Here is a 72,089-nt window from a genome sequence, read left to right as displayed (position 1 = left end):
GCCTCTGCCTGGAAAATGCTCACTGTGACTGCCCTAGTGTTGGTATTTGCTGTCTGTCACCTGCACTGCTGCAATAATCTTTTCAGTCATCTGACTTCAGGATTTGAACCCTCTAACCAAGTGCTTTTCAACCACTGGTCCACAGACCAGTTCCCAGAAATTTTGTGCTGGTCTACAAAAGAATTAACCATCAAAATGTTGTATAAATATTATAGAGCCAATGACCTTAGTCAAATTTGTTTATGCTCAGGGTGATTTCTGCCTTAGCAGTCCCCTGAAATAATTATCTTATTTTCACCTGTCCCCAAGTATAAAAATGTTGAGAACCACTGATCTAGTTGATTTGATAAATGAACAGTACTAATGTGTTGGTCATTCAGTGCTACGTATGCATCTATTAAATTCAGGACATTGTCTTACTCCAGCAGAGCAATGCTACTGCCAGGAACTTCTTGCAGCATGGCTAAGTGGTAGAGGGAATATTTGGTGGAAAAAACAGCCATTTTCTCTCTCTCTCTCTCTCTCTCTCTCTCTCTCTTCTTTATTGAATTCTTTATTTACTATTACAGTTTTGCTTTTCTTTATTAAAGCCAAAATACATTTGTGGTTACAGAGTGGTGGCATTTTTCTGTTATAAGTGATCTTAGGTACCACATTGTCCCTGTACTGCTCAGAGAGCAGAGTTGAACTCCGAAGAGCCCTCCTACTCCTCCTGGTCAGGGTGCAGGACAGGGCCCTTGGGTGGGATCACAACGGGAATGGCAGCAAGATGATGGGTTGATAGATGTAGTAGTAAAGTATCAGTGAGTCTCCACCTGGGTGATCAGGGGTGCTGCTGGGCCCCTCCCCTGAGCCTCTGCTCTCAGCAGTGTGGATGGGAATAAGAACGCCATTTTCGGATGTGGCCACCCAGCTCAATTGGGACATGGACTCCCGTGGCATGGCTGGGGGACCCCAGACCCGTGAGCTGGAATGACCCCATGGCACTGGGTCCCTGAGCATCAGAGGTGCTCTCCTGGGCCTTTTGATTGGCAGCTTTGGTGGCATCCACACGGTGAATTCCTGGGGCTGCGGGCTCCCCTCTCTCTGGAGATACTGTGCCGACAGGAGTCATCTGGTTGTCTTGTCTCGTCATGTTCTCCATGAGCCACGGCTGGTCTTTTCGGAAGTTAAAATTACAATACATCTGGAAAAATAAATAAATCATGTTAGTCATTCCGAGAGAAAATACATCTATTTAACACCACCTGACCTCTCGGAGTCTGTAGCCATCCGTACAGGTATTCTAAGGGGTTCTAGTTTCATATAAAATCTATACTCCCCATCTTTCCATAAATACTGCCCGTGTGATATAGAGTTCCCCCTGAAATGAAACCCTTTCAGTATATCTTTCTCTTGTTCCACTAAAAAGATGGTCGAGTGAGAGAGAAGGTGGGAAACGGGAATTTCTACTTTACCAGGATCCTGTTGTTCTCTGACAAATAACCTGAAGCGTCAGTTGGGTGTATTTTCTTGAAGCCGTAGAGGCTCAGCCTTTGGGTGAAAGTGGTCAGCCAGGATAACCCTGTCTGAGCGCCCTTCCGGCGAAGCACCTCCCTCTGGAAGAGATCTTGATCTATGATCACCGAGTCTCCCTTGTCACTCCAGCGCACGGAGGTAAAGGTGTCGTCCTCCACTGTCTTCCAAAGCTTTCTTAGGAAAGAGTGGCGGCCAAGTTCTTTCTCTCTTCCCATTTCGCCGGAGCCTGGGGTTGGCAACTGCAGTTGAGGGTTGTCTCGAGTGCGAACCTCTGCTGCCGCGGCCGTCTGGGTTCCCACGTCCCCCAAACGGCATCCATGAGTGCACAGCTGCATCCAGGTATTTCAGAGATGGGAGCCCTCTCGTTGACTCTCCTGCCCTGATGAGAGCAGCCTGTCTTCGTCCATCTCCAGGGTATACTGAGTAGTGGTGGCTAGGCTCAGAAATGCCTTCAGTCACCGCAGGTGCCCTATATGTACTGTACTCAAAATTTAAGAATCTCGGTCGGGGGGCAACCAGCAGCTTATGTCACTGTCATGTGATGTCACAAAGGTAGTTAGTTCATCGTTGGGCTCTGGTTACGTGTAGGGGAGTGGACACTGCAGGGCCCCAGCTTCTCTCTGTTTGAAAAGTAGGGGAAAACAGAGTTCAGGTTTTCATAAAGGGCTCCTCTCTGCTGAGGCAGCCTGTCTTGTGCCTCCGGAAGAGCAGCACATGCGTGGCTGCCTAGTGTTCCTGGCCTAGAATCTTTTATTTTCCCATCAAACATATTCCACAATTAACCTGTCTGCTGTGGTCTCACAATCCAGCTTTATGATCTGTGCTTTTCAGATGGTCGTCCTCTGGTCATGGCCTCCTAGTGGTAAAGATCAGAGATCAGCCATCTTGACCCAGGGCCAGACCCAGCCTGCCCTCTGCCTTTGTAAAGAAGCTGTATTGGCACACAGCGCTGCCCACTATTTATGTATTGTCTGTGGCTGCATCCACACTGAAATAGCGATGCTGAGTCCCTGAGAAAGAGTACATATGACCCAAAAGGATAAACATTTTTTTTTCTCTCTGACCCTTTACAGGGAGAGCTTGTGGACCTTTAACATAGAACATGCAGACAAAATTGGTAAAATTAGATTTTGACTGAGAGATCATGTCAATAGAAGATAGTACATTCCCTTGCTTTTTAACATTTAAATGCAATCATATTTTGTGTGTGACACGAACAGAGAGAGACAGAGAGAGGGACAGATAGGAAGGGAGAGATGAGAAGCATCAATTCTTCATTGCTGCACCTTAGTTGTTCATTGATTGCTTTCTCATATGGGCATTGACTGGGGTGGGGGTGGGGGTTACAGCAGACTGAGAGACTCCTTGCTGAAGCGACCTTGGGTTCAAGCTGGTAAGCCTTACTCAAATCAGAGGCACCGGCATTCAAGCTGGCAACCTCCGGGTTCGGAACCTGCCTCCTCTGCATCCCAGTCCAATGCTCCATCCACTGTGCCACTGCTTGGTCAGGCTAATAATATGTTTTTTAAATTTCAAATTACACATGTTAATTGCTATTATAATATTAAAAAGGTGATTGTTATATACTAATTGTGTATCCTGCAACCTTGCTATAATTACTCATCAGTTTTAGGAGGGTTTTTTTTGTGAATTATTTCAGATTTTCTCCATAGACAATTCTATTGTTTGAAAACAAATACAATATTGTTTCTTTCTTCCCAATTTATATACTTTTTGTTTGTTTGTTTATTTTTTCTTGTGGCATTAGCTAGTATTTCCAGTATTATGTCTGAAAGCGGTGACGAGAAAGGACATCCACACCTTGTTTTTGATCTTAGTAAAAAGCGTTTGAATTTCTCACTATTATGTATGATGTTAGCAGTAAGTTTGTTGTTATTTCCAAATACTATGTTTACTTACTTTTTAACATTAATGTGATAACATTGATTAACAAAATTACTTAAATTTTGATTGTACAATTTTATAATATGACATCTGTGTACTCTATTGTGTGTTCAACACATGAAGTGCTGCAAGTTTATTTTGTCAATGTTTGTTATGTAGTTAAGGAAGTTTCCTTTTAATCATAGATTGCTAAAAGTTTTTTTTACTATTAATACATGTTGAATTATTTTAATAATTTGCATTGATATAATTGTTATTTTTTTAATTTAGTTCTTTTATCCCTGGGATACATCTCATTTGATCATGTTGTTTAATTTTTTATGTATTGTTTAATTTTATTTACTAATTATTTGAGTATTCATCTATATTTATTTTAATTGTTGGCTTGTAGTTTTACTTTTTGTAAAGTCTTTGCTTGTTTTCCCGTATAACACAACAGTTAACGCTGTATCTGTGGATTCTGTATCCATAGATTCAAACAACCAAGAACCAGAAATACTGGAAAACAATGTTATATTGTTTCTTACATATGTTATGTAGTTAGGCTAATAATGGTTGCATATGTACTCCATATGTATAGCCTTTTTCTCCTTGTGATGGTTCACTAAATAATACAGTCTACCAACAATTTGCACAGCATTTGCAGTGTATTATTATTATAAATAATCTAGAATTGTTTTAAAGTACACATGACTATATGTATAGTTTATATGCAAATACTTTACCATTTTAGACTAAGGACTTGAACATCCACAGATTCTGAAATCCATGTGGTTCCTAGAATGAATTCCTGATGGATACAGAGGTATGACTGTAATATTGGTCTTATAGAACATGTTACAATGTATTCCTTATAATTTTACCTTTTGGAAGAGATTATAGAGATTTGTTGTAATTTTGTAGTTAAATGTTCAGTAGAATTTTCCAGTGAACTCATGTACTTACAATACAGTGCTTATAAAGAGCATTATTTCCTTTCCCTGTGCACATAGTCCATACTTATGTATTAAGAATGTCTAGTTATGTACTATACAGCAGCTCAGCTTTTAAAACTACCATGGCATTTGCTACAAATTTGGGTCCTTCAATATTTTGTGCGAAAAAATGCTAAATCTATGCTCAATTCTGACATAATTGAACTCTTTAATGGTGAGTCCTATGTTTTTTCTTTAGAAAAGTCTTTAATTATTAACACTTTTTTTGTAAATAACTATAGGCTTACTTAAATTGTTTCTTCCTGTGTGAATTTTGACAGAATATGTATTTACATAATTGATTCATTTCATCTAAGTTATCAAATTTATGACCATAGAGTTGTCTGTTATATTATTTTATTGTTGTTTTCATGTCCATATCTGAAGTGATGTCTCTGCTTATATTTCTGATATTAATGATTTGTGCCTTCACTTTTATTTTTCTTAATTTCCTTGAATAGAGGCATATCAGTTTTGATAACAATTCAAAAAGCCAGCTTTAGAGTTTATTTTCTTTAATGATATATTGTTTTTCATTTCATTGATTTCTGCTCAAATTTTTATATTTTCTTCTGCATACTTTGAATTTAATCTTTTTCCCCCAAAGTGAGAAGCAGGGGAGAGGCAGGCAGACAGACTCCTGCATGTGTCCAACCAAGGATCCACCCAGCATGCTCACCGGGGGCAATGCTCAGCCCCTCTGGGACGTTGCTCCGCTGCAATCAGAACCATTTTAAAGCCTGAGGTGGAGGCCATGGAGCCATCCTAAGAGCCCGGGCCAACTTTGCTCCAGTAGAGTCCTGGCTGCAGGAGGGGAAGAGAGAGCTAGAGAGAAAGGAGAGGAGGAAGGGTGAAGAATCAGATTGGTGCTTTTCCTGTGTGCTCTGGTCAGGAATCGAACCCATGACTTCTACATGCCATACCGATGCTCTACCACTGAGCCAACCAGCCAGGGCCTAATTTGTTCTTTTATTTCTTTTTCTTTTAGTTTTCTAAGATGGAAGCATAGATTTTGACTATATATATTTTTTCTAATACATGCATTTAATACTATAAAATTATTTTTAAACATTATTTCTGCTGTATTTTATAATTTTGATAATTTGTGTTATTTTTATTTAGTTCAAAATGTTTTTTATTTAAATTTCTTTTGAGACTACTTGGAAATTGTTATTTATAAGTGAGTTGTTTAATCTCCAAGTATAGTTTGGTTTCTAGCTATCTTGCTGTTGTTGATTTTTAGTTTAATCCTTTTGTTGTCCATGTGCTGATATTGTATTTTCTTCTTTTAAATGTAAGATATGTTTCTCTGGCTAAGACTTGGAATCAATTTAATAGTCTTTTGTAGAGGATGGGTTAAAGAAATTATAATATATACATCTATATATACATAATATATATGTAATAAAATACTATTCAATCATAAGAAAAGATGAAATATTGCCATTTGTGAAAACATGAATGGATCTTGAGAAGAAAAGCAAAATAAGTAAGACAGAAAAAATTAAGAACCATATGATTTCACTCATATGTGGAATATAAAACTGAAAACCACAATTGAACAAATAAGAAAAACAAACAGAAAAATAATCTCAAGGCACAGACAACATTATGGTGGCATTAGAGGGGTATTCAAAAGTAAAAGCAGTCAAATATATGGTGACAAAAGATTTGACTTTGTGTAGTGGGCACATAATGCAATATATAAATGATGTATCATTGAGTTGTATACTTGAAACTTATTTAAATTTATTAAACAATTTCATTCCTATAAATTCAATTTTTTTAAAAAAATTAAGGTGTGTTTTATGACAAAGAAAGTTTTCTATGTGTATAGTCTAGGTGAGCTTGGAAATAATGTGTATTATTCTTTTGCTGGATGAAATACAGTGTGTCCGTAAAGTCATGGTGTACTTTTGACCGGTCACAGGAAAGCAACAAAAGACAATAGAAATGTGAAATCTGCACCAAATAAAAGGAAAACTCTCCCAGTTTCATACCTATTCAGTGCAGTTCGATGTGGGCTCATGCACAGATTTTTTAGAACTCCTTAGGTAGCTATCCGGTATAGCCTTTACAGACTCATCACTGACTGATGGCCTACCAGAACGGGGTTTCTCCACCAAACCGCTGGTTTCCTTCAACTGCTTATCCCACCAAGTAATGTTATTCCTATGTGGTGGTGCTTCATTATAAACGCATCCATATTCACGTTCCACTTTGATCACAGATTCGAATCTAGCGAGCCACAGAACACGCTGAACTTTCCTCTGTACCATCCACATCTCGACTGGCATGGCCATGGGCTGCTCCGCTGTATACACGGTGTTACGTCATCATCTACACATGTGCACATGCTGCCACATCATCCTACAGAAACTGGGAGGGGTTTCCTTTTATTTGGTGCAGATTTCACATTTCTATCATCTTTTGTTGCTTTCCTGTGACCGGTCAGAAGTGTACCATGACTTTATGGACATACTGTAGACTATATTTCTCAAGTATATCTGGGTTATTGATGGTGCTATTAGTTTCAATATACTGTTTCTAATTTTCTTGCTGTATTTGTTCAATAAACTATTCTCTTTTGAAAAAAATGTTATTTATTGGTGTTAGAGAGAAAGGAAGGAAGAGAGAGAGAGAGAGAGAGAGAGAGAGAGAGAGAGATACATGGATTTGCCATTCTATTTGTTTATGCATTCATTGGTTGACTCTTTCATTTTTTTAAATTTATTGATTGATTTGTAGAAAAAGAGGAAGGGAATGAGACAGAAAGATAGATTTATACAGAGAAACATTTATTTTTTGTTCTATTTATTCATGCTGTCATTCGTTGATGCTTGTATGTATCCAGACCTGGACTGAAACCGTAAACTTCATGATTTAAAGACCTGAGCCACCAAGCTAAACCTATATATATTTCTGATAGAAGGGAGGTCAAGTAATATATATAACATTACATATATAAATTTCTCTTTGCATTCATATCAGATGTTGTCTCACATATTTTGACACTGTGTTGGTAAGGTAAGCACACAAACATTAATGATTATGTCTTTTTAGAATATTGCTTTCTTTTATCATTATTTATTGCTTTTCTTTATCCCTGATAACTTCCCTTGTTCTGTAGTTCACTCTGTTTGAAATTAATATAGTTAGTCTGACCAGGCGGTGATGCAGTGGATAAAGCATTGGACTGGGATGCAGAGGACCCAGGTTCTAAACCCCAAGGTTGCCTGCTTGAGCATGGGCTCATCTGGCTTGAGCATGGGCTCACCAGCTTGAGTGCCGGGTCACTGAATTGAGTATGGAATCATAGACATGACCCCATGGTGGCTGACTTGAACCCAATGGTCACTATCTTGAAACCCATGGTCACTGGATTGAACCCAAAGTCGCTGGTTTGAGTAAGGGTTCACTTGCTCTGCTGTAACACTTGGACAAGTCACATATGAGAAAGCAATCAATGAACAACTATGGAGACTAAGGAGCTGCAATGAAGAATTGATGCTTCTCATCTCTCTCCCTTCCTGTCTGCCTTTCCCTCTCTCTCTCTCTCTCTCTCTCTCTCTCTCTCTCTCTCTCTTTCTCTCTCTCTCTCTCTGCCTGTCTCTATCATAAAAATTAATATAGTTACTGTTGCTTTCTTTTTATTTGTGTTAGCATGACACATTTCTCTCCAACCTCTTTTTTTTTCTTTTTCTTTTTTAAAAACAAGGAAGGAGAGAGAAGAGAAGAGAGAGATGAGAAACAGCAGTTCGAATATGCTTCAGTTTAGTTGTTTATTGGTTGCTCCTCATGTATGCTTGGTCTGGGAGGCTCAAGCTGAACTAGTAACCTCTTGCTTAAGCCAGCTGCTTAGGCTCAAGCCTTTGGGTGTTAAGTCAGTGACCTTTGGGTTTAAGCCAGTGATACTAGGATCATGTTGTTGATCCTGTCTTCAAGTTGGCAAGTCCATGCTCAAGCCAGTGACCTCATGGTTTTGAACTGGGGCCTTCAACATCCTCAGTAACATTCAATCCATTGCACCACCACCAGTCTCCAAACCTTTAGTCTTAATGTATATATGCCTTATATATTATATACATGCATTACATATTATATATGCCTGATATATTACATGCATATATTATCTGTTATACATGTATTATATATTATATATATTATATATTTATATTATAAATATTATATACACATATATCTTTATATTTAAAATGGTTTTCTTGCAGCTATCATATAGTTAGACCTTATTTTTTGAATAACGAGTGTCTTTGTCTGTTAATTGGTATAGTTAGACCACTGATTATTGATATAGCTGTATTAATACCTACCATTTAGTTACTGTTTTCTAATTGTTGTTCTCATACTTTGTTCCTGTTTTTGTTTTCCACACATATTCTTTCTTTTGTGGTTTTGACTGAGCAGTTTATATGAGTCAAATTTTTTCTTTTCTTGGCATATAGAATATAATTTTTCTGTTACTTTTGAAGTAGTTTCTCTAGTGTTTGCAATGTAAGTTTACAACTTATTTAAGTCTACTCTCAAATAACACTATACAACTTCACATATAATATGAGTATCTTATAATAACAAGACAGTCTTAATTATTCATGATATTTCTATAATAGTTGTCATTAATTTCATTTATACCAAAGTGTGTGTGTGTGTATATATATATATATATATATAGTTATGATTTTGAACAAACTGTTACCTGCTAGATTAAGACAAAATGAAAAATATTGTATTTTATTTCAACTATTTATTGTCCAATGATTTTTCCATTTAAAAAGTAGATTAAGGTTTCTGACATGTTATTTTATTTTTCTGAAGGCCTTATTATTTTATTTCTTGCAAAAGACTATTGGCAAAAAATATCTCAATTATTATTTGAGTAATTCTTTATTTTTTAGTTATTTTATTACCTAATTAATCATAGTCAGAAAACATCCTGATATGATAATTCCAGTATTCTTATCATATATGACTCTGGTCTCATCCTAATTCTGTTGCTTTGTTTTTCTTAGTAAGTTTTATAATTTTTATGAAAGAAAAACATGATGTACTATATAAAAAGAACTGTGATAAATAGGCTTTTAGTGATGTAATGGAAAGATTTTTATATCTCAAACATTGAGCGTCCAGTAATTTATCAATTGTACTTTGGGTTTCCTTATTCTGGTACTGGTTCCTACAGAGAATTCTGCTTGAACATTTGTGTTAAGGTGAGTTGCAATTCCTTGTATTTATCTGTATCTCTCCAGTTTAGGTGCAGAAGTTCCCTGACTTCTTTGACAGACCTAAAAAAAAAAAGGCTGTTGATGTTTCAGATAGTTCAACTTTATTCTTGTTTGGAAAGAGTGAACACTTTCCATAACTTAACATGCTGGGCTGGAAACCATAATTCTTATTTTTTTTAAAAAAAATACTTTATAAAAATATTTTAAAATATTTTTAAATGACAATAGTACTGTTAGTATTATCAAATAATTGCAAGTATGATATTTAAGAAATTGTAAGAACACAAATGGAAAAGTCAACATTACTTCAATTTAACTTTTTTGCATTTTTCGTGGTAGAAGCTCTGTTTTGAATTACATATTAAAGTAATTGAACAGGCTTTTGTTAATGTATTTCATTTATTTTATTATAATAGTAAGATATAGATTTATTAGGAACATATAGCATAAATATATTGTCATTAGGCATAAATCTCTCTAGATTTTGCTTTTATAATTATATATCAGTCTAGCATTATAATGGCAGTAATGTTGATTTCTAACACACCATACATATAGTTTGCATTCTACTTTGCAATTTTATATGTCTAAATAGACAAACATATAGAAGTGGTTGCATAAAAATAGATTGAGAACATTATGGTGAAATTGGTTTTAATCAAGTCCTAAACATGAAGTATAATGTGACATATTGGAATGAGTACATATTATGGAACCAGAATGACTCAGGTTCAAATCATAGATTCTTCCAGTTTTTAGCTGTGCAACCACAGCTAAATTGTTAGGGCCTTCTCTTCCAAATATTTTTCATCAAGATATTAGGTTCATTTCTTTATTTTTTAAGTTCCCATAAAAACCATCCTTGAGAGAATGTCTAGGGTACAAGTATTTATTTAGAAGTTGATTCCAAGAAATATAAATGAGAATGGAGAAAGGGAGAGAGGGAAAGAATTCAAGTTCAGTGTGAGTTGATGAGTGGTTTGCTTATGTGGACAAACTGATGCTCAATCCCGCTGTTCATCCTCTCAGATTCTGTGCAAAACATCCCTCTGAAAATGCCCTGCTGAGGGACATAAAAGCTGGGAGATTTCTTCACCTATTCCGTCCCTTACTGTTGAAGATTATTTTGTGAGAATTAAATACCTTGGCTCTGTTTCTGTCCTGATTGTTTGCCGAGCAAGTTCCTGACCAGCAAGAGAAGCAGAATGCAGCATAAAGTTAGTTTAGAGATAAGCACAGTATTTACAAAATGGGGTTACAACTTTTTCATTTTATGTAAAGAAGCTAAGATAATCTGTTATTACATAAGTGTAGCTATTATTTGTTTTTGATATTTATTAAATCAGAAAATAACTGAGAGGGTATATTACCTACATCAAAGGTCATGTATAGAGCCTGACCTGTGGTGGCGCAGTGGATAATGCGTTGACCTGGAAATGCTGAGGTCGCCGGTTTGAAACCCTGGGCTTGCCTGGTCAAGGCACATATGGGAGTTGATGCTTCCAGCTCCTCCCTCCTTCTCTCTCTCTGTCTCCCTCTCTCTCCTCTCTAAAAATGAATAAAGAAAAAAAAAGATTTTCTAAAAAATATATATATATTTTAAATTATATTTTTCTACCAAGCTCAATAGACTTGTCCACTGAATTTTTTTGGTGGGGTAAAGAAAATGACAGCTGTATTGTTACAGGTTAAAATAAAAAAGAAAATCTTTTTTTTTTTGACAGAGACAGAGAGAAGGTCAGAGAGAGGGACAGATAAGGACAGAGAAACAGGAAGGGAGAGAGATGAGAAACATCAGTTCCTCATTGTGGCACCTTAGTTGTTCATTGAATTTTTCTCATATGTGCCTTGACTGGTGGGCTACAGCAGAGTGAGTCACCTCTTCCTCAAGTCAGTAGCCTTGGGCTCACACCAGTAACCTTGAGCTTCAAGCCTGTGACCTTTGGATTCAAGCTAGTCACCATGGGGCCATGTCTGTGGTGTCACTGTCAAGACAGCAACTCTGCACTCAAGCTAGTGAGCCTGTGCTCAAGCCAGGTGAGCCAGCACTCAAGCAGGTGATTTCAAGGTTCAAACCTGGATCCTCCGCACCCCAGTTCAATGCACTATCCATTGTACCACTGCCTGGTCAATCAAAAAAGAGAATCTTTATTTTATTCTTGTGTAATATGATTATACTCTGCTGACTATGCAAATATTGCCCTCTCTTTGACTTCATGAATTACCAGTAATAATCATTGTAAAGTTTAAGTAGATTAAAAATTTTAAGTGACATTGAAAACATATCCTCTCGTAATTTGATTGTACTCATATGCAATAGTAAAGAAGAAATCTAAGCTGATAACATTAACATTACTTACAGAAGCGTAAGAAACTATAGCTAAATTTTCAGTCTATTTGACAGTACAATGTATATAAATCAAGATGCTAGATATTTTTTTTATTTTATCTATTTTAAGTGAATTAAAAATCAATTGAGCCCGAAGAGGTGGTGGCACAGTGGATAGAGCATCAGCCTGGGATGCTGAGGACCCAAGTTCGAGACCCCGAGGTCGCCAGCTTGAGCGCAGGCTCATCTGATTTGAGAAAAGCTCACCAGCTTGGACCCAAGGTCGCTGGCTCAAGCAAGGGGTTACTCGGTCTGCTGAAGGGTCGCGGTCAAGGCACATATGAGAAAGCAATCAATGAACAATTAAGGTGTCGCAATGCGCAACAAAAAACTAATGATTGATGCTTCTCATCTCTCCGTTCCTGTCTGTCTGTCCCTGTCTACCCCTCTCTCTGACTCTCTCTCTCTCTGTCTGTAAAAAAAAAAAAAATCAGTTGAAGGCCCTGGCTGATTGGCTCAATGGATAGAGCATTGCCTGGCATATGGACGTCCTGGGTTCAATTTTCATTTGGGGCATACAAGAGAAGCGACCATCTGCTTCTTTCCAATTTCATCTCTTTCTTCTCTCTCTCTTTCCTTTCTGTAGCTGGTTGGTCAATTGGTTCCAGCATCGATCCAGGCACCGAGGATACCTTGGTTCAAGTGTGTCAGTCTCAGACACTAACAATAGGTCGGTTGACACACCATTTACCCCAGACAAGGTTACCATGTGGATCCCAGTTGGGAAGCATGCAGAAGACTGTCTCATTATCTCTCCTTTTATTAAAAAAAATGAATTGACTTCAGTAGAAATTGAAATTCTCTGTACTGTTCCAGATTTCACAGATTCAGTCATGAATGTGTTAGAAAGGTATACTATAACCATAATTTGAATACAGTCATCCCTCGCCATACCATGGTTCACTTTTTGCATTCTTAATGTATGGTGGATTTTTAAATTGTTTATCTCTAATTTTATATCATGGATTTTTTGCTATATTATGGTATTTTATGCAGGTTTAAGAGTGTAAGAATCGTTTAAGAGCATAGGAAGTGTGTGGGAAAAGTTAATAACAGTATAGAAGAAGTTTATAAGAGTGTGGGGAGGGTTTATAAAGCCTTAAAATATATATAAATAATAAAATAAATATAAAGTTGCTAGTTTGCAGATTTTTGCCTGTCAGAGGGGTTCTGGAACCTAACCCTTCCGATAGACAAGGGACAACTGTAGACCACTTCCAGCAATGGTGTTACATTTTTATTCATCTGTCTCTTCTAATAACTAAGCACGTGACTTTTTAAAACTGATTACTAGACAAAGACATACTGCCAATTATTTAATAACTATGTGAGTTTTGGTTATAAATATACTAATATAAGCTGAAACATAAAAGTTAAAATAGGGGTTGTAGGGAGATAGAAGAAGGTAAAGTGGGGGTAAACGATAATGGAAAGAGACTTGACCTGTGATGGAGAACACATAATACAATATGCAGATGATTTATTATAGAATTGTACACCTGAACCTATGTGATTTTCTTAATCTATGTCACCCAAATAAATTTAATAAAATTATTTAATGCAACTTATTTCTAATTGCTTTGAATTTGAACATGGATATAAAATAATGTCTTCCATATTACTATGAAAAACTCTGATGTCTTCATTAGAATATTTAAAAAATTTTAATAATCAAAATGCTCTATTACCAGGACCAGGCATCTAAAGATTTTATCCTCTTTGTAACTTTCTGTTTTAACCATGAGTGTTTACATATTTTAAAACAATTATTTTTAAGTTGTGCTTAATGATTCATCTTTTAAAACTCCTGGGTAAAAAATTCTAGACACTGTAATGCTATCAAAAAGTTATTGTGTTCATTATATTTATAAGAATGTTAACTACATTTCTCCGCAAGAACATATTTATTTAATAAATTTGAGAAATATTTTTAAATAAAAGGTTTTCAGTTAATAAACAATGAAGATACCATAAAATACTGCTGCAATAGTCATCTGCAATTACTGATTTGATGAAATTACTAATTTGTATATATTATATATATATATGTATATATATATGAGTGACTTATTTTTACCCAAGGTATGATATTGTATTTTAACTAATATTTATTTTTTTAAAGTTTAGTATTCTTTTGAAAGCATTTTAGAAGACCTGAAAGTCTAACAGCTTTGTTGAGAAATTATTGCCTAGAATGAATCTCAGTAGTACATTATACTACAACACATTTTTATTTCTTTCTAACACAGTTATGAATTACAACATATATAAAGAAACTTCACAAATATATGTATAGCTTAACATTTTATTGCAAAGGGGACATCTTACAAACATCACTCACGTCAAGAAATTGAACAGCTTCTTAATTACAAACACTCCTACTTCCCTTGAAGATAAGCACTATTATATTTTTTGTGAAAATTATTTTTTGTTTGCTTTATAGTTTTGTAATTTATGCATCCCTAAATACTATTGTTACTTACTTCCTGTTTTGAATCTTATAAACTTTTGGATATATGCATCTTTTATGATATAATGTTTGTGAGATTAACTTCTCTTGTATATAATTGTAGTTTCTTCATTTTCATTGTTTTACAGGGTGGTACTTGTATGACTGTATCATAATTCTATGACTATGTGATTCTTGATAGATATTTTGGTTATTTCCTGTTGGGACCATTATGGCAAGTTCATCTTTATATGTAATGAAAAGTGGAATTTTTAAGTAATAATATATTGCTGTTTTCAATTTTACTAGGTAGTATCTAAATCATTATCAAAAATGGTTTAATGAGCTTACATTCTCAGAAGCAGAATATAGAGTTCCATATTTTAACATGATTGTTTTTTGTATTTCATCATTAAGAACTAGATTTTTAAATAGTTTTAAAAAAAGATTAAGCAAAGAAAAAAGCTTACACACACAAACAGTGTGAAGATTGCAGGAGGCAGAGGGGGTTATGGGGAGTTAGAGAAGGTTAGAAGAGTAAGGGTGATGGAGGGAAACATGATTTGGGGTAGTGAACAAACAATGCAATATACAGATGATGTACTGTAGAATTCATCATCTGAAACCTGTGTAATTTTATTATCTAATGTCAGCCCAATAAATGTTTTAATGATTTTTTTTTTACAGAGACAGAGAGTCAGAGAGACAGATAGATAGGGACAGACAGGAACGGAGAGAGATGAGAAGCATCAATCATCAGTTTTTCGTTGGGACACCTTAGTTGTTCATTGATTGCTTTCTCATATGTGCCTTGACTGAGGGCCTTCAGCAGACCCAGTAACCCCTTGCTCGAGCCAATGACCTTGGGTCCAAGCTGGTGAGCTTTGGTCAAACCAGATGAGCCTGCGATGAAGCTGGTGACCTCGGGGTCTCGAATCTGGGTCCTCCGCATCCCAGTCCAATGCTTTATCCACTGCTCCACCTCCTAGTCAGGTGTCAGTCTAATAAATTAAATTTAAAAAATTTAAAGATATTCTTTATTGAATTAAATAAATATATCCTGTGTTTACATCCATAATAAATGACAGCATCTAAATCAACAGTTAGTAAATTTAGATATTTAAAATTTTATCACTAGTGATTATACAATGTTTTCTCAGTGTGATGTTAGTTTGTATATTCTTCATTAATATGGCTGAACATCTTTTCATATGGCTATTGTCTATTATGATTTTCTTTTTGAGAAATTTTATTAAAATCTATTGACCATTTTTAAAAATTAGCGTTGTTTATTTTTTTTTCTGCAGTGGTTTATTGTATAGTCTAAGACAGGGGTCCCCAAACTACGGCCCGCGGGCCACATGCGGCCCCCTGAGGCCATTTATCTGGCCCCCGCCGCACTTCTGGAAGGTGCACCTCTTTCATAGGTGGTCAGTGGAGGAGCATAGTTCCCAATGAAATACTGGTCAGTTTGTTGATTTAAATTTACTTTTTTGTTATTTTAAATATTGTATTTCTTCCCGTTTTGTTTTTTTACTTTAAAATAAGATATGTGCAGTGTGCATAGGGATTTGTTCATAGTTTTTTTTTGTAGTCCAGCCCTCCAATGGTCTGAGGGATGGTGAACTGGCCCCCTGTGTAAAAAGTTTGGGGACCCCTGGTCTAAGAACTGGTCCAGTACTGATTATATATATTTTGAATATTTACTACCATTTTGTGTCTTGTATGTTTTTTATATATCTTTTAATAAATATACATTTTATATTTTAATGTATATTAATTTATTTAACTTTCTTTTGTTTTAAAGATATTTTTAATATTGTCTTTTAAAAAGCTCTGTTGTTTTGTCTTACAAATAAAGGTATTTATTTTGCCTGGAATTCATATTTGGGTAATATGAATAGTGCTCAATTATATTCCACATAAATAGTGTTCAAACACTAATTATTTCATTAAAAATTATGAATAAATGAATAACGGTGTCATATCTTTTCATCAGGGAAACCTCTGTTCACTAAGCAAGTGTCATTCCATAAGTGTGTGACAATAACTTTCTGGGGTTTCTGCTGTTATCATAATCTATAGACCTCAATAATTAACTAACCATTTTAATTATTAAAAATTTACAACAATCTTGATTACACATTTATATAGCCTTGATATCTGAAAGGACTTGTCTTTCAATATGTTGTTCTTTAAACATAACCTTGTCTTTTCTTGGACCTTTGAATTTCCATACAGATTTTAAAATCAGTACACCAAGTTTCACAACAAGAAAACTGTTGAGCCTGACCAAACAGTGGCACAGTGGATAGAGCGCTGGACAGGAATACAGAGGACCAAGGTTTGAAACCCTGAGGTTGCCGGCTAGAGTGAGGGCTCATCTGGCTTGAGTGTGGGGTCACTGGCTTGAGCATGAGATCATTGATAAGATCCCATAGTCTCTGGCTTACGTCCAAAATATTGCTGGCTTGAAGCCCAAGGTTTCTGGCTTGAACGCAAAGTTGCTGGCTTGAGCAAGGGGTCATTTGCTCTGTTGTTCCTTGGTCAAGGCACATATGAGAAAGCAATCGATGAACAACTAAGGTGACACAACAAATAATTGATGCTTCTCATCTCTCTCCTTTCCTGTCTGTCCTTTTTTCTGTCTCTCTCTCTCTGTCTCTGTCACACACACAGAAAAAGAAACCAGTTGAATTTTGACTACAAGTGCATTTAATCTATAAACCAATTTTATTTAGTTAATCTTTTAAAAACATTGCATTTTCTAATTTACACACATAGTTCACCTCTCATTTATTTGGATCTCATTTGATAACTCACAATGGTGTTTTCTAATTTTTTATTTAAATATTTAATTGCCTATTTTCTAGTATTTGATATTTTGGATTATATTAAATGGTATATTTATAAATTTCTACTTTTTAATTTTTATATAGAAGAATGATATCTTGTATCTAGTGCCCATCAGAAATCTAGTTTACATCTTTTTAATTTATTTGTAGATTTATTTTTATTTCTAATCTACAAAACCATGTCCATTCAATAACTATTAATAGTTTTATTATTTCCAATAATTTTGCCTCTTATATATTTATTTATATATGTATATATGTATGTATGTATTTATTCATGCCTTACTGGACTGCCTAAAATGTATAGTACATTGTTAAATATAATAGTTACAACACCATTTTCTTTTTAATTAATTTTATTGGGGTGACATTGGCTAATAAAATTATATAGGTGTCAAGTGTACAATTCTGTGATACATCATCTGTATATTGCACTGTATTCCCACCATTCAAAGTCAAATTGGCTTTTGCCACCGGATATTTGATTCCTTTTACTGAACTCTTGACTTGTTTTTCAACTGAGAAAGTTGACTCTGGATTTAAAGAAACAATAAGGACAACTTCATTTTTTTAATTTTTCTTTGATTTTATTTAGAAAATTAAATTTAACAGAGTGTCATTGATCAATAAGAATACATAGGTTTCAGGTGAATGCTTCTATAACATTTGTACTGTTGATTATGTTGTATATCCATCACTCAAAGTTAAAACATTATTATTATTATTATTATTATTATTATTATTATTAAACTACTTTTGCCCACTGTTGTATTGGAGACTATCTATACTCCTATAACTGATTTAAGTATTTTAATTACTTTAACCAGACAATTCTGATAATCTCCTTTCCCCCAGAATACAAATGCCTATAAGTAAGCACACACACATACATGGTTGTACACATGAACACAAACATGCTTATTTGATCTAAATGAACAAATCAATAATTGATGTAATTTCGACAGCACCATAAAAGAAATTTTAAAATCAAAGTAAAGCTACAAGTTATAGGTTGAGAGATCATAGTATCATTTGAGTGTCTCCATCTTTTCTGGTTATTACCCTTTCTTTTTAATAAAAAACAAGCCATTTTATAAGCAGAAGGAAGAGAACAACAGTATGTGTGTTTTCAATAACTCAATTAACAGATAATTACTACACAGTTTTTATGATCTCTGCTCTGTGGTAAATGTTAGTACTTGAGAAAAGTAGAAAAGAAGAGGCTATATTGTAAGAAAAGTGAGTTTCTCTGTTACACAATAGTTAAACTTGCCAACATAATGCATAATTTTTTCTCAGAGATTATGTTGGGGTGTTAGGTTGGAGTTTTGTCAGGGACATAAGAGAGTGATGAGACATGAATATTATTCCGGAGGCATTTCAGGAGGGTTTGAAAATGGAATTTTCTATTCTAATGGGTAACAGTACACATATGGGTTTTAGGATGCTAATCACTTGTTGAAAAGCTATAAACAATTTTAAAGATATTAAAAAAGTTGACAAAATAGTTTCTAAAGAGATCTCAAAAGTTAAATCTTTTACAACTTCACACACATTGACTACTTATTTCAGTATTACTATTGAATAATTTGATAAATGAAAATGGTTAATCATTGAATTTTCATTTCTTAGCTACTTACCAAGGACATTGTCATATTTTTGCTATCCGGCTGTTCTCTTTTCCTAATAATTGTCTATTGATATAGTTTCCCACAGACAATTTTACTCATATGCTTTTGTATTGATTTGTGTAATATTTTACGGCAAAATAAAAATTGTAACCATTGATTTGGCATGATTAGTGTAAATATTTCTCATTTAGTTAAAAGAAATATAGGAGTAAAATGAATAATTTTTTATTCATTCCATTATACCTTAATTTTTAAAGTTCATCAACTTTATCCATTATAAAATAAATATTCATTAAAAATCTAAATATTAAAAATAAAAGTAAATTACACATTACTTTAATTTATAGAGATCTTCACATCCACTATAAATATTTTGTTGCATTTTCTTTTATTCTGCATTTTGTCTTCTCTAGGAATTTTTTGTGTTGCTTTTGTTGTTTCCTTACTAGCAAAACGTATTCTGCTTCATTGCATTGTTATTATATGATAAAATAATCACTCTTTCTTATTGGGCTGCATCTTTTTGTATCATGCAATTTATTTATTAAATTAATATTTACCATCATTAGATGTAATTTAATACTATAAGCACTGGAATACAGCGATGAACATAGCCTCTGCATACATGGAGAATATATTTAGTGGTCATGGGGTGTAAGACAGCAATTCAAATAAACAAAATATACCAGGTAGCTTAAAATGCTAAAAAGAAATATAAAATAGATTAAGTAAGAGGAATAATGAGTTCTAGAAGGGCGTGGGGTTTTCAGTATCATATAGAGGGGTGAGGAAAATGCTTTTTATTTGAGGATATTTTAGCTAAGATGTGGTTGAATTGATAGAATGAGCCATGCACCTATCTGGATAAAGACAGTTTCAGGCAAAGAGACAGAGCAGGAAAAAAACAATTGAGATAGGAATATTTCTGGTGTTTCTGAGAATAATTAAGTGACAGTGTGGCAGACTGACATGAGAAAAGGGAAGAACAGTAAGAGATTTAATCAGAAAGGTAAGGTTATGGTACATACAGAGATTCATTGTGTGCAAGATGGGCTGGCAATTGAAAGCATGGAAGTTATATAATCTGATTTACATTTGTAAGGAATTGTCAGGCTAGTTGCATGGAGAATAGAGTATAGAAATAAAAAGTGAGAGCAGTAAGATTTGTTAGGAGACTGCTGAAATAATCAAAGTTAAAGATGATGGTGGTTTGGCAATAGAAGTAATAATTAAGCCATAAGATTCTGATTGCATTTTCAATGCTCAAACATCATAATTTCCTGACAGACTGGATGTGGAGTATGTGGACATAGAAAGGGGTCAAGAATAATTGTAAGGTTTGGGGCCTAAAAACTGCAAGAAAAGAACTGCCATTTGTTGAGATGGAGACAATATAACAAGGAGCAGATTTAAAGGATGAGGAGATAGGAATTCACTTATTGCAACATTTTTGTTATTGTATTTTTAAAATGTTTTACTTTATTAAGGACATTCTATATTTTAATTTTAAACTATTTAAAATATGAATAATTCAAAAGAAAACAAAAATCACCTATAGTATAATAAAAAATTACTCAATGATTCTATTAACTGTAGTTTTTATACTCACACACCTATATAATATATACAGCAATACTGTGTGTATGTAGATAACATTTTTCTTACAAAAATAAAAAAAAAAATTTATAATCTGATCATTTCAGTTATCTTCATGTAGCACTTGTTTAAATTTTTATCTTCCATCTAAAAATTTGGAAACAGAGTCACTTCTATTGTATTCTAGTACTTTTATGTTTTCTTATAATTTGTTAATACTTTTAAACTTTTTAGACAGTTAAAAAGTTCTTTTTATTATTTTAAGAAGCTAATTTTGATAAATACTTTCTAGGCCAGTCTCTAGATCAGTGATTCTAAATCAGGTGTTGGGAAACTGACTTGCAAGCCAATCTGGGCTGCCAATTGGTTTTGTATGAACTGCAAGCTGAAAAGGGTTTTGTTTTGTTTTGTTTATTTTTTTGGTTTTGTATTTTTCTGAAGCTGGAAACGGGGAGGCAGTCAGGCTCCCGCATGCGCCCGGCCGTGATCTTTGCTCCAATGGAGCCTTGGCTGCGGGAGGGGAAGAGAGAGACAGAGAGGAAGGGGAGGAGGAGAGGGGTGGAGAAGCAGATGGGCGCTTCTCCTGTGTGCCCTGGCCGGGAATTGAACCCGGGACTTCCGCACGCCAGGCCGACGCTCTACCACTGCACCTATCGGCCAGGGCCTGAAAAGGGTTTTTCAAGATGAAAATAAGCCCCGGTCCCCCTTCTCTCCTTCTTCGTCACCCACAGCCAGTGACTCGATTGGTTCCAGCATTGGCCGGAGCCCTGAGGATAGCACAGCTGGTCAGAACTCATGGGCCTCATGCGATAAAAATAGCTTAGTACTCAAGCATTGTGGTTGCTGGTTGGATCAAGGTCAGGGTGCATGCGGGAGTCTGCCTCACTATCTCCCCTCTTCTCACCTAAAAAAATTATTAAAAAAGAAAAAAGAATTGTATTACAAAAAAGATGCTCCAATTTTTGTCATCACTAAATTTTCAATTTTGTAAATTTTAATACATGTGGATATTTGTTTTTTTCTTGTTATATAAGTACCTGAGTATTATCCATGATGTTATTTCTTGTCTAACAAAGGTTAAAATAATTATTAATGGGTCCTTTACAGGAAAAGTTTTCTGACTTCCTTTCTATAGGTTTATAAATTTTCATATATATCTGTAGGCTGAGAAAACTGGAGATTCTTGTTGTTCACTCCATCTTATCACTGAAATAGTAATTTTGTTCAGCAAGCCCAGGGAGAGTCCTTGGACTCTCATTTTTAACAAACACCCTGAGTGATTCTGATATACTCTGGACCAATTTTTTCTTTTATTTAGAAATTAAATTTAATGGCTAATTTGATAAATAAGAGTATGTAGATTTCAAGTAAACATTTCTATAACATTTGGACCATTGACTGCACTGTGTGCCCATCAAAGTCAAATCATTTTCTCTGACCATATATTTGTCTCTTTCCTCCTTTCCTCCTGGTAACCACTTCACTTTTATCTATGTCCATAAGTCTCAGTTTTATATCCCACCTACATGTGGTATCACATATTTCTTAGCTTTTTCTGATTTACTTACTTTTGTTAGTATAATGCCCTCAAGATCCATCCATGTTGTAAATGGCAAAATATATTTTGAGAAACACAGAATGTCACTGGCACAAGGAAGTTTAACTCCATGAGGGCCAGTACTTCACACCAGAATGCTGGTGAATATCAATTCATTATAAAGATTTCATTTGAGGGAATTCCTTGTGGCTTTTCTTAACTGTCATAATTTGTCCAATCATCTTTACTTGGAACAGAGCTTTGCTTGACAATCAAAGCATTGCTTTTGTCTAGGAGGTCTGTGGTTCTTAATTTGAAGCTTTTGTTATAAGAGATGTATCATTTATTCCTGAATTCCATTCATTTGTTCTCATCTCCTTTTAATTCCCTCTTTATTTTTGATAATGTATATATGTATAAGGTCTACCGGAAAGTTCTGTCCGTTTCTATCACAACAAGTTTTGACATGTAAGCACATGTTTATTTGGCGCATGTGTGCCTCTCTATTTTTATCACTTAATGTATACATACTGACGTAGCAAATTAACTAAAACAAAGTTGATTCACGTTAGTCTTATGTGTGAAGCCATAGTGTACCCACGGCTACTGATAAAGTTCATTTAAGCCACTGTAATTTTTACGAATTTCAACAAGGAAGAAATGCTACAGAAGCATGTCTGTTGCATCCACCATATTCCCCGGACCTAGCACCCTCCAACTATCACTTGTTTTTGTCCTTACAAAATTTTTTGAATGGCAAAAAATTCAAAAATGAAGAAGATATCAAACAAGCACTGCTTCAATTTTTTGCATCAAAAGATAAAACATTTTTCAAAAATGGGATATACAAATTGCCCTCACGCTGGCAAGAAATCATTAATAATAATGGCAATTGTATTATTTAATAAAGTTTATTGACAGTAAGAAAAATTTGTATTTTGTTTTATTCCAAAACGGACAGAACTTTCTGGTAGAACTTATATATAGGCATGCATATATCCATCCATTCATCCAATTTCCCTACAAACACAAGAATTTAACTTCACTAGGATTAGTATTGCTTCCCATTCCCTTCACCATGCAAACTTTGATTTTTTTTAATAGGAATTATCTACCATGTGTGCTATAGAAAATTTAAAAACTACTCATTAAAAATATTTTCCAATGCACCTTGAAAAGAACAAATGTTGAAAGATCTGATTACAAAACTCCAAAACATAGGGAGCTCTAAAATTCAAAACACCATAGCACATTTTAGAGTCATTGCTGTTAATTTAGAAATTATGGCTGGAACACCTTAATAAGAATTCCAGGAAGTCCTTAAGCTTTCAGGTTGTATATAAGAAATTAAAGAAGAAAGAAATATCCCTGCCTGGACATGCAAAGGTTGTGGGTTTGATACCTGGTCGAAGTACAAACAGGAACAAAGGAACAGATTTATGTTTCTGTCTCTCTCTCTCTTTCTCCCTTCCTCTCTCTCTAAATAAATAAATACCTAAAACAAATCAAAACAAAAACAAAACAAAACAAAAATGGAGAAATATGCCCTGGCCAGATGGTTCAGTTAGAGCATTGTTCTAAAGTGCAGAGGTTGCTGGTTTGATCCCTGGTCAAGGTACATACACAGACAGATCAAAATACCTGTTCTCTCTCTCTATCCTTCTGTCTCTCCTTTTACCTCTCTACAAAATCAATAAAATAAATGCATTTTTTAAGTCAGAAATAATTTATCTTCTGAAAGAACTTAAAGCCCTAAAGCCTCACTCTTCTTAATGAAGTTTCCATGTGATATGATACTTCAAGTTCATGGTCCTAAGGGCCAAATCTTCCCTCTTTTCTGCACCTTCTGAATACTCTTACTGTTTTTTCGAGCCTACACTGACAGCACACCAGAGAAATGTGGTGTCAATTTCTTAATAGTTGTGAATAATTTCCATGACATTTTTGCCTTTATGTGTCCTAAGCTCAATTTTATTTTATTTTATTTTTAATTTTTTTTAATTTAATTTAATTTTATTTTTTGCAACAGAGACAGAGAGAAAGACAGAGAGAGGAACAGATAGGAACAGTCAGACAGGAAGGGAGAGAGATGAGAAGCATCAATTCTTCGTTGACGCTCCTTAGTCTCCTGAGTTGTTCATTGATTGCTTCCTCATATGTGCCTTTATAGAGGGAGGGGATCCCCGCAGAAGAGCAAGTGACCCTTGCTTTTAGCCAGCGCCCTTGGGTTTCAAGTCAGTGTCTTTTGAACTCAAGCCAGAGACCATGGGGTCATGTCTATAATCCCAGACTCAAGTCAGTGATCCCATGCTCAAGCTGGTGAGCCGGCGCTCAAGTTGGATGAGCCCACGCTCATGCTGGCAACCTCGGGGTTTTGAACATGATCCTTTTCGTCTTAGTCTGATGCTCTATCCACTGCACCACCACCTGGTCAGGCTTACATATTTTTGTGGAAGCTCTTTTTATAGGGAAAATGTATTAATTAGTATTCATTCTTTTTTTTTCTTTTTTTTCTTTCAAAAAATGTTTACTCAATTTATGTAAAATTCTTCTGTCTTTTACAGATAGATTCTTAATACTGGGTACAATCATTTAATATGATATTTTTAGTTATTCAATAAGCCTTAATCTTTTTTTTATTTTAGAGACAGATTCCATATTCTTTAAAATATTTAAGAACACTATCAGTTTCATCCAGAAACCTGAATGATAAATAGCTTTTACACACTGAACAAGATAAATTGTTCTACCAAACAATATTCTAAAAATATATGATCCAAGAATAATTAAAACACATTTCTCACAGCCCTAAATACTTGGTCCCAGATTAGAGATAAATTTTCAAGCAGGTAATTACTCATATCAGAAATCCAACTTTAATGATCTGTTTGACTAAACTTGCTCTTGAGGCAAGGTTGTGACACTGCATTCTGGTTTAAGTATCAGCAATTAATAAAATATATTTATCTTTGAGCTTTAAAATAATTACTATATGAGTCTTTCACAACCTAAAGATAAAAAATAGTGAAAGTGGCCCACTGGTTTAAGAAAGCCATTCTGTCTGAACTGAAAGTCTTATTCATTTGAAAAACAAAGTTATAGACATACTTAGTTCATACTTGGTTTTCATTCTTTCAGTTTGTTTTTTATAAGAAAATATAAGTTTCAGAAAATTATATCTTCCATATATTTTTACCCTTTGCCTGACAGAGTTCACATTACTGTAGTATTTCTCCATAAAAAAACTGAAGGCTGCATGGAGATAATTTTCATTGCTTATATTGTCACTTCAAAAAAGTTGGGAAGCTTCTCTTAGTATTATCTCTTGTTGTTCCTGAAATGTTTTCATATCTCAAAATTTGTCTCACATTAGCAATATATAGCTCTAAGTGTATATATTTTACTCAATCTATAATATCCAGATGTACCAGCCCATGAATACATTATAAAACCACAACTCCAAACATACCCCAAAGCTTTGTTGTTCGTTTAATTAGCATCATTCTGATATTGACATTTTGAAAAAGAATATCTTTCACTAGACACATTCATTCATATATAGACAGTAGACATTTACTACCATCTACTATAGCTTAACATGCAATTTCTAAAACTTTATCTTAACAAAATGGTACATTATCACGTACATGCACATCTAACATAAAATTTATGTTAAGACAAACTACATAAACAAGAAATATCTTATATAAACTTGAATGTTCTTCAAGAATGGACTTGAGATTAGGTCATGGAGATAAGAAATACAGAGGAGCAGATTGGCAACAATAAGTAGTTAAGAAATTCACTTAAATTAATTGTTCCTGAGATTTAGTTTTACTGTAAGTAGTCAAATCAGTTAATAACAACCATACAAAGTGAATAAAAATTTCCATATTTCACCTTAAAGTAGATAACAAACAAAGAAGAATTTTACTGTCCATACATTATTAATTTACATTTATAACATTTAAAATATTCTATTTCTTTCTGCTTGTTCTTTGAATTATTCTTGTTAGTTAACAAATATATTTTTTCCAAATTTTTGTAATGAACAAGGAAAAACAGTTTTGCTCTTGATTTACATTGCTTTGTTATCTCCTTTACCACAATGAAATAAAGCTACCTTTTATCACAAAAATGTAAAATATTTGCTAAGGACATTAACTTATAATAAAATTTTGTGCAAGAAAACTAATCAGGGATATATTTTGGGCTTCCTGAATCACTGAAAAAAAAAAGCTTGCAAATTCCCCTCTATATTTGTTCTATATAGCGATTTACTCTGCCTTAAATTATCAGAGAGGTGACATAAAAAAGAATTGTTTGCATTCTGTATAAATTAGCCTAAAATTACTTTTTAAATGCCCCTAAATGTCAATTTAAAAAGTTTTTGACTTTTCAAAAGCATGATTTACCCCTTTGAAAGGTTGAATTCAATCTCAGAAGAATGTCAAGTTATTTATTCTATATAATAGAAGATTCATGTCATATATAAAAGTTGCCAACATGTGGTGTTTTCCTTACTATTAATTCTAAAACAAAGAAAATAATTTCCTCTGATGATTGAGGCAGTCATACCATACTGTATCAGCACTCAATCTTTTTCTTGCTGTCTCTTTCAGGCACTATTATTTTTTAATTAGATAAACTACAAAGATCCAAACTTTCGATGAGAAATCTAGTGAGAACGCTGATCTCTTTTTGTGTCAAATGGGAGAACTATTAAAACTGACTCTGACTTATGAAGGAGTTTGTTTTTTTAAAACTTTCTGAGTTTTGGGGGTATATACCCAGTAGAGGGATTGCTGGGTCATAAGGTAGTTCTATTTTCAGTTTTTTGAGGAACCACCATACTTTCTGCCATAATGGTTGTACTACTTTACATTCCCACCAACAGTGAATGAGGGTTTCTTTTTCTCCACAGCCTCTCCAACATGACTGGATAAAGAAGATGTGGCACATACATACTATGGAATGCTACTCAGCCCTAAGAAATGATGACATCGGATCATTTACAGCAAAATGGTGGGATCTCGATAACATTATACGAAGTGAAATAAGTAAATCAGAAAAAAACAGGAACTGCACTATTCCATACGTAGGTGGGACATAAAAGTGAAACTAAGAGACATTGATAAGAGTGTGGTGGTTATGGGGGGGAGGGGAAAAAGGGAGAGGGAAAGGGGGAGGGGGAGGGGCACAAAGAAAACTAGATAGAAGGTGACAGAGGACAATCTGACTTTGGGTGATGGGTATGTAACATAATTGAACGACAAGATAACCTGGACTTGTTATCTTTGAATATATGTATCCTGATTTATTGATGTCGCCCCATTAAAAAAATAAAATTATATAAAAAAATTTCATAAGAATTATATCCTCATTATTTGTATATTTAAGTTAGTCATTTCTGTTAGATTTCCAATGGTAACTACATTATTTCTAACGACTGATCATATTCCTTTGGAGTCAAGTGTGATACATTAATTCTCTTGAATCTCCAAGAAACCATTTGTTAAGTTACACTTAATGGGAAATAAGTAACACCTTTATATATATGAATTCACTTCATATGCATAAGCACTAGTCTTTCAGCAATTGTTGTGATCACTTGGTTCAAATTAGGATAAAAATTTTATGTAATAATCTTGATCTTGAAACCACACTTCATTAATGTATTTTAAAATGTTGCTATACAAATACACTTTATTTTATGTTAATTATTAGAATCTTTGTCTAAGATAGGTCTATCAATGAAGTGTTTAAAACAATGAAAGAAAAAGAGTGTGAGAAAAGTGAAAGCAGTGATAGTACTTTAATAGTATACTCATGAGTCTATGTTACCAGTAACATGATAAAAGGAACAATCCAAGTAACTACTTTTCAATTTTTTCTTCATGAGATTTAATAAAAATGATTTGTTTTGTAATAACTCATTTCTCTTGTCAAATACTGAGACCATAATTATAAAACAAAGAGATGGAAGGATATGATCTATAAATTATTCATTAGTTTGATAAATAATCATAGAACACTAACTCTATTTCAGATCTTGTCATAGTGTTGGAAATATTTTTGTCATCTGTATTCTGTTATTTATTAATATATTTCTAACTATCCCTTAAATTAGGCCATTTATTTATAGTTAAGATGATATTCACTCCATTTCTGAATATTCCATTAAAAATAAGTATTGTTACTTTTTTTTCACTAGGCTAAAAATATCACTTACACAAGTAACATTTTATTTTCCCTCTTAACCATAAATACGATCAGAAAGGCACCAGTATGTATGAAACTCCCTGCACAGTAAAACCTCCCCAAAATAACATTTAATATGATGGCTTGTAATCACAAAGCAATGTTTTTAAGTTTCTTCTTCATGGCCACATTTAAGATTTGTACAAGTGATAATTTTAAAAAGAAAAAATAAAGAATAACTAAAAGCAAATTAAAAAAATTTATATTGAATAGTCCATTCTTAAATTGGTCATTGATAGTATAGTTTAACCAATTTTTACTAATTATTTTGTACTAGGAAATGAACAATAACTTATTTTTAATGCTTTGTCACTGAATTAAGCTTTCAGTAGTTTTGCCGCCTCCTGGAAGCCTTAATTATTAGAAGTCTATTATGTAGCTAAAAATGAAAAATACAAGTTTGAAAAGCTTCCCAGGTGTTTCTGCTCAAATAGAGATTGTATTTCCTTTATATTTCCCCCCTGCTTTTCATCAACCAAATTTTCAGAGTTTTTTTGACTATTCGCAGTGTTTTAACATGTATATTTTATCTATGTTTAGGTATATTTTAATTACTCCTTTTCTTTATACTGGCTAATTTTTTGAAAATAGTAATAATTTCCCAAAATGCAGTAAATGCTTATACTTGCAGATTTTTATTTTCTAGAAATCTTCAGTGATTTGTAATCGAAACATTAGTAAAAGTTTTAGATTAACACTCAGACTTCACGTTTATAAAATTAAATGAAAACTGGTAATGGGTAAAAAGGAATAGACAGTACATATGGTAAGTCATTACCACTGTTACTATTTTAAAGTTTATTAGGAGTTCACCATTTTCAAATACTTTAATGATTACAATGATATAGAGCAAGTAGGCTCATAAAGTATGAAAAATTATACTCATTATTTTAGTTTTTTCTTTTATGAATGTAAACAAAGACAACATCTTAAATGTTTTTCAAAAATTTGATACATATATCAATATGATATGCATTTTCATTTTTCTAGTTTAAGCTTTCACATGCTATAGATATTTTTAAGCTTATATAACTCAAAAATGTTTTTAACTGAGGATTCTCTTCACAGTATTGTTTACAAATGTAGAATACATTGGAAAGCATATAAATCATATTCAATAATGAACTACTTAGATAAGTTATAGTACATCCACACAATGGAATACTATGCAGTCACTAAAATGATGATATGGATCAGTATTTATTGACATGAAAAGATGATTATGTTTAAAATTTTAAGAAAACATGTAAATGTACATATAGTATGTGTTTTTGGTGTAAAACAATGTGTGTTTAAATAAGACAAAAGGTATAGAAGGATATTCACATAGTGAAAATATTAATACTGGTTGTCTCTGAGCTATGGGAATTTTACTTCTCTATAAATTTTTGCATTGTGTACATTATTTTACAATCAGTATGTATTATGTTTAAAGTTTTAAAAAGTGGCTTTCATTTGAAAATATTTGATAATGAATATACATGTAATCTGTAGATAATTACATAGAAACAATTTATTCTCATTTTGTGGGAAAATTGCTAACAAAGTGTTAACAAATTATACATTTATATTGAATTATGTATTAAACCAAAGATTTTTATGTAAAAAAATAAAAACCAACTAAGAATAGAAACAAAACATTTTTCTATAGTTGTATTATGTGGTATGAGTAAATATTACTTTTAAAAGTATTTATTTAAAATTCACATTACTTAGGTATTTATTTCTCTACTTCCAAAATGGATTTCAACTAGCATATATTAAAAGCAAGGTAGTCCAAAGAAAATAAAGAATTAAGTGTAATATGGAGAGACGATAAATGGCTGGGACAAAGAAGAAACAGCAAGTGAAATACAGAAAAATGTGTAGCCTAAAGATTACAGACTAAATAACTATAACAAAGAACAGAACATTTTAACAACTTTCAAGCAACCAGACAGAAAGAGAAGCACAGTAGGTTAATAACACTCATCTGATAGAAGGCATGTGATTTAATCAAGAGTGACAAGTTTTTCCTTAACATTGAGACATCTCTGAATATTTTCACATGAATATATTCAACAATTTATAAGAGATAATGACACTTCATAGACATTCTTCAAAGTAGTTATTCAACATCATTACATGGATTATTTACCTTTTAAATTGACAATAAGAGCTGAAGGTAAAATCTTAAACTTATATGTAAAGGTAATTCAGTGCACTTATTAGTCTTTCTTGTTAATTTAACATTATCCAAGTGTACATACAAAGGAATTTACAAAAGTGAGTGGTAAGAATGCTCCTTAGATTTGTCACATATCAAATATCTCAGGAAAGGTTTTAAAGATGAAACTCATAATTTAAATAATTAATGTGTAAAGTGCTAATTTCCTAAGGTACTGATTGAGAAAACACCAATATGCTTATTCCTCTGGGTATAAAGTTAATAAAGAAAACTCCCAACAAAGTCATAGTCATGATTAACTTTGTGGTATTCCCAAAATATATTTAAAAATGGAAATGATATAAATAAATAAAGGGAAGAAAAAAGTACACATCTATTTAAGTAATAATTCAAAGAGAAATTATTCACAAATGATCACTGGATCACATACAACTTCCTCTGTGCTATTATTGATTTCTCAAAAAAAAAACAAGTTAGAAGTTTTCACTGTGATAGGATCGGAAGTACAAACATTTTGAGAATATTTTCAGAGAAGAAATCAAATTTAGTAATATTACTGAAATAAGGAAAGAAATATACTCAATTACTTCACCTTGATTCATTTGGAAAAACAAATGTGTAGAGGAATAAACTTTATTCTCCATATTCCTAAGTCCATTACATAAAAAAAATAGTACAAAATGACAGTTTTACAATTAGAAATTACGTTCTTCACTAAAATGAACAAGGTTTTTTAGTTTCACTTTTTTTTTCAAAAGAAATATTCACTTAAAAAATGTTAATTGGCATAAAATAACCTCTTATCACAAAGTAGCCCAAACTAAGTAGGCACCAGCTTAAGGCTGAAATAAATTGAGCATTCTTATTCTCACCACCTGCGCCTGGCATGGCCCAGGGTGACATACAGCGGCTTGGAACCCACTATACGACCATTCATCTCATCTACTGCTTTGGTAGCCTCTTCAAAAGAGGAGAAGCAGACGACACCGAACCCTTTCCCTTGGCCTATTTCCACCATCACTTTGGCTCGGCTAATTGATCCAAAGGAAGAAAATTGCTCTTTCAGTTTTTCATCATCGATGGTCTCATCTAAGTTCTTAATATAGATAGGGACCCCTGGAGGCCGACTTTTTTCTTTTAATTTCAGCCGTTCAAATCTTCGTCTTAACTCAGCCAGACGTTCAATTTTCTTCTGTGCTCTCCCTACATATAGGACTTTCCCATCAATGGACTTTCCATGCAAGTCTAACACAGCCTTTTGGGCGGCCTCATGCGTCTCATATCGTACAAACCCAAAGCCTTTAGATTTCCCACTGGCATCTCTTATTACCTTAACACTCTCAGTTGGCCCATATTCACTGAAAATTTCCTTCAGTTTTTCATCATCCATTTCATCTCCAAAATTTTTAATGAAAACATTGGTGAACGTTGCTCTATCCCTGGTCCTAACTTCAGCTGCTCGCTCTTCCGGAAATTTGAATCGGCCAACATACACCTGGCGGTTGTTGAGTCGTACACCATTCATGTGCCAGATGGCTCTATTGGCAGCTGCCAGGCTTTCAAAGTGCACATAGGCATAACCCTTTGAGCCATTGTCATCGCATACAACTTTGCAGGAGAGGATGTTCCCAAAAGCAGAAAATAAATAAAAAAGGGCCCTATTGTCTATAGATTTATCCAAGTTTTTGATGAATATATTTCCAACTCCAGACTTTCTTAAACGGTCATCTGGCTGAGACCACATGAGGCGGAATGGCTTGCCATTAATCAAATCAAAATTCATAGTGTTCAGGGCCCACTCAGCATCCGCAGGAAAGCGGAAGTTAACATAGCCATAGCCCAGAGGGTTGCGGGTCTCTGGGTCACGGCAGATTCTGGTGAAGCGAAGAGGACCAGCAGGCCTGAACTTTTTATAAAGCATGTCCTCAGTGACATCTGGGTCCAAGTCACCCACATACAAGGCAGCTTTGAGGTACTTCTTTTTCTTGTTAGCAGGATTAGGCTCCCCACTCCCCATCTCTGAGCACAGGGAGGAGGTTCTCTTGGGAGAAAAGAAGACTGCTTTCTCTAAGCTATGGGACAAGCAGCTGCTCACGAACAGAAAAAGCCAAGGCGAAGGAAGCTAAAAGCAGACTCAGTAACAGTGTTGAGGCTGAGAAAATGAAGTTCAGAAACACCTGGTCAGCAGCAGGCTCAGAACAAACGCATCAGACAAAAAGGTATCCCAGTAAGGAATCTGTTCTACCTAAGGAATTGATAATTTCCACCCTTTCAGATTTAAAATCAGTTTCAAAAGACAGCATTAGGAAAGAAATTTCCCTTTCCCTGTTCAATTGTAAGAAATCATCAAGCAGCTGGCTGGCTCCCCACATCTAGCATTGCAGAGTGAGGCCTCGCGAGCCGTTTTCTGAATAAATATAGGCCTCGAGCTCCTGTTGGCTTAAAAATACATCAACAAGGGCAGGAGCCGAATGTGTATTCCTCCGCCGACCGCCTGGCCGGTCTCCGGCGGGCTCTCAGCTAACTAAGGCCGCTACACACACTCATCGTCAGCGAAAGGCAGACTGAACACTTGGTGCACTGGGCCCGCAGGCAGGCTGCAGGCGGCTGATCGGACAGAAAGACAGACAGACAGACACACACGCGGGGGACCGGAGACCGCCCAGATACCCAAGATGCCCACTGGGTACGGACCGAGTGACGCACGGTGATTTCGGCAGCCTGAGAGTCGCGGCAGGTCCGGAGGGACTCACTGGCAGAAGCGCACTGGGTCAGCTCTGACGCGAGGCGGTTCCGGACAGATGCGGGGCGGAGTCAGAAGAGAAGGGCAGATGCGCGGCGGGCGGGCAGAACGCAGACCGATGGACAGGGATTGCTTTCCGCAGGACAGACCGACCCAGGGACAAAAAGCCTGTAGCTGTGAGAGGGCGGGGCGCCAGAAAACCCGGAACCTTGCTAAGTAACTTCCCATTTCTCTGTGCCAACATTTTAAAAATAGAAAGAGAAAAAGAAAACAAATTAAAATTGTTTTTAGCTATCTTTTCTTAGTTTTGAAATTTTGTTTATCATCTTTAGGCTCATAATCCCAAGATCAGAGAAGATGGTGACTTAGGTGGAAAGAACACATATATATATTATAATATATATAGTATATTAATTGTATATATATATACATATGTGTATAATACATATACATACATGTGTGTGTTTATATATATTTATATATATATTAATTCTGTAAATAATTTCTGCTTAGGAAATAGGATGTAGGGTGCATATTTTTCTTGAGTGCCTTGGAAAGACAGAATTGACAGCTGTACTGGACTCCCTGTCCAGTACTAAATGATCACAGTCAAATAAAACACAGAGCTGTATTGCGTTTGGCCTTTACCCTTACTCCTTTAAACTCCAACATGATTTTCCCTAGGCATTAGGCAGAGTTCTATTCACTGCTCCAGTAATGGTAAGTATTTTATGATTGGAGAGTCATAAAGTGGCTTTTAATGGTACTTAGTACCACAAAACGTTAAAGATATGCTGCCTCTATAATCACAAATTATAAAATCGTAAAGAAATAAAAGTTACAGAATCGATACACAATATATAATTAATGTTCACAGATGAAACAAACACATAAGGATATAGGCACGTTGCATAATTAATTACTAATTTCAACATCAATTGTCAACTTTAATCTATTGTGGGGAATAGTGCAAAAGATAAAACTCAACTCAGAAGTTTCCCAAGATGTCTTTAGAGTTTGTGGGAAGCTGTTTTGAAGAGGAATGTTGCCCTGTTCATGGGAAATCGCAATACTTAGTAACAACTTCTCATGCAGCCCCTTCAACAACCTCTCCTCTCAAAAAGAAAATCCCAACAATACATTTGTCAGTATTATTAGACAAGAAAAAACACTGGCAAAAAAGAAGGCAAGAGAAAGACATTACTCCAAAGGGTTCTGTATGAAGAAGAAATTCTTAGAATAAGAGGCTAAATTCATGTGCTACTTCATTTTTAATACATATTAAAAATAAATTATATATATATTTTGATATTTTTCTGAGATGAGAAGCAGGGAAACAGAGACAGACTCCTGCTTGCGCCCAACTGAGATCCACCCGGTATGCCCACTAGGGGCAATGCTTTGCCCATCTGGGGTGTTGCTTCGTTTCAACAGGGGCCATTTTAGTGCCTAAGGCAGAGGCCATGGAGCCATCCTCAGTGCCCGGGCCAACTTTGCTCCAGTGGAGCTTTGGCTGCAGGAGGGGAAGAAGAGGGGGAAGGGTGGAGAAGCAGAGGGGTGCTTCTTCTGTGTGCCATGGCTAGGAATCGGACCTGGGACTACAACAGGCTGGGAGGGCGCTCTACGGCTGAGCCAACCGGCCAGAGAACATTTTATATTTTCTGTTAGACTGTATTTATAATGAATTTACTCTCACTATTTAACTAAATATTTAGTATTTTATTTTTAATTGGATTTACTGTGGGTAGGATTGGTTTATAAAATTATATAGGCTCTAAGTATACTGTTCTATAATACATCATCTGTAGATTGCACTATGCACACACCCTAAGTCAAGTCTCCCTCCATCACCATCTATTCTTCAATAATGTCCTCCACCATTCTCCACCCCTTTCCCTCTTGTAATCCCCATATTGTTGTCTCTGCGATTGTTTTTTTTCTTAATTCCTTCACCTTTTCTTTTTTTAAGATGAGCTTTGTAAATTGGGTTTTTGCTTAGTTAGGACATGGAAAATATTTGAGAAAAAGCAAATACCAAGAAAAAATAGCATGAATATAGGGCAATAAAAACTGTTGTTGCACCTGACCAGGAGGTGGTGCAGTGGTAGAACATCGGACTGGGATGCACAGGACCCAGGTTGGAAGCCCGAGCTTGCTTACTTGAGTGCAGGCTAACAGCTTGAGTAAGGGATTGCTGGCTTGAGCACGGGATCATAGACATGACCCCATGGTTACTGGCTAGAGCTTAACGTCGCTGGCTTGAGCAAAGGGTCACTGTTTCTGCTGCCTCCCCTACCCCCTTTGACCCCCTCCCCGTCAAGGCACATATGAGAAACCAATCAATGAAAAACTAAGGAGACTAAGGGCCACAATGAAGAATTAATGCTTCTTATTTCTCTCCCTTCTTGCTTGTCTGTCCCTATCTGTCCTTCTATCTCTGTCACACACACACACAAAAATGGCGTTGCAGTATGACCACACTGACCAACATGTAAAAACACTTGCAAATATCTGGTGAGTTTGTTATATTTTGAAAATAATTTTCATAAATATATTTTTGATAAGCTTAACTAACAATGAGCTTTTTAATTAACTTTTGACCTTTTTTATTTTAAAATATCTTACTATCCTGAAAATGCTATATTAAAAATATAGATCCAACAGAAAAATTCCAACAGTATATATACTGAATCAAATCAATATTTTATCATTACATAACCATCTAAATGTTCATATTCTAATTTATTTGTATATATTTTCTCTAAGATTAAATATAGAATTATGTTATTAAAATTTTCAAACCAACCTCTTCTCTACACTTAACAGCCTTTCAAGGGTCATTACCATATAAACATTCTAAATGATTGTGAATATCTTATTATATCAAAAAAATAGAACTGCTTTGAAATGAATTAATTTTAGTAACATTCCCTCTGATAAGCAGAAATTTATGGGAAAACGAAAGCATTTTTCACCTGTAATTTGTTTAACTATTTTAATATTAAGATTGAGATGTGTCTCTGGAATAAAATCAGATATAGAATATTTCTCAACACTTTTATTATGTATTAAAGGCAAGTTTACCATCTGTAACATTTTAAATCCATTAAAATTCCCTGCCCAGATTCCTGAGGCAGTTGGTTGAGGCATGCATGAGTCTTTCTAAATCTGAGAAATATTTTGAATGAGAAGAGAAACATAGACAACTGGAATTTTAAGTGCATCCATCACACAATGTTATTTAAGTTGATAGTAATGAATGGGCTTGAGTGAAAGAAGAATAGAGTCAAGCATTTATTTTTCAGCCTTGTTTTAACAGGCACTTGATATTGTATTTCAAAAAAAATTTACATTAGAATGTAGTATAAACAGTCATTTTTATAGTAAGTTTGAATACAATAGCAATTCTTGTCCACTATTTCCAAATATTGCTTCTTGAGTCATTAGCATTTATTCTCTGAATGGTAATCTTGAAGGTACTTTGATAAGATTAGTTACCAAATAAAGATTAATTTGATTTTATTAGATTGTACTTACTAAAGTAAGAAAGTAACCAAAACTGGAGGAGTTTTAGTAGAGTTTACATTAGAATAAGATTTATGTTAAATTGTTAATTAACCAACACAACTCATTCTTTAATTTTTAACTACATTTTTAAAATTTTTACCTCTTTTAATTTTTCAAAGAGTAACAAATATGTTAATTTTGTGGATGAGGTAATATAGGTGCCTTATTTACTCAGGTCTATAGCTGTAATTCATACATTTACAACTTTATGAGATTTATTGAAAATTAAGAATAATATATATATATATATATATATATATATATATATATATATATATAGTGTCACAGACAGAGAGAGACAGAGAGAGGGAAAGATAGGCACAGGCAAACAGGAAGGAAAGTGATGAGAAGCATCAATTCTTCGTTGCAACACCTTAGTTGTTCATTGATTGCTTTCCCATATGTGCCTTGATCAGGGGGCTACAGCAGACAGAGTGACCCTTTGCTCAAGCCAGCGACCTTGGTCTCAAGCTGGTGAGCCTTGCTCAAACCAGATGAGCCCGCCCTCCAGCCAGCAACCACGGGGTTGTGAACCTGTGTCCTCTGTGTTCCAGTCTGACACTCCATCCACTGCACCACCACCTCGTCAGGGAAGAGAAAAATATTTTTTTTTTGTATTTTTCTGAAGCTGGAAACGGGGAGAGACAGTCAGACAGACTCCCACATGCACCGGACCAGGATCCACCCCGCATGCCCACCAGGGGGTGAGGCTCTGCCCCTCCAGGGGGTCGCTCTGTCACTACCAGAGCCACTCTAGAGCCTGGGGCAGAGGCCAAGGAGCCATCCCCAGCGCCTGGGCCATCTTTGCTCCAATGGAGCCTTGCTGCGGGAGGGGAAGAGAGAGACAGAGAAGAAGGAGAGAGGGAGGGGTGGAGAAGCAGATGGGCGCTTCTCCTGTGTGCCCTGGCCGGGAATCAAACCCAGGACTTCTACATGTCAGGCCGACGCTCTACCACTGAGCCAACCGGCCAGGATCTGAGAAAAATATTTTTTATAAAAACAATATTAAAACTTCAGTCAAAACATACTAAAACAAATAACAACTTTATTTATTTAGGTGTTGCTTTAGGATGCTCTTTTTGTTTTGTTTTGTTTTGTTTTTTGTATTTTTCCAAAGCTGGAAATGGGGAGAGACAGTCAGACAGACTCCCGCATGCGCCCGACCGGAATCCACCTGGCACGCCCACCAGGGGGCGATGCTGTGCCCCTCCGGGGCGTTGCTCTGTCGAGACCAGAGCCACTCTAGAGCCTGGGGCAGAGGCCAAGGAGCCATCCCCAGCGCCCGGGCCATCTTTGCTCCAATGGAGCCTTGCTGCGGGAGGGGAAGACAGAGACAGAGAAGAAGGAGAGGGGGAGGGGTGGAGAAGCAGATGGGCGCTTCTCCTGTGTGCCCTGGCCGGGAATCAAACCCAGGACTTCTACATGTCAGGCCGACGCTCTACCACTGAGCCAACCGGCCAGGATCTGAGAAAAATATTTTTTATAAAAACAATATTAAAACTTCAGTCAAAACATACTAAAACAAATAACAACTTTATTTATTTAGGTGTTGCTTTAGGATGCTCTTTTTGTTTTGTTTTGTTTTGTTTTTTGTATTTTTCCAAAGCTGGAAATGGGGAGAGACAGTCAGACAGACTCCCGCATGCGCCCGACCGGAATCCACCTGGCACGCCCACCAGGGGGCGATGCTGTGCCCCTCCGGGGCGTTGCTCTGTCGAGACCAGAGCCACTCTAGAGCCTGGGGCAGAGGCCAAGGAGCCATCCCCAGCGCCCGGGCCATCTTTGCTCCAATGGAGCCTTGCTGCGGGAGGGGAAGACAGAGACAGAGAAGAAGGAGAGGGGGAGGGGTGGAGAAGCAGATGGGTGCTTCTCCTGTGTGCCCTGGCTGGGAATCAAACCCGGGACCCCTTGCACGCCAGGCCGACGCTCTACCACTGAGCCAGCCGGCCAGGGCCCTAGGATGCTCTTTAGTGAAATATTATCAGTTTAACACAAATCCATATACTTACTACACATGAATTTATGCAATTACTATGTGTTCACAACTCAGTCCATTTAGAGATTTATATAGCATATTTGATGTGAAATCAGGGAGTTTCCTGTTATGATGCATTGAAATAAGGTATGAGTTTCACCTACTTGGGAGATAGTCTCAGGCAGATCTTTATCTTACTAAGGCCTTTTTACTGAACATACTTCTCTTACAGGAAAATTACAAAAACACACAACACACACACAAACACGCACCACATTTTCATATCAAAAATCTTGAGTTATAGTTATTTCACTTGACCTAGAACAAAAAAATAATGTTTGTAAAATAGAAAATTTATGCTTTATTTTTATTTTTTTATTGTGCTAAAACATACATAGAATTGACCTTCATAATTTTGAAGTGTACAATTTAACTCCATTAAGTACATTTAAAGTGTTGTGCAACATCATTATAACTAAAATATTTTTATTTTGCAAAACAGAATCCTTCTACCCATTATGATATATATAGTTTTAGATGACACTTAAAATATTCTAAGCCATTTCTTTATTGCTTGGCATTAAGGCTGCTTTTAGCTATTTTTAAGACACACAATTCTAACCAAAAAGCCTTTCAATAGATGACTGGATAAAGAAGATGTGGTACATATATACTATGCAATACTACTCAGCCATAAGAAATTATGACATTGGATCATTTCCAACAACATAGATGGACCTTGATAACACTATACGGAGTGAAATAAGTAAATCAGAAATAACTAAAAACTATATGATTTCATACATAGGTGGGACGTAAAAATGAGACATAGACAAGAGTGTGGTGGTTACTAGAGGAGCGGGAGGGAGGAGGGGGAGAGGGGAAGGGCACAAAGAAAACCAGACAGAAGGTGACAGAAGACAATTTGACCTTGGGTGATGGGTATGCAACATAATCAAATGTCAAAATAACCTGGAGATGTTTTCTCTGAACATATGTACCTTGATTTATTAATGCCACCCCATTAAAATTAATAAAAAAGACACAATTCTATTATAAACATCCTGTTTTATGTACTTTTATATATTATTGCTCCTATTTTTATTAGTTAGATTCTCAGAAGTGGAGATTGATTATTTAAATAGTAATGAATGTGTATTATTAAATGTTAACATATACAGTCAGACTTACTTCAAAAATGCTTCAGCAATTTACTTATTTTACCTTCATGAAAATTTAGAAGAAATGAAGAATTCTTAGCAAAATAAGAATTAGCAAATTTAATTCAAAGGAAAAATTAAAGAACAATTGCCATAGAACAGATTAGTGTGATTACATGTATGTTATTAAAAAAAAAAAAGATAAGCGATTTTTTTTATAATTGAATACAACCTTTTAGAAATTCATGTAGGCCTAATATTATTCAAATTATTTATACTTAAAAGGCTTTCTAAGTCATGTTTATAAAATTATCTCCAATGTGGACAAGTCCTGCCGGGGTGAGGACGACGAAGATGCAAAGACCTTACTCTGGGGACCAGGTTCAGTGATGCAGATCCACTTTATTCAGGAAGTGAACTAGCTTATATACATGGGTTCAGCCAATAGGGTGTTATACTAGGACAAATGGCCCTAAAAGTTCAGGAGGCTTCCTCGCTAGCACTGAGTCATTTCAGTATAGCGGACAAGCTCCCTCCAGGGTGTGCCAGGGAGGGTTTATCCTTGCTGGAGTGTTCTCACAGCATACCATCAGCCAGGTAAATGCTCTGTGCTCTATCTACATTTCCCCTTTCTCTTTTAATTAAGGCCAGTTGAACTTGCTTGATGACTGCTTGTTGCTGTTTTAGCTTCTGAATGTTACAACTTATGCAACGGAACCCTAGTAGAACTAAAACAACTATAATACCTATTATACTATATGCTAACAGATTAGCTGGATTAAACAATGAGGCAAGCTTCTGTAATGTTTGACTAGTTAGAAAATAAAATGGGGGTCTTAAACAGGGGATTCCTCCTAGGGGTTGGGATGTCATTTCCCTCCCATTGTGTTACAGAGACCTTCTAGGTGCCATTAAACACAGTTCCATTTTGATTGTAAAAAATGGATGTAGGTCCATGCATGCCTCCTTCCCACAAAGGTTCCAGGATCCAAACACGGAATGGATGGCTTGCCGCAGGCTGCATTCTAACTCCGAGGTTGATGGTGTGCACATCTGGGCCAGAGGCAATGCGGCAGTCTCTCCAGGAAATTCCTTCTCTCAGTAGTGTTCTTAGATGTTCATCATATAGGAACAGGCAAAGAGGTGACCCTGGGAAGGCAAGGTTAACGGGGCAGGCCCAGCTGTTGGTAGCTACGGGGAGGAGGGCTTGTAGGCCAAATACTGAACCTTGGTTGGTAATACCATTTTTAGCAAAGTCCCCTGTAGTATGATTTCGAAGGAGGACCCACCCCTCCGAGGGGACGGTGTTATTATTCAGAGTAAACTTAAGAAGCATTGGGTCACTGAAGTTACCCCATATAGTGCCATTCCACTGTTGGGATTCCCAGCCACTATTGTCACAAGGGAGACTAAGGGAGCAGTTACTGGAATATACTGCTGGAAACTATGGACTATTAACTTCAACAGGCATAATTATGCCAGGGTGGGGAGCAGCCACCCAGATATGAGGATCTCTTCACACCTGGGAGTTTGTTGTGATAATGACATGCATGAGGAGGAACATAGTGAGGACCTCCTCCAGGTGACCGTTCAAGGCTGAGGCTGGCCATCTCTTGAACCAGAGGGTTCACAGGTGTTGGTGGTATCATCAGTGGGGTCATCTTGGGACACCAGGAGTGGCCCTACATTCCTTCCTGGGATCCAAATTGGATGTGTGTTATTTTCTGGAAAAACACAAGCATAACCTTTTCCTTGTGTTAGAAGGGGATGCAGTCCCTGCCATTGAGCTGTGGCTGGGTCCTTCTAGCATACCAATGGTAAAGTGGTTGGGTGGCTACGAAAGCCTCTCCAGTGTTTGTAGGCTGGGGTTATACCATCAGAATCAAAAGTTAAATAATTAAGAGTGAATACAGCACTGAGGAGCACTTCTCCAGGTTAGGCCCAGGACATATTCCCCCTTTCTTTTTGAATTTGAAACTTAATGTCTCTGTGTCGCCATTCTACAATGGCTGGTCCTTGGCGATTATAAGGAATCCCAAGGTTGTGTGTGATCTGCCATTGGGAACAAAAGGCTTTAAATTGGCTGCTGGTATAACAGGGCCTATTGTCAGTTTTAATTTCCCAAGGTACACCAAGTCAAAGCATGGCCTGTTAAAGGGCACGAATTGCATGTGTAGTTTTTTCTCCTCCTAGGGCTGTGGCTGAAGAGAAGGTGTCTACTGCTATGTGTATGTAGCAGAGTTTGCCAAACTGGGAGACATAAGTGATATCTGTTTGCCACACAGCATTAGGCTGTAAGCCTTGACGGTTGACATCCTGTGGTTTTAGGAGGCCTAAGGGTAATAAGGGCCCACATTGTTTACATACCCGAACAAGGTGTTTGCAGGTTGCGTGAGTGAGATGGGGAAAGAGAGATTCGAGAGAATGGGAAGACATATGAAACTGGGCATGAAGTTGTCTGGCTTGCTCAATAGGGGAGACTGTTAAAACTAGACGATCCACTTGTGTGTTGTCTGCCGCTAGGGGGCCAGGCAAGCCGGAATGGGAGCGAAGATGCTGAATATACAAAGGGTGTTGACGCTCTTCTCACAGTTCTTTAAGCTGGCTGAGAGCCCTATCTAGTAATGTCTGCTTGAGCTGGAAGGTGGAATGTGCAAGGCCTTTGACTGTTTGTACTGCATAAGCACTACCTGAAAATATGTTAAGGGGGCCATGTTGCCAAAGGCGTAGCGCAGGGGTCCCCAAACTACGGCCCACAGGCCGCATGCAGCCCCCTGAGGCCATTTATACAGCCCCTGCCGCACTTCCAGAAGGGGCACCTCTTTCATTGGTGGTCAGTGAGAGGATGCATCCTGTGCTCCTAGAATACTGTATGTGGTGGCACCGCAAAGTGCGGTGTCACTCACTTACAGTACTACTTCTGGTGATACAGGGCGCACGCGTCACAGCTCTGGAAGCATGTCATATCACTTGTTACAGCTAGCAGTGACAAATATAGAACTGGACATTGGCCATCTCATTAGCCAAAAGCAAGCCCATAGTTCCCATTGAAATACTGGTCAGTTTGTTGATTTAAATTTACTTGTTCTTTCTTTTAAATATTGTATTTGTTCCTGTTTTGTTTATTTTACTTTAAAATAAGATATATGCAGTGTGCATAGGGATTTGTTCATAGTTTTTTTTATGTCCGGCCCTCCAACGGTCTGAGGGACAGTGAACTGGCCCCCTGTGTAAAAAGTTTGGGGACCTCTGGCATAGCGCATAGTAAATGGCTAGTAGTTCACCTACTTGTACGGATCCCTCATAGCTAAATTTGTGGAATTTAGTGCCTTTCATTTGTGCTTTGAACACTATTCCACAATAGGATCGGCTGGCATCTATAAATGCAAGCATGCTGCGCAGAAGAGGGGTAGATGCTGGATACAAATGAGGGGTGGTTTGTAGGGGGATTCTTTGTAGGGTCTGTAAGAGTTGATCATTGGGGAGGTGATTGTCTACTTGTCCAGTATAGTTAGCTAAGAGTGTCTGCATTTCTAAATCATTGGCTAAGATAAATTGTATATGGTTGAGAGAAATTGGAAGAATAAGTACATCAGGCTCTTGGACATAAAAAGTGAAACAAATTCACAGCAGCTTCCGGCCAAGAATGCAGATTGCAGTCTTGCTGGGGGTGATTTTAGGTAGCTGACTATATGCTAAATATACCCAATAAAGGAGTTTGTTTTGAAACAGGACACTGGTAGGAGTGCCTTTTGTGGCTAGGACAATAGCTGAGATTGGCTGATCAGGTTCTAATCTAGCTGTCAACACAGAGCCAATAGCAGTGTTGATATTCGCTATAACCTGTTTTGCTTCTGTAGTTAGACAGCAGATGCTAGTAGGCTCTATGTCGCCCTCAAGGAGGGAATATAGGGGGTCTAATTCAGCAGTAGAAATAGATAGGTATCCACGTATCCAGTTTATTTGGCCACATACCTCTTGTAATTCATGTAAAGAGCATTGTTGAGGGATTGTGAGCATAGGGGAAATAGTTGTTATTTCTTCCCCTATGTGATACCCTAAGAAAGTAAAGGGTGGCAAGGTCTGTACTTTCTTTGGTGCTACCGAAAGCCCAATGGCACTCAAATTAGTTAAGAGCTGCTGGTAACATTCTTCTAAGATTGTAGGATCACATGAGCTATTAATATGTCGTCCATATAATGGTAGATGAGGTACTGTCCCTGTAATGGTTGCGTTGCAGGGCTTACATAATACTGGCAAATGGTGGGGCTATTTTTCATGGCTTGTGGTAGGACTGCCGATTGATACCTTTGAGCTTAAGGGCATGATTAATAGAAGGCACAGTAAAAGCAAAATAAGGCTTGTCCTCCTGATGGAGGGGGATTGAGGAAAAACAATCTTTGATGTCTAGAATTTTAATATGGGCAGCCCGTGGTACCGCAGAGGGATGTGGCAAGCTTGGTTGTAGAGTGCGCATTTTTACCATGTGCTTGTTAATAGCCCTTAAATCATGAAGGAATCTCCATTTTCCAGATGCCTTTTTTCTGAATTACAAAAGCAGGCAAATTATGAGTACTAGTTGAAGGCTCAATATGTTTGGCTTCTAATTGTTGCTGAACTAGTTTGTGTAATTCTTTTAATTTAGAGGCTGTTAATGGCCACTGCTCAACCCAAATTGGTTGATCGGTATACCATGTAAGTTTGATGGGTTCGGTAGTTTTTAATTGAGCAGTGGCCTTCAGAATTGGGTAATAGAGACATGATGTAAAGACAGCACATCCCGTCCCCAAAGTGTATGTGGCAATTCAGTCATAAATAAAGGACTGAAAACTCTAGTCACCCTGTCAGAATCTGTCCAAAGGAATGGCTGGATGGCTTGTTCCGCCAATCATACTCTATTAACTCCTTGTACTAAAGGTCCGGGAGCCCAAGGATGGGATGGCCCTCTACTTGCAGGGTTAGAAAGGCCTTATTCCGGGTTAAGAGTAAGGTCCAATAAACTCCTGTGTGGAGTTGCTCTCTTATGGGTGGGGCTGAGAGTTGTCCCATTTCCCATTTAAAGGCTCTAGAGCAGTGGTCCCCAACCCCCGGGCCGCAGATCGGTACTGGTCCATGGGTCATTTGGTACTGGTCCGCAAAGAAAGAATAAATAACTTACATTATTTCCGTTTTATTTATATTTAAGTCTGAACGATGTTTTATTTTTTAAAAATGACCAGATTCCCTGTTACATTCATCTAAGTCTCACTCTTGATACTTGTCTCAGTCACGTGAAACATTTATTCATCCCACTCTAAAGGCCAGTCTGTGAAAATTTTTTCTCACATTAAACTGGTCAGCGGCCCAAAAGAGGTTGGGGACCACTGCTCAGAGGCTTTCCATCTGTGGTGGTGGTTGAGCAACAATCTCCCTTCCAGTGAAATCCCTTTCTACAACGGGGGCACATAAAAGGTGGCTTTTTATTGTTCTTTCCTTTCCTGTTAGGCAATTGCCATGCAAAATGTCCTGTGCCCTTTCATTCAAAGCAGGCCCTTGTGTCTGTTGGCTCCCCTGACGGGAAATGCTTAACTGGGTTGCAAGAGCGGTAGCGAGGGTCGCCGCTGAGTTGCTGCCACAATTATTGTATTAGTAAACAATAATTACATTTTTATATTCCCTTGAGCCTAATCACTATTATACTGATCAATTCTGTGTCTCCAGATTCAGTTCAGTCATCTTTAAAAATCTAAGTTAGTAAACATATACACAATAACACATACACAATTATAGTTTTGTGTTATTAATAATATTTTTGGGGAAGTCTGTGACTATCAATTATCTAGGGGTGCAGCTCTAATTGGCCGTATTGCCTGTCTACACTCTCCATTGGCACCTTCCCACACCAATTATTTAGTTAGAGCATCGGCCGCATCAGTGTGCATAACTTTATGCTTTACAGCTTCTTGTACCCTTCCTAGAAAATCTGAAAAGGGTTCATTGGGACCCTGAAGCAATTTGGAAAGCTTTAAGGAACTTCCATGAGCATTAGTTTGGGTAAAGGCTCTAGTGGCTCATAGGTGCATTAGATCAAAATACTGAGGGCGTCCTGTAGCCTGTGCTGTGGGGGAGGCAAATTGCCCTTCTCCTTTGAGGGCTTCTGAGGGGAGGTTAATACCAGCACTTTGGTTTCCTTCACCTATTATTTCACATTGCTCGTTGTATAAAGCTTTCCCTTGAATTATGTCTCCCATGGTAAGGACTGCTCAGGCTAACATTTTCCAATCATGGGGACAATTTAAATCAATACTGATATTTTCAAGTAATTGCTGAACATAGGGAAAATGAAGATCATCTTCCTGGATAGCTTTTCTGAGAGTAACAACTGTTTTTTAGTCATGTGGATACCAAGCTTGCGGCGTACAGCGGTAGTGTTAATATTGACCAGAAAAAGGTGAGGGGGCTCTAGTCCTGATGCTGCATGGGAAATATCTCTTTGCTGACACATGGGGGCTTATAGACTGGCCCATGGGTCTGCAGCAGGAACACGTGTTGGAGTTAAAGCTGGGGTAGAAAATGGCATCTGAGAGGCTGGGGTGGGGCATTGAGCCCCGGCAGGGAATGCAGAAGTAATGACTTCCACTTCTTTGAGTGGCAAAGCTGATGGCATGGTTTCTAATGTATCTAGTTTCGTTTCTGCATGCTCGGCTGCAAGTCCATCAAGCTCAGTGGCCCAACCCTTTTCTTCCTCTACAGGGGGAGGCGAATACGGAGGTAGGGTTTCCTCTGAAAGAAGAGTAGCCTGTAGGACCTCAGGGACCAGCGGAGGGTCCCCAGCAGGAGCACTGGTCAAGCAGTCAAGCAGGTGTGTACTGCCAATAAGGTAGGAGCGAGGCTGAGAGGGAAGGCTTGTCCCTCATGTACCTCGACCGAATGAACACGTCGGAGAGTTCGGTCCCAAGTATCTGGGTCCCAGAGGGGCGCATCCTCAACTCAGGGATTGAAACCAGAGAGAATCTCCCAGTAAGTATAGGGATCCTTTTCACAAACTTTACTCATCTACTCTGCAATAGGGCGTGCAGGGCTCGAACCTGCGGGGCTCGAGAGTGGGGGAGAAGGTTTCCCATTGCAGAGGGTCACTCACCCATCCCTTGGATGCTAGTTAGGTTCCTGTTTGAGGCGCCAGTATGTGGACAAGGCCCACGGGGGTGAGGACGATGGAGACGCAATGACCCAACTCCAGGGACCAGGTTCAGTGATGCAGATTATTCTGGAAGTAAACTAGCTTTTATACATGGGTTCAGCCAATAGGATGTTATACTAGGACAAATGGCCAAAAAAGGTCAGGAGGCTGCTTGGCTAGTGCTGAGTCATTTCCGTATAGCAGACAAGCTCCCTCCAGGGTGTGCCAGGGAGGGTTTATCCTTGCTGGAGTGTTCTCACAGCATAGCATTAGCAACAGATGCCAGATAAATGCTCTGCGCTCTACCTACACTTCAAAAAAATTATCATAATCTAGGCTTACCTTTTCAAACCAGAATAAATTGATTGTTAGTCCATTTACTTATAGAACTTGGATATATGTTGACTCAGTTGTGTGTATATGTGGGGGTGGGAATAGGCAGGAACCATTGCAAGGTTAAATGTTACATAATAAGGATGTAGAAGGGCATATGTGATGGGAAAATAATTTTAAAATTCTTGTAACCATGTCAAAGTAAATAAAACATATTCTAGATATTGACCACCACATCTTGCACTTTTGTCTTTCTTCTGGACTGTGTGTTTCATGCCTTTGAGTTGGCTCCAACCCTTGGCAACTCTGTGAATAATGTCTTGTTGTCAACAGCCCTGTAGACTCATGCCCATGGCTTTTTGCATGGAGTCAATACATACCATATCTGCTCTTCCTCCACTCCTGAGACCATATAATTTACCCAGCATTATTGTCTTTGCCAAAGAAGTCTTGCTTTGTATGATAAACTCAATGTAAGACAGCTTCAATTTTGTCATTTTTGTCTCCAGTAAAGTTTCAGGTTTAATTTATTCTAAAACCAACTTGTTCATATTCTTCTGGACTCATTCACAAATATAAAATATGGAGTATATAATTCTCCACAGATAAGAAAAACTTAAATTTTAAATAAGTAGGTAATTGAAGAATATTTTCAGCTTGTCTTTCTTGACATAGAAATTTGAATATAACACAATACATTATTGTATAATCAGTATCAACAGGAGGATTATAAAGTTACTTTCTCTTAAAACAGCCCATGTCCCTAAATCCCTGTCTTGTGGTTAATGGCACACTAAGTACTGAGACAATTCTTATGAAAGCTGTTAGGACTCCTCATGTGTATTTCTTGGATATTCATATTATTCCCCATAATAAGTACCAGGAACTATGTATCCATTTTGTTCTGAAATTGTTATCTTCATGCTTTGATGCATGCAACAGTAGTTATATTAAGTGGGCATTAGATTTACTGGAATAAATATCTACATTTTCCATTGGGTCTTTGAATTCCTTAATTCTTCTTTGACAGAATTTAATTAATTTATTTATCTGCTTTTTAATTTAAAATATTTTATTACAGTTAACATACAATATTATACTTGTTTCAGGTGCATAACATAGTGATTTGTCATTTATGTAGCTTACAATGTGACACCACAGTAAGTTTAGTAACCATCTGTCACCTTACAAAGTTATTATATTATTACTATATTTCTTGTGCTGTACATTTCATCCCCATGGCTTAATTATTTTATGACTGGAAGTTTGTACCTATTATTCTCCTTCACCTTTTACACCCAATCTTTCACCCCATTCCCTTTTACCAACCATAAGTTTGTTTTTTCTATGAATGAGTCTGTTTTGGTTTAGTGTTTTTGTTCCTTTGTTTTGTTATTTAGATTTCACAAGTAAGTGAAATAATCAAATATTTGTTTTTCTCTGACTTTTTACACTTAATATAATGTCTCTAGGTCCCTCCATATTGCAAATGGCAAAATTTCATTCTTCGTATTGCTGAGTATTCCATTGTTGATACATATACATCACTTCTTTATCTATTTGTGGACACCTAGGTTGCTTCTGTATCTTGCATATTGTAAGTAATGCTACAATGAACATATGGGTGCATATATATTTTTAATTAGTGTTTCTGTTTCTATATGATTAATAGCCAGAAGTGAAATTGTTGGGTCATATGGTAATTCTTTTTTATTAAAATTCTGTAAGAAACTACATACTGTTTTCCATAAGGACAGCACCAATTTGCAATCTTACCCACAATGCATAAGGGTTCCTTTTCCCACACATCTTTTTTATTTGTTGTGTTTTTTGATAGAGCAATTTTATCAAATGGTAGGAAGTAGGAGGCAATACTTCAGCATGGTTTTGATTTATATTACCTTGACAGTCAATGATGTTGTATCTTTTCAGATGTCTCTTGACTATCTGTATGTGTTCTTTGAGGAAATGTCTATTCAGGTTCTCTGTACATTTTCTAATTTGATTTTTTTATGTTGACTTGTATGAGTTTCTTATATATGTTTTATATTAAACTTTATCAGATATATCATTTGGCAATATCTTCTCCTATTCAGGAAGCTGTATTTTCATTGGTTGTTGGTTTCCTTCATTACAGAAACATTTTAGTGTGATGTGGTGCCATTTCTTCATCTTCTTCTGCCTTTGCCTGAAAAGTCATATCCAAAAACATATTGCTAAGACCAATGTCAATGAATTTATGTCCTTTGTTTTCTCCTAAGAATAGTTGAATGGTTTCAGACTTTACGTTTAAGTCTTTATCTCATTTTGAGTTCACTTTTGTAAATGGTGTAAGAGAGTAGTCCAGTTTTATTTATTTATTTTTTTGCATGTATCTGTCATGTTTTCCCATTACCACTTTATTTCCCTGTCCTCAGCTTGAATAAATACACTATCAAAATCACCTGAACTCATGTTGTGAAATTGTTTCTGCACAAAGTCAAGATCTTACACACTACAGCTGGCTTGAAGCAACATACTCAGGACTGCCCCCATCTGGTAACATAATCAAGAAATTTCACTCCTAGTTATGTACTAAATTGTAAAATGTACAAATATTCATCAAAAACACATACAGATTAGTCATGGTTTTCTGATTATTAATGGCCTAACCAGTGATTAGTGAACAATGACCAGTTGGTCATAACTTACATTCATGTAGCTGTTTTTATACATAAATTTTTACTGAAAAACAATTATGCTTATTTGTATCTCAATCAACTTTCACACTACAATGGCAGAGCTGTGTAGTTACAATAGAAACCATGCCTCCAAAAGCCAAAAGTTTTACTACCTGGCCCTGATCAACAGTGCCATAGGAAACAGTGTTATAGTCAAACACTGGCTCACTGTGTAGCAGTGATTTTTATTTAGCGTGCATAAGTATCCCTTGGAGGACTTTTTAATACAAATTATTTGACTCATTCCCAGCATTTCTGATTCAAAAGGTATGAAGTAGAGCCCAAGAATTAGCACCACTAACCAGTTCTCAGGTAATGTTAATACTTACGGTCTAAGGATCACACTTTGAAAGTACTGCTATAAAATAATGAATATGAATGAATTACTGCTACAAGCAATGACATGGATAAATTTCAGGACCATAATATTGAACAAAAGAAATAAGAGTATATATTTATTATTCCATTATGTAAAATTAGTAATATACAGAAATAATCAGGGTATAAGCTTAGAGTTTTAGTGACTAGAAAAAGAGCAATGTAAATTTCTAAGATGTTACTGTTTCCTCATCTTGGTGACAGTTATAAGTTTGTGCTCATTTTTTGATATTTGTTACGCTGAATATTAATAATTTGTGTTCTTCATTTCAATAAAATGTGTATTAAAAGGTAAGTTCATTATTTTTATTATAAACAGAGTAAATATTGCACTGCTGATAGCAATATCAAATAAGAATTACTTTTCAGATGTGTGAAAGAGAATCCCAATTACGGAGATATCCAATAAAGGATTACTTTTCTCAAGGAACAAGAAACCCAGAGATGTTTTCTAGGCATAGGCTTCTATAAGATGTCACAATGTCTTCAGTCTCTTATCTTTCCTCTCAATCGTTCTTCAAAGTAATAAAGTAGTTACTGTAGTCCTAGTCATGACATCTATATTTCACATAGGAAGAACAAAATTGATAAAGATTAAGTAGTGAGCCATTGAAAAAATATCCAAAAAAATTTCCTAAATCCCCAGTATTTGTGTGTGCATATGTATGTTGTGTGTGTATGTGTGTGTGTTTGTGTGTGTGTGTAATATATATATATATATATATATATATATATATATATATGCCATTATATCCTTACATAATCACTCCCAAATACAAACGATTACTGAGAAGTAGAGTAAGTAAACTTTTTTGGCCACCCTAATAGTACTTCTATTGGTAAGAAAGAAGTGGATGTCTAACAAGCAAATAGCGGTGTTTCTCACAGTGATTAAAACACTAAGCAGGCCTGACCTGTGGTGGCGCAGTGGCATAAAGCGTCGACCTGGAACACTGAGGTCGCCGGTTCGAAACCTTGGGCTTGCCTGGTCAAGGCACATATGGGAGTTGATGCTTCCTGCTCCTCCCCCTTCTCTCTCTCTCTGTCTCTCTCTCTCACTCCTCTCTCTCTAAAAAAAAAAAAAAAATCAATAAATAAAATATTTAAAAAAAAAAAACACTATGCATCTTGAAACCAAAATCACAGGTTTGGCAGCCTGCTGCATCAAAAGTAAAAACAGCGGCCTGACCTGTGATGGTGCAGTGGGTAAAGCGTCGACCTGAAATACTGAGGTTGCCATTTTGAAAACCTGGACTGGCCTGCTCCAGGCACATATGAGAGTTGATGATTCCTTCTCCTAGCTTTTCCCCTCATTTTCTCTCTCCCTCTCTTTCTTATAAGATGAATAAATAAAGTCTTTAAAAAAAGTAAAAATTGTGAGACAGATGCTGGTAAATAAAGAAAGAGGTTTATTCATGTGCAGCACTCTTGAAGAATGGCAGACTCCAGTCTCAAAGACCATCTCCCCTTTCTGCTCAAGCCTACAGTTCTTATAAGGATAGGAAAGGTAGGGCTTTTATCTCTATTCAATTATCTTGCTAACTTTTGGCATTCTGAGGTCCAGTCCATTCTTATTTCTAGTTTTTGGTATACTCAGTGTAAGAATCTATCCCTGCGCCATTTGACCAGTGGGAGAGACTCCTTGCCATTCCCTGACTGTCTACAATAACAATATCTCATAATCACAAAATGAATGTTTTTACCATAGTCTACATTTAAAATGCAATTTATTTTTAATATTATTTTAGATTGAACCTGAACCATAAATATGTAAATAAATTTTTATACATGATGCACATGTTTGTATTATACTTGGCCTCAAACTCTTGGCAAATAGTTTCTTCAACTCTTTTCTTACCCTATGGTAAATTTTTGAACTAGACACATGTGAAATATTCCCTGGTGAATAGCAAATCTTTAAATGATTTATAGAATATTGCCACAGACAAAAGTTGTGCACTCATTTTAAATTTTAACTCTTATTTATGTATGCCACATTTATTGTGGATAATTTTATTATTCATGCCATGTATCATAGAAATATTCTTGATTTAATATTACCATAAATTGTTACATAGGAATTTTCAAATATGGAATTTATTCATCTCTTTATGTCTCCATCCATTCTTCCTTCTTTTTGTTCATTTCTCAAATATTTATTGAGTTCCTCTTAAGTGATATCTATTGTACTAGCATTAATATTGCAATGAATAAGACAGAAATAGTCCATAACCTCTATAAAATGACTAAATAGCAAAAAAGATAGAGCAAGTTTTTGCAAGATTTATAAAGAAGCATTGTGAAAGTGCGTTGCGGGATGATCAAAGTTTGGCATATCAGAAAAAGCTTTCATGAAGAAATTGTATTTAATCTGAGACATGAAAGGTGGAGAAATAGATAGCTAAGCTAAGCTTGTTGAAATTGGGAGTCAAAAATATTCCAGGTTTAAGGAACATCTTGTGAAAATGCTCAAAGAAAAAAATATATAACATGTTCAAAAGACTCAAATATAGGATGTCCAATGACAAGATTTGTGTTTAAGTAAGAGCTATGCTAATACTGGATTGTAAGTAGAACTGAATATATGAAATATATTGAGGAGGAGGCTATTTTAATAGTCAAGATTATAAATAGTAACTATCTGAACTAAGATACCACTTAGTGTAGGTGGAGAGAAGTAACTGGTTTCCACAAACAATTAACAAGTTGAGGATATGATGGATGAAAGTTATGTTTCTGGTGTTAACAAGCAAGTGGTTGGTCATGCCATTTCTTAAAAAAAAGTAAGTATGGCACTGTGGATGGAGTATTGGCCAGGGACATTTTGGGTTCTGGTTCCAAACCTTGAAGTCTCCAGCTAAAGCAAAAACTCCTCAACTTGAGTGTGGGATCATAGACATGATTCCAAGTTTACTAGCTTGAAGCCTAAGGTCACTGGCTTGAGCCCAAGATCACTGGTTTGAGTAAAAGGTCAATGGCTCAGCTTGAGCTCCCTGGTCAAAGCACATATGAGAAGCAGTCAATAAACAACTAAAGTGAAACAACTACAAATTGATGCTTTTCATCTTTCTCCTCCACCCTTTTTTCTCTACCTGTCTCTTTCTCTCTCTATGACCTAACCTTGCCCAGAATGCTGGGGTCTGCCACAGAAGGCTGAAGGTGGCCAGGGCCGTCGGCCCCATCTACGACACTGTGGACGAGCTTAGGGTATTTTTTCCAAGAAGCAGGTAAACTGATCTTATTTGCACAAGGACCACTTAACTATGTCTTTCCTGAATAGTCAGGTTCTTGATTCTTCCCTCGAAGATCTCTGTTGTGGGTGTTGATAGTCCTATTTTCTGCTGCTTTGTTTAATATATAGTGTTTCCTTTATTCCTCCTACCTCAATGCCCCACTCATATTTCAGACTGGGACCTACTCCTAATTTAGAGCTCTCTTTCCCCCTTTTGCCAACTTCCATTATGAATCTATCTTTGCCACCCAGCTTAGTGTATCCCAAGGTTCTCTTTACCAAGCCACAGTCGCATAGCTCCAGGGAAAAGCAACCTGGTCTCATCTCTCCAGGCAGAAGAGAACAGAAGCTGCATCTTCAAACATACTGCAGATGGCATTTCCAGTCTACCTAAATCATTACCAGCCAGAAGCAGTGGTCATTGGGACTTGGACGTGAGCTGCAAAGTATAGAATTGTGAGAACAATTCCAATGCCATGCGGACTTTTCCTGGATGTGGACTTTCCCTGGACTCCTACTCCTTGTGACAGTTCCTAACAGACTGAACTGGGGTTGGTTTGCATTTTTCAGGGATTTGACATGGTGTTGGGGCCAACTTGGACTTGGTGAACATGTTAAGGACACTACTCTTTTAGTGACGTCACAGAAATGGCGCCGTGAGCAGCGCGTCCGACAGCTCTCCCCTAAATCACAACAAATTTATCAACTAGAAACAGAAAAATTTATCCTCGGAGCATTCCGGAGTTCCACACAAACTGATAGCGAAAGGACTGTTATCACTTGAATCTGAGAGACGAGGGTGTGGAGAATCTACCACAGGGACGTTCTTTCAAACCGCAAGGAAGTGCGCCTGTGGTGAGTCAGCCCATATACTTGAGAACCGCGAGCCGCCGTGAGCGGCCGACGCGAGCCGCCACCGCGAGCCGCCGCGAGCCCCCGCGAGCCGCCGCCGCGAGCGGCCGCACGCGCGCCCGATCCAGTTGAGCACCGCTGACGTTCCCAGCAGCCCGCACACTGGGAGTGGGGGTCGCCGGCCACCGGTGCCCGGAGCGCCCCATTCGCGCGCGTGCCTTGGGCATTCCACGTACCCAGGGCGCCCTGCTGGCCCGCACACCCAGGGGGCTCCATTATCCTGCGCCTGGTGCGGTCCAGCTGCCAGTGGCGGGGCGAGCGGGAGAGGCTTGGGAGATTCTCTCCGTGGGCGGGGCACCTCACCCAGCCATTCAAGCTAACAATCAAGCGTTGGGGGAGGGGCGCGTGCAGGCAGCCTAAAATACCTTCGGAAGCACAGCTGCAACCCAATCACTGAAATTAGCTTAACCCATGAAATCTGCGCACCCTCGGTTCTATTTGATAAGATCTCTCTCAGTTCAGCGATCCAAGACAAGAGGCGTGATATTTTTTAGTGCCTCTCGCTAAAGGGGCGGGGGCAACTTCTGATTGATAGAGCCTCCATATTCAGGGATAAACGCTAACAAGAAGGACTTGGCAGATAATAAGGTCTATACTACACTAGTCGTAAGCAGAGACTAGTGCCTCTTCTTCCCTGCAAAAACAGGCTACAAAGTGTGGAAAGCCTGGGTTGAGAGGTCCAACTAAATGATAGGCGCTGAACAGTCACCTTGACAACAATTGACTCCCACCCCCGCCTGATTACACTGGAGGCCCTGACTGTCAGAGCCTTTCCCAAAGCCTTGCACTGAGTGGGGATAGAGTGGGGATTTCCCAGCTCTTTGAGCCTCTTACTCCCCAGGCAGAAGCAGTTGCAGCCTTATAGCTGGATCACCAGGCTGCTAATTCAGAAAGGGGGGACTAGGAGAGAGAATCCAGGAAAGCAAACTCTCTCATCGTTGGACCCTGCAAATGCCAACAAGCCTTTACTTCCAGCAAGACTAAAGCCAATTATATGACATTGCCATAGAATCCCATCAACTGCAAATCCCTACCTAAGAGTGACACAGGGGCAGAGCCTGGGGTACAGAGTCACCGACCAGGAAGAGGGAGAGAAAAGAAAAAGGAAGAAGTTAACCTCTCAAAATCAAGAAAAACCCACAGACTTTACAACTTGATCCACTAATTTTTTTTGTTGTTGTTGTTGTTTGTTTCTTCTATCTTTTTGCCTTTATTTCCTCCACCTCGGTCCTTCTATTCTCTGCCCATCTTATGCTTCCCCTTTCTTGAACTACACTACCCATGAGTGTTGCATTTTATTTTTCTTCTTAATCCTCACCCTCCTTTAAGGTTATACTCCAAAACACTTAACTCTCACTCTCTCCTCTTCTGTTTTTTTTTTTTTGTCTTGCTTTATTTTGTTTTTTTCTCTTCCTATTTTATTTCTTCTTTCGTTTTTCTCTTTTTCTTATTTTTTCCTTTCTATTCGTTTTTTCTTTTCTCATTTTACTTTCCTCCCATATAATCCTCAATCACGAACAAATTAGTTAATTTGGGACTCAAGGCTTTTTTTTGGCTTTATTTCTCTTTTTTGCTTTTGTTTTTATTTATTTTTTCTTGTTTGTTTATTTTTGTGGCATTTTGGGTCCTCCCAACCCAAGGTCTCCATTGTATTTAGTCTTCGCTCCACTTAATACAACAGATTTTTACTTATTATTTTTATTTTTTCTTCTTTATTATTCTTTTTTGGTCCTTTTTTCTGGTTCCCTCTTATCCCTCTCATTATATCTCTTAGTTGACCATCACTTACAAGCAAATCATCTTATGCTTGTCTAAGATTTTCTTCCTTTTTTTTTTTTTGCATTTAGTAGGTCCCTACTCCCTTTTTTTTGCCCCTTGAACTCTTCACCCCAAATCAGGCCCTCCATTATAGGCACGATATTTCCCTGAGGAGGGGAGAGGAGGGAAAAAGAAGAGAGAAAAAAAGGGGGAAATAATAATTATTACTGTTTTTTTTTTGTGGGGTGTTTTACCCTTTTTTTTTTTTTTTACTTTTTACTCTTTATTAATTCTAATTAGTGCTATCAATAAGACCACCCTCAGATGCCGATAAGAAAGAGGAAATCGAATATTATGGATACAAAAGAAAGAGAGGTAACACAAATAGATATGGAAAAATCTATGGAGAAAAGACTTAACATATTGGAAGCCTTGGAGCTAAATGACAGAGAATTTAAAATAGAAATCTTAAAAATACTCAGAGATATACAAGAAAACACAGAAAGGCAATATAGGGAGATCAGAAAACAACTCAATGAACACAAAGAATATATTACCAAGGAAATTGAAACTATAAAAACAAATCAAACAGAAATGAAAAACTCAATTCACGAGCTGAAAAACGAGGTAACAAGCTTAGCTAACAGAACAGCCCAGATTGAAGATAGGATTAGTGAAATAGAAGACAAACAACTTGAGGCACAACAGAGAGAAGAAGAAAGAGACTCAAAAATAATAAAAAACGAGAAAGCCCTACAGGAATTGTCTGACTCCATCAGAAAGAATAACATAAGAATAATAGGTATATCAGAGGGAGAAGAGAAAGAAAATGGAATGGAGAATATACTCAAACAAATAATAGACGAGAACTTCCCAAGCCTGTGGAAGGAACTAAAGCCTCAAATTCAAGAAGCAAACAGAACACCAAGTTTTCTTAACCCCAACAAACCCACTCCATGGCACATCATAATAAAGATGACACAAACCAATGACAAAGAAAAAATTCTCAAGGCAGCCAAGGAAAAGAAGAGTACAACATATAAAGGAAGGCCTATTAGATTATCATCAGATTTCTCAGCAGAAACTCTACAAGCTAGAAGAGAGTGGACCCCAATATTTAAAGCCCTGAAAGAGAGGAACTTTCAGCCAAGAATACTATACCCATCAAAGCTATCCTTCAAGTATGAAGGAGATATAAAAACATTCACAAATACAGAAATGATGAGAGAATTTATCAACAGAAAGCCCCCATTCCAGGAAATACTACAGGGGGTTTTCAAACCAGATTCAAAGAACAAAAGAAAACAACACCACAAGTAACAGCTCCACCAAGAACACAATAAAACCAAACTTAAACTGTGACAACAAAGAAAGAAAAGGGGGGAGAGGATGGAGATTAACAGTAGCAAAGGATGATGAAGTGCAGAAATACTTATAAGATAGGGTACTACAATGAATATGGTAGGTACCCTTTTCATTACTTAATGGTAACCACCCTTAAAAAAACCACCACAAAACACTTGACTTAAAAAAGGTAGCAACAGAGGAAAGAAGTATGGAACACAAACAAACAAAAACAAATGATAGAAAAACAAAAGAGAAAAATCAAACTAGATACAAAACTAACAGAAAGCAATGTATAAAATGGCAGTAGGGAACCCACAAGTGTCAATAATTACACTAAATGTAAATGGATTAAACTTACCAATAAAAAGACACAGAGTAGCAGAATGGATTAAAAAAGAAAATCCAACTATATGCTGCCTACAAGAAACACATCTAAGCAACAAGGATAAAAACAAATTCAAAGTGAAAGGCTGGAAAACAATACTCCAAGCAAACAACACCCAAAAAAAAGCAGGCGTAGCAATACTCATATCTAATAATGCTGACTACAAAACAGAAAAAGTACTCAGAGACAAAAATGGTCATTTCATAATGATTAAGGGGAAGTTGAATCAAGAAGACATAACAATCCTTAATATATATGCACCAAACCAAGGAGCACCAAAATATATAAGACAGCTACTTATTGACCTTAAAACAAAAACTAACAAAAATACAATCATACTTGGAGACCTCAATACACCGCTGACGGCTCTAGATCAGTCATCCAAACAGAGAATCAATAAAGATATAGTGGCCTTAAACGAAATACTAGAACACCTGGATATGATAGACATCTACAGGACACTTCATCCCAAAGCGACAGAGTATACATTTTTCTCTAGTGTACATGGAACATTCTCAAGAATTGACCATATGTTGGGCCACAAAGACAATATCAGCAAATTTAGAAAAATTGAAATTGTACCAAGCATATTTTCTGATCATAAAGCCTTGAAACTAGAATTCAACTGCAAAAAAGAGGGGGAAAAACCCACAAAAATGTGGAAACTAAACAACATACTTCTAAAAAATGAATGGGTCAAAGAAGAAATAAGCGCAGAAATCAAAAGATATATACAGACAAATGAAAATGAAAATACGACATATCAGAATCTCTGGGATGCAGCAAAAGCAGTAATAAGAGGAAAGTTCATATCACTTCAGGCCTATATGAACAAGCAAGAGAGAGCTGAAGTAAACCACTTAACTTCACACCTTAAGGAACTAGAAAAAGAAGAACAAAGACAACCCAAAACCAGCCGAAGAAAGGAGATAATAAAAATCAGAGCAGAAATAAATGAAATAGAGAACAGAAAAACTATAGAAAAAAATCAATAAAACAAGGAGCTGGTTCTTTGAAAAGATCAACAAAATTGACAAACCCTTGGCAAGACTCACCAAGGAAAAAAGACACAGGACTCAAATAAATAAAATCCAAAATGAAAGAGGAGAGATCACCACAGACATCATAGATATACAAAGAATTATTGTAGAATACTATGAAAAATTATATGCCACCAAATACAACAATCTAGAAGAAATGGATAAATTCCTAGAACAATACAACCTTCCTAGACTGAGTCATGAAGAAGCAGAAAGCCTAAACAGACCAATTAGCAGGGAGGAAATAGAAAAAACTATTAAAAATCTACCCAAAAATAAAAGTCCAGGCCCAGACGGTTATACTAGTGAATTCTATCAAACATTCAAAGAAGACTTGGTTCCTATTCTACTCAAAGTCTTCCAAAAAATTGAAGAAGAAGCAATACTTCCAAACACATTTTATGAGGCCAACATAACCCTCATACCAAAACCTGGCAAGGATGGCACAAAGAAAGAAAACTACAGACCAATATTTCTAATGAATACAGATGCTAAAATACTAAACAAAATACTGGCAAACCGAATACAACAAAATATTAAAAAAATAATACATCATGATCAAGTGGGATTCATCCCAGAATCTCAAGGATGGTTCAACATACACAAAACGGTTAACGTAATACACCATATCAACAAAACAAAGAACAAAAACCACATGATCTTATCAATAGATGCAGAAAAGGCTTTTGATAAAATACAACACAATTTTATGTTTAAGACTCTCAACAAAATGGGTATAGAAGGAAAATATCTCAACATGATAAAGGCCATATATGATAAACCATCAGCCAACATCCTATTAAATGGCATAAAACTGAGGACTTTCTACCTTAAATCAGGAACAAGACAGGGTTGTCCACTCTCTCCACTCTTATTCAACGTGGTGCTAGAAGTTCTGGCCAGAGCAATCAGACAAGACAAAGAAATAAAAGGCATCCATATCGGAAAAGAAGAAGTAAAGCTATCACTTTTTGCTGATGATATGATCCTATACATCGAAAACCCGAAGGACTCCACAAAAAGATTATTAGAAACAATAAACCAATACAGTAAGGTCGCAGGATACAAAATTAACATACAAAAGTCCATAGCCTTTCTATATGCCAACAATGAAATATTAGAAAACGAACTCAAAAAAATAATCCCCTTCACGATTGCAACAAAAAAAATAAAATACCTAGGAATAAACATAACAAAGAACGTAAAGGACCTATATAATGAAAATTACAAAGCATTGTTAAGGGAAATCGAAAAAGATACAATGAGATGGAAAAATATTCCTTGTTCTTGGATAGGAAGAATAAATATAATCAAAATGGCCATATTACCCAAAGCAATATACAAATTTAATGCAATTCCCATCAAAATCCCTATGAGATTTTTTAAAGAAATGGAACAAAAAATCATCAGATTTATATGGAACTATAAAAAACCCCGAATAGCCAAAACAATCCTAAGGAAAAAGAATGAAGCTGGGGGCATTACAATACCTGACTTTAAACTATATTATAGGGCCACGATAATCAAAACAGCATGGTATTGGCAAAAAAATAGACACTCAGACCAATGGAACAGAATAGAAAGCCCAGAAATAAAACCACATATATATGGTCAAATAATCTTTGATAAAGGGGCCAACAACACACAATGGAGAAAAGAAAGCCTCTTCAACAAATGGTGTTGGGAAAACTGGAAAGCCACATGCAAAAGAATGAAACTCGACTACAGCCTGTCCCCGTGTACTAAAATTAATTCAAAATGGATCAAAGACCTAAATATAAGACCTGAAACAATAAAGTACATAGAAGAAGACATAGGTACTAAAATCATGGACCTGGGTTTTAAAGAACATTTTATGAACTTGACTCCAATGGCAAGAGAAGTGAAGGCAAAGATAAATGAATGGGACTACATCAGAATTAAAAGTTTTTGCTCAGCAAGAGAAACTGATATCAAAATAAACAGACAGCCAACTATATGGGAACTGATATTTTCAAACGACAGCTCAGATAAGGGCCTAATATCCAAAATTTACAAAGAACTCATAAAACTCAACAACAAACAAACAAACAATCCAATAAAAAAATGGGAAGAGGACATGAACAGACACTTCTCCCAGGAAGAGATACAAATGGCCAACAGATATATGAAAAGATGCTCAGCTTCATTAGTTATTAGAGAAATGCAAATCAAAACTACAATGAGATACCACCTCACTCCTGTTAGATTAGCTATTATCAACAAGACGGGTAATAGCAAATGTTGGAGAGGCTGTGGAGAAAAAGGAACCCTCATTCACTGTTGGTGGGACTGTAAAGTAGTACAACCATTATGGAGGAAAGTATGGTGGTTCCTCAAAAAACTGCAAATAGAACTACCTTATGACCCAGCAATCCCTCTACTGGGTATATACCCCAAAACCTCAGAAACATTGATACGTGAAGACACATGTAGCCCCATGTTCATTGCAGCACTGTTCACAGTGGCCAAGACATGGAAACAACCAAAAAGCCCTTCAATAGAAGACTGGATAAGGAAGATGTGGCACATATACACTATGGAATACTACTCAGCCATAAGAAATGATGACATCAGATCATTTACAGCAAAATGGTGGGATCTTGATAACATTATAAGGAGTGAAATAAGTAAATCAGAAAAAAACAAGAACTACATGATTCCATACATTGGTGGAACATAAAAATGAGACTAAGAGACATGGACAAGAGTGTGGTGGTTACCAAGGGTGGGGGGGGAGGGAGGACATGGGAGGGAGGGAGGGAGAGAGTTAGGGGGAGGGGGAGGGGCACAGAGAACTAGATAGAGGGTGACGGAGGACAATCTGACTTTGGGCGAGGGGTTTGCAACATAATTTGATGACAAAATAACCTAGACATGTTTTCTTTGAATATATGTACCCTGATTTATTAATGTCATCTCATTACCATTAATAAAAATTTATTAAAAAAAAAAAAAAAAGAAAGAAAAAAAGGACACTACTCTTTTATGGATTCTTGCTGTATTGGCCAAGAGTTTGCTTAAAGGCTTTAATCACTGTAAAAAAAAAGAATAGAAGACTAGATAAAGAATATGTGGCACATATACACCATGGTATACTATTCAGCCATAAAAAAATGATGACATCGGATCACTTAGTACAAAATGGTGGGATCTTGATAACATTATACGGAGTGAAATAAGTAAATCAGAAAAAAACAAAAACTGCAGGATTCCATATATTGGTGGGACATAAAAACGAGATTAAGAGACATGGACAAGAGTGTGGTGGTTATGGGGTGCCGGGGGAGGGAAGGAGGTAGAGGGGCAGGGGGAAGGGCACAAAGAAAACTAGATAGAAGGTGATGGAGGACAATCTGACTTTGGGTGATGGGTATGCAACATAATTGAATGACAAGATAACCTGGACATGTTTTCTTTGAATATATGTACACTGATTTATTGATGTCACCCCATTAAAATAAAAAGTTATTTATGAAAAAAGAAAAGGTTTGAGATGAAAGTGATATAATTTTGGATATATTAAATTAGAGTGTGAAACATCTGAATAAAATTATTAAATATGAAGTCAGATTATTAGGTGTGAAGTTTAGAGAGTTCTGGACATTTTTAGCATATAGATGCTGAAATTAAAATCATAAGTGATGGTGACATCTAAGAAGTGATGTTGTAGAGAAAGGAGATGAGAGTGTAGAAATGATCAGAAGAATACCATGATCCTGTGAAAGAACACTGCATGTGGCAGGAACTTAATCTTTAAGGAATTGAGTATCTCTAAGGAATTAGCTCACACAATTGTGGAAGCTGGAAATTCTGAAATGTGAAGGTCATGCTGGAAACCCAGGAAAGATTCATTTGGAAAATTGCAGGTCAAATCTAAAAATAGCCTGTAGGCAGAATTCTGTTTTCTTTGGGGGATCTCAGTCCTTCCCCCACCTTTAGGTCTTCAACTGTTTGAATGAAACCCACCAACATTATAAAAGGGAATCTGCTTTACCAAAATTCTACCAATATAAATGTTAACTTCATCTAAAAAATACTCTCACAGCAACATCTAGACTGGTGTTTAACCAATTATGTGTGGTATTGTGGCCTGACCAAGTTGACACTTAAAATTAACCATAACAGAGGTGAGAAAGAATGTTCAAAATTTCTGATTCTGATTCTATTTACTTGTTCAATTTCAAGCATACATTTTTTTGAAAAAAATCCCTCATATCAAATCAACAGCTATTTATTAAATGTTTATTGATAAAAGGTTTAGATCACTGTTTCTCCACTATGGTACAGGACATCACTTAACAAATCATACATAAATTTTTCTACAGCATTTTCTGGAAGTAATTGTGGTTATTTTTTTTTTATTTGACTGGGGGAGGGGCCCAATGATTTCAAATAACTTCAATTAAAAGAAATATATGTATATTTTTTCCTTAAACTTCCAAGTTCCATGTTCCTCTCACTAAAGTTAAATTTTACTATGACCTTTGTAAGATAACTGGTAGTGATACAAGACTACAACTTTCTCCATCACTAATAATACTGTAACTGGATCATTTTTTCCATGGAAAATTATAATGCCATCCCTGGTCTTTTAGCCCAAAACTGTAGGCTGTTCTCACTTATGATTACACAAACCAAATCAGGATCTTGGCATTTTGATTTCTAATGTAGTTGATAAATAATTATTTTGAAGCACTGTGGGCATTTTGCTTTATGTGGCTATTGATAATTTATATGGTACATGTTAATTTTAAAGTTTTTTTTCTATCAACATTTTTTAATGTGATTACTATATTGGTGAATACATCACAGTGTCTAGAGTAGTTGTTTTCAATTATAGACTTTTTCTATCTTTCCATTCCATTCATAGTCACAGACTTCCCCAAAAATATTATTAATAACACAAAACTATAATTGTGTATGTGTTATTGTGTATATGTTTACTAACTTAGATTTTTAAAGATGACTGAACTGAATCTGGAGACACAGAATTGATCAGTATAATAGTGATTAGGCTCAAGGGAATATAAAAATGTAATTATTGTTTACTAATTTCCACAAAAATATCTATAGATTTTTGCTTCAAAGATATTTATAACTATGCTGAAATCAATTTCATTAGTCTTGAAAATTGTTAATGCAAAGCAGACTGTCTGATTTTATTACTCCAATAGTTAGAAAATAATATTTCAAAGCATTATCTATTTATTATTTCAGTTTCCATCCATGATTCAAGAGTGAGAGAGGGCTTAGCTGCATCTTTGGCTCAGAATCTCACAAGACTGCAATAAAAGTTTTGGCTAGGTTGTATTTCTCTGGAGTTTAGTATTCTCTTCCAAGCTTATCTAGTTGTTCCTTATGATTGTAGGACTAAGATTTCTATTTTCTTCCTCACTGTCAATCCAGTTTTAAAAATCATTAACCTGACCTTGTTTCATAGTCCTATCCCAAATTGGCAGCTTCTTTTTTAAGGCCAACAAGAAATAATTCAATTTAATCTGCTAAAATAAAATTTCATTTAATATCAATGAAGTGATAATCCATCACATTTGCCTTATTTTATTGCTAGAAGCATGTCACAGACTCTGCCTATACTCCATGGGAAGGGAATGTAGAACAGTATGACCCATTAAGCTTCATTTTTATGTGTTTCTGCCCATAACATGTCTTTAACATTATACAGGCTACAATGCATTATATATGTGCCTAGAGTAAAATAGTGTACCCATTGTCGAAAAATGCAGGCATGATGACTGCTAACACATGATTTGCAGAGGACATCTATTTTCTTGAAAGACAATTTCTAAATATGATTACTTTTACCACTTTTGGATTACAGAATTATCAGGAAGTCAAAATTCTCAAATTAATCATGGATAAATAAACTGACATTCACTGACACATATCTAATTGGAGATACATTGCATAACCTGTTTTAAACTCTCCAAAATATATTTACTGTCATGTACACTACTACTATTGCCTATAACTGTCTAAAATAAAGGTTTTGATTCAAAAAAGTCATTAGTTTTTAGTAACAAGAAACATGAATGGAAGTTTCTCTGAAAATAAAGATTGTATCTAGTTTACAGAGCAACTGCCTCTTAAAATGGCCAATGCAATTTCAGTAATAGGAACACAGCGGGTGATAAACAAATGGACAGGCAACACAGCAGCAGGTATTTATTTGCAGAAAGAAAGACTGCACCTTGAGGTTTGCCTTGTCAGACTCCCTGACACACTCTTCACAAAATTTCAAGATGTTTGTTCTTTAACATGCCAAATGAATTATTACAAAATGTTGTGCTGTGAACTACATGGTTTGAAATAGTTTTTTTCTAACATCTAAATTCTACTTCTGATTAAAAATATCACTGAAGGATAAAATTATTGTTTACCTTTGAATATGGAATGGGAGATATTGGTTATATTAATCAACTTATATTCTGATTAAGAATTATACTTCTAAAAAAAGAATTATACTTCTCTAATTATTTGGAAATTAACTTTCATTAAAGTATAAAGTCTAACAAACTCAAGAAGACTGAAATTATACCAAGTACATTCTCTGACCCTAATTTTCTAAAACTGAAATTCAAATGAAATACGTAAGTAAGGAACCCCACAGAAATATAGAGATTAAACAACATACTAGTGGCTGTAGCCAATTGGCTTAGTGGTAAAGCATCAGCCTGGCATGTGGATGTTGTGGGTTCAATTCCCAGTCAGGGCACACAAGATAAAAAACCATCTGTTTCTCCACTTCTTTCCCTTTCTCTTCTTCTTCTTCTCTCTCTCTCTCTCTCTCTCTCTCTCTCTCTCTCTCTTTCCCTCCCATAGCCATGGCACAATTGGTTGAAAAACATCAGCCCCTTGTGCTGAAGATGGCTCAATGGAACCTCCATCTCAGGCACAAAAAATAGCTCATTTTGAGCATTGTCCCAGATGGAAAGAACATTGGCCCCAGACTAGGGTTACCAGGTAGATCCTGGTGAAAGTGCATATGGGAGTCTGTCTCCCTGTCTCCCCTCTTCTCACTTGGAAAAAAAGAAGAAAAATAAATAAATAAATAAATAAATAAATAATATGCTATTACAAAATGACTGGGTCAAAGAAGAAATAAAATCAGAGTTCAAAAGATATATAGAAACAAATGAGGCCTGACCTGTGGTGGTGCAGTGGATAAAGCATCGACCTGGAAATGCTGAGGTCGCCAGTTCAAAACTCTGGGCTTGCCTGGTCAAGGCACTTATGGGAGTTGATGATTCCAGCTCCTCCCCTCCTTCTCTCTCTCTGTCTCTCCTCTATCTCTCTCTCTGTCTCTCCCTCTCCTCTCTAAAATGAATAAATTAAAAAAAGAAATAAATTAAAAAAAAACAAATGAGAATGATAACACCACATATCAAAACTTCTGAGATGCAGCAAAAGCAGTAATAAGAGAGAAGTTTACATCATTTCAGATGTATCTCAAGAAACAAGAAAAATTCCAAGTAAACAACTTAACATTATATCTTAAAGAACTAGATAAAGAATATCAAAGACAACCCAAAGTGAACAGAAGAAAGAAAACAAGAATTAGAGCAGAACTGAATGAAATAGAGAAGGAAAAATTATAGAAAAATTAATACAAGAGCTGTTTCTTTGAAAAGATTAATAAAATTGACAAACCTCTGGTTAGACTTATTAAGGAAGAAAGAGAAATGACTAATAAATAAATTCAGAAATAAAAAAGACTTTACCTCAGGCATCACAGATGTGCAAAGCATCATTCTAAAATTCTACGAAAGACAATATGGCACTAAACTCTATAACTTAGAATAAAATAGATAAGTTTCTAAAGTTATAAAACCTTCCTAGCCTGAGGCACAAAGAAGTAGAAAACCTAAATAAACTGATAAATGGTGAAAAAATAGAAAGAACTATCAAAAACATACCCAACAATAAAAGTCCAGGACCAGATGGCTACACTAGTGAATTCTACCAAACATTCATAAAAGATATAATACCAGCCCTGGCCAGTTGGCTCAGCGGTGGAGCGTCGGCCTGGCGTGCGGGGAACCCGGGTTCGATTCCCGGCCAGGGCACATAGGAGAAGCGCCCATTTGCTTCTCCACCCCCCCTCCTTCCTCTCTGTCTCTCTCTTCCCCTCCCACAGCCAAGGCTCCATTGGAGCAAAGATGGCCCGGGCGCTGGGGATGGCTCCTTGGCCTCTGCCCCAGGCGCTAGAGTGGCTCTGGTCGCAACAGAGCGACTCCCCGGAGGGGCAGAGCATCGCCCCCTGGTGGGCAGAGCGTTGCCCCTGGTGGGCGTGCCGGGTGGATCCCGGTTGGGCGCATGCAGGAGTCTGTCTGACTGTCTCTCCCCATTTCCAGATTCATAAAAATACAAAAAAAAGATATAATACCTATCCTTCTCAAAGTCCTTCAACAAATTTAAGAAGAGGCAATGCTTCTTAACATATTTTATGTAAACAGAACCCTGATACCAAAACCTGACCAGGATAACACACACAAAAAGCTACAGACCAATATCTCTAACAAATACAGACGCAAAAAACTTAAACCAAATGCTTGCAAATTGAATACAACAATATATACATACAATTTTAAATACATTAAAATCAAGAGGGGTTTATTCCAGGAGCACAAGGATGGTTCAACATATGCAAGTTGACCAATGAATACACTACATTAACAAAACAAAGGGCAAAATTCATATGATAGATCAATAGATGCAGAAAAAGGAAGGCATTCAATAAGATACAATATCCATTTATGTTTAAAAAACTCTATAAAATGGGTACAGAAGGAAATTACCTCAGCATAATAAAGGCCATATAACAAATTATCAGCTAACATCATATCAAGTGGTAAAAAAATGAAGACTTTTCCTTCAAAATTAAGAACAAGACAAAGTTGCCCATTCTCATTACTTTTATTCAACATAGTCTGGAACTCTTAATCAAAGCAATTAAGCAAGAGAAATAAATAAATGTCATCTATATTGGAAAAAAAGAAATAAATGTATCAATTTTTGCAGATGACATGATTATATATATATATATATATATATATATATATATATATATATATAATCTCAAAGACTCAACCAAAAAGTCTATCATAAAAATAAACAAACAGTAAAATTACAAGATTTAAAAGGACCTATATTCTGAAAACTACAAAGCATTATTAAAGTATTTGAAAATGACACACTGAAATGGAACGATATTCTGTGTTCATGGACTGGAATACTCAACAAAGTTAAAATGGCTATGTTACCCCAAAGTAATATATGAACTTAATGCAATTCTCATCAAAATCTCAATGTCATTTTTTAAAGAAATAGAACAAAAAATATCAAATTATTTATTGTGGAAACAAAAAAGACCCCCAACAGCTAAAGCAATCCTGAGAAAAAAGAACTAAGCTGGAAGTGTTATGCTACCTGACTTCCAATTATACTACAAAGCCACAACAATACAAACAGCATGATAATGAGAGAAAAACAAACACACAGACTAATGGAACTGAATTGAGAGTCTAGAAATATAGTAAAATATATTTTTCCAAAAATGTGTGACAAAAGAACTAAAATGCCCAGTAAAAAAAAAGAAAAAGAAAAAGAAAACCTCTTGCACAAATGGTGCTGAGAAAATTAGAAAACCACATGAAAAAGAATGAAAATTTATCACCGTCTTCCCCATGTACAAAAGTTAATTCAAAGTGGTTTGAATAACTAAATATAAGGTCTAAAACAATAATTAGTTAGAAAAAAACATAGGTATTAAAATTATGGACCTTTGCTATAGAGAACACTTTATGAATTTGACCCAAAAACCAGGGAAATAAAAGCCAAGATAATTGAATTGGACTATATTAAGTTAAAATGCTTCTGCACAGCAAAGGAAACCGATGACAAAACAAAAAGTTGGCCACACCAGTAAGAGATAATATTTCAGCCCTGGCCAGTTGGCTCAGTGGTAGAGCGTTGGCCTGGTGCACAGGAGTCCTGGGTTCAATTCCTGGCCAGGGCACACAGGAGAATCACCCATCTGCTTCTCCACCCCTCCCCCTCTCCTTCCTCTCTGTCTCTCTCTTCCCTTCTCACAGCCAAGGCTCCACTGGAGCAAAGTTGGCCTGGAAGCTCGGGGTGGCTCTATGGCCTCTGCCTCAGGTGCTAAAATGGCCCTCGTTGCAACAGAGCAATGCCCCAGATGGGCAGAGCATTGCCCCCTGTTGGGCATGCCAGGTGGATCCCATCCAGGTCAGGTGCATGCAGGAGTCTGTTTGACTGCCTCCCCATTTCCAACTTCAGAAAAATACAAAAAATAAAAAATAAAGAGTGATAATATTTCAAAACAACAGCTCTGACATAGGGTTAATATCCAAAATATATAAAGAATGCATAAAGTTCAACAACAAACAATCTAATTAAAAAATAGGGAGAGGATCCAAAGACATCTTTCTCATGAAGACATACAGACAACAAATGGATATATAAAAAGATGTTCATTTTTTTCTAACTATTAGAGAAATATAAATCAGAATTAAAATGAGATACCACCTCACACTTGTTCGATTAGCTGTTATTGACAAGACAGGTGGTAACAAATTTTGAAGAAGTTGTGGAGAAAAAAGAACCTTCATTTACTGTTGGTGAGAATGTAAACTGGTATAGCCAGTACGGAAAACAGTATTGCATTTTCTCAAAAAAATTAAGAACAGAGTTACCATGTAACCCAGTAATCCCTCTACTGAGTATCTACCTAAAAAAACCTCGAAAACATTTGTATGCAAAGATATGGACACTCCCATGGTCACTGCAGTATTATTCACAGTGGCCAAGAGATGGAAACAACCAAAATGTCCCTTGATAGAGGATTGGATAAAGATGAAGTACATACAATGAAATGCTACTCAGCTGTAAGAAATGATGAAGTACTGCCACTTGTAACAACATGTATTGATCTTAAATATATTATACTAAGTGAAATAAGTACATCAGAAAAGTTAAGAACTATGTGATTTCACACATAAGTGGGATATAAAACTAAGACTCATAGAAATGGACAAAAGTGAAGCGGTTACCAGAGGGAAAGGGTTAGGAGGAGGGTAGTAAAGGAAGCCAAATACACAGTGATGAAAACTGGTTTGATTCTGGGTGATGGGCACACAATACAATGAACAGTTCAAATGCTATAGAAATATACGCCTGAAACCTATGTGTTCTTATGAACCAATGTCACCACATTAAATTTAATCTCTTAATAAAAAAGTGTAAAATCTATGCCCATTTTTTGTTGCTGTTTCAAGTCTCTAACCATCATTTAGGTGTTTCAACTATCTTTTTTATCTCTATTCTTTCTTATTCCAGTAAAAGTATTTTAATGTAAAACTAAAAGGGAAAATAACTATTTTAATTTTATTTCAAATTTAATGGACCTTAAAATTTTGTGTGCTTATTAATTAACTAGTGTGGTTGACAAAAATATAGTTTCTTGGGCTCAAGTATTAGCATTTTTATCCAGTATGTTTTGTGTGGGACCCAGAAATCTTAATTTTCACAAACAACTAAAGTGATTAAAAGGAAATTGATTCATAGATCACATTCTGAGATATATTAGAAGAATTCAACTTTGTATAATATTTAAACATTTTTTATCTGCTCTACTGATTCTTGATTTGAAACTCTAGATTGCTTAACTAAAGCATGTGGTTGTGAAAAACAAATACCAGTCTTTAATTTCCAGTGATCTAGCTAGATTTGTATCCAGATTAACTCTCCTACTGAAAGAAGTCAAAGATGTTGGATGAAATACTTTTTAAAATCTTTAAGCACATGAGAGAATGAATACAATAATAAAAAAACATCAGGTAATTGAGCAACCAAAGATGATAATAAAAGCACTGAGCTACATTTGTCTTAAAGTTATCCTCCTAAATCTAGCAACATTTATCATAGATTTTTATGCTCTAGAAGGGTTTGGGGAACTGCAAACAAAAGCCAAGTCATTCTCAAGATAGGATGTCAAACAGGAGACACCTTTCCCACAAAACTTGGGACCCAAGGCCCTTTACCATCAAGGAAAATTTCAATAAGAAATATACTGTATGTACTGTATGTCCTCTTATTCCTCCTGCCAATCCAAATAAAAGGAAAGTTGAAAAAATACTGAGCAGTGCTGGACTAAAATAAGGTATACCTAAATACAATCACAAACACTAACCACTTCTTAAAATATTTTCATTTTAAATTCATGCTATTCAGAAAAAGATTAAAAACTCAAACTTTCATTGAAACATAATAATCTCCTCCTGGTGTTGCCCAAGTGTCTCTTGTAAGAATAAATGCAAACCTTATTTGGAGGATTAAATATTTATTTTAAATTCAAATAATCTCAGAGCTTTTTAAAAGGAATTTAGTAGTTCACAGTCAAAAACAAATTCACACAAAAGGAAAAACAAAACAGGACACCACATATAAAAAAATAGAAGAATTAGTAAAAATAGGTCTACAAAGACTCCATTATCTTCATTTAACAAATTAAATTTTTATTTAGCCATATTTACAACATTTAGAACATATATTACAAGTATAAAAATACCTACAGAAACTGGAAACTATAAGTGTTATAACAGACAAAAATAAAATAAAATATTACTTAGGAAATGAAAATAACAGATTTGAAACTAATGTTAGTAGGATGGCAGATTAGAAAGATCCATGACCTTGTTTTCCCTTGGGGACATGAAATAAACAGGTACAGATGACTAAAATAAATTTATAAGAGCTTTGGAAAAAAGTCAAAGATATACAGCAACCGTGTGAATACCC

General features: G+C 36.2%; 1 protein-coding gene across 1 annotated transcript; it reads right to left on the bottom strand.

Moving 5' to 3' along the window:
- Positions 1–30,946: 30,946 nt before the first annotated feature.
- On the bottom strand, positions 30,947–33,335 carry PABPC5 (poly(A) binding protein cytoplasmic 5). The gene is made up of 2 exons (XM_066249223.1): positions 33,217–33,335; positions 30,947–32,674 (listed from the first exon to the last, which is right to left on the bottom strand). Exon 2 carries the CDS (start codon positions 32,537–32,539, stop codon positions 31,391–31,393), a length of 1,149 nt encoding a protein of 382 aa, XP_066105320.1. The 5' UTR covers positions 32,540–32,674; positions 33,217–33,335; the 3' UTR covers positions 30,947–31,390.
- Between the last annotated feature and the right edge of the window lie 38,754 nt (positions 33,336–72,089).

The sequence above is a fragment of the Saccopteryx bilineata genome, chromosome X (assembly GCF_036850765.1).
Source record: "Saccopteryx bilineata isolate mSacBil1 chromosome X, mSacBil1_pri_phased_curated, whole genome shotgun sequence".
Classification (NCBI taxonomy): domain Eukaryota; kingdom Metazoa; phylum Chordata; class Mammalia; order Chiroptera; family Emballonuridae; genus Saccopteryx; species Saccopteryx bilineata.
Note: the sequence above shows the minus strand (reverse complement) of the source record. Positions and strands in the feature narration are given on the sequence as shown.

Coding starts and splice junctions, on each gene's coding strand:
- PABPC5 (XM_066249223.1), bottom strand. CDS start 32,539: ATGGGGAGTGGGGAGCCTAATCCTGCTAACAAGAAAAAGAAGTACCTC.